Source organism: Poecilia mexicana, unplaced genomic scaffold, assembly GCF_051168715.1.
Source record: "Poecilia mexicana isolate PSO_F unplaced genomic scaffold, ASM5116871v1 scaffold_10, whole genome shotgun sequence".
Classification (NCBI taxonomy): domain Eukaryota; kingdom Metazoa; phylum Chordata; class Actinopteri; order Cyprinodontiformes; family Poeciliidae; genus Poecilia; species Poecilia mexicana.
This window is the reverse complement of record NW_028263379.1, coordinates 29033494-29104595: the sequence shown is the minus strand read 5'-3', so window position 1 is coordinate 29104595 and position 71102 is coordinate 29033494. Positions and strand designations below refer to the sequence as shown.

General features: G+C 40.5%; 4 protein-coding genes and 1 long non-coding RNA gene across 6 annotated transcripts in view; 4 read left to right on the top strand and 1 right to left on the bottom strand.

Moving 5' to 3' along the window:
- Positions 1-27844, top strand: part of ppp3cb (protein phosphatase 3, catalytic subunit, beta isozyme) — a 46856-nt gene extending 19012 nt beyond the window's left edge. The window contains exons 4-14 of the mRNA XM_088009203.1: positions 2762-2886; positions 4944-5055; positions 7592-7737; positions 9717-9856; positions 12501-12578; positions 13591-13685; positions 14987-15112; positions 15956-16033; positions 16127-16211; positions 16796-16893; positions 25455-27844. Coding sequence (XP_087865329.1) covers positions 2762-2886; positions 4944-5055; positions 7592-7737; positions 9717-9856; positions 12501-12578; positions 13591-13685; positions 14987-15112; positions 15956-16033; positions 16127-16211; positions 16796-16893; positions 25455-25633 — 1262 coding nt within the window. The 3' untranslated portion in view covers positions 25634-27844. The remainder of the gene's footprint in view (positions 1-2761; positions 2887-4943; positions 5056-7591; positions 7738-9716; positions 9857-12500; positions 12579-13590; positions 13686-14986; positions 15113-15955; positions 16034-16126; positions 16212-16795; positions 16894-25454) is intronic.
- A 3174-nt stretch (positions 27845-31018) lies between these two features.
- On the top strand, positions 31019-38974 carry sting1 (stimulator of interferon response cGAMP interactor 1). The gene is made up of 7 exons (XM_014976616.2): positions 31019-31100; positions 32110-32336; positions 32863-33055; positions 33436-33544; positions 34398-34636; positions 35637-35823; positions 37231-38974. Exons 2-7 carry the CDS (start codon positions 32110-32112, stop codon positions 37461-37463), a joined length of 1188 nt encoding a protein of 395 aa, XP_014832102.1. The 5' UTR covers positions 31019-31100; the 3' UTR covers positions 37464-38974.
- Positions 38975-45229: 6255 nt separating this feature from the next.
- Positions 45230-46713, top strand: LOC106910065 (DNA damage-inducible transcript 4-like protein). The gene is made up of 2 exons (XM_014976620.2): positions 45230-45488; positions 45973-46713. Exons 1-2 carry the CDS (start codon positions 45311-45313, stop codon positions 46404-46406), a joined length of 612 nt encoding a protein of 203 aa, XP_014832106.1. The 5' UTR covers positions 45230-45310; the 3' UTR covers positions 46407-46713.
- A 629-nt stretch (positions 46714-47342) lies between these two features.
- brd8b (bromodomain containing 8b) lies at positions 47343-61672 on the bottom strand. 2 transcript variants are annotated; one of them, XM_014976619.2, is made up of 18 exons: positions 61566-61672; positions 60809-60905; positions 60241-60310; positions 60079-60128; positions 59868-59990; positions 59637-59717; positions 59031-59095; positions 58034-58200; positions 57756-57947; positions 57443-57536; positions 55940-56082; positions 54553-54988; positions 54421-54458; positions 54143-54339; positions 53160-53252; positions 52941-53009; positions 52557-52842; positions 47343-48438 (listed from the first exon to the last, which is right to left on the bottom strand). In XM_014976619.2, the coding sequence occupies exons 1-18, from the start codon at positions 61669-61671 to the stop codon at positions 48379-48381; spliced, it is 2367 nt and encodes a 788-aa protein (XP_014832105.2). In that variant the 5' UTR covers position 61672; the 3' UTR covers positions 47343-48378. The 2 variants fall into 2 exon arrangements, with proteins under 2 accessions (XP_014832105.2, XP_087865907.1); XM_088009781.1 differs by having other exon boundaries at positions 55940-56079.
- LOC148157167 (uncharacterized) lies at positions 61673-62567 on the top strand. The gene is made up of 2 exons (XR_015764509.1): positions 61673-61851; positions 62230-62567. It is a non-coding gene; the product is annotated as an uncharacterized LOC148157167 (long non-coding RNA).
- Positions 62568-71102: the final 8535 nt, after the last annotated feature.

The following is a 71102-nucleotide window of genomic DNA, read 5'->3' as shown; positions in this document are numbered from 1 at the left end:
TTGTTTCCTCTTGTGTTCGCCGTTGAGCCCCAAATTATTCACAATCTGTTCTCTGTGACGTTTGTCTGTCATTTAGACACTTTATGGCCTTTATTAAATGGCGTGCTGTTCAGTCCCACTTTGCTGAGTGAAGCAGTAGATTTGGTCATCTGTGCATGTTTTCCGGCCTTGCTAATGTTTTGAGTGGAGGATAATGTCGTGGGAAGGACGACAGAGTGAAAGCAAAATAAAAAAAAATAAAAAAACGTCTTTCAGAAACAAACCAGCCAGTCAAACTGAGACACTCACAACCTATTGACTCTGTTTGGTTAATGCACCTTTGCGCCTGCTTCTGCTTTTGTGTGTGTGTGTGTGTGTGTGTGTGTGTGTTTGCGTGTGTGCGTGTGTGTGTGTGTGTGTGTGTGTGTGTGTGTGTGTGTGTGTGTGTGTGTGTGTGTGTGTGTATGCAAATGTGAGCAGTGAGATAATTTTGTGTGGGCCGCCGCTGCCCACGCAGTGTGGGAACATCGCTCAGCTTTCACAGGTACAGATCCCCGGGGACGAGGACAGACAGACGGGCAGATGGAGAGACAGCCGATCATAAGCAGCTTAGTGCAGAGGTCCGCCAACCTTTTCGCTCCCGACGAGCGGCATATTGATTCCTACCGTCAGGTTCCTCCTCTTCCGCGCAGGCTCTGATGCAGAAAGAAACTTTTCCTGCCTGAGCCAGGAAAACGCAGATAAACTTTAGGTGCAGAGATTGAATCCGGTTAAGATATTCAGGATGGTTGGGATTGTCAAGTAGGCTGAGGGCTGAAACTTGAACTGACAGGCTTTGGAAAAGCTTGTGAGAGGAGACTGGGGTAGAGTCTGAGGAGACCACACACAGGTCACTGCCGATTGCCAGGTCAAATGAAAGTAAAGCCTTTTGGAGCAGGAGCAGACATTAAAGTGGGAGACAGACAGACAAACAGAGGGGAGGAAGGAAGGAAGCGGGCATCATAAAACACTGAGGAGGGGAACTGTGACATCAACGAAAAGTGAAGGAGGAGACCAGACAGATGGCGATGGTGAGATTTGAGCCGACAGATTCTGGAGACAGACAGTCCTGAGGTCTTAAACATGCAAATCGATCTGCGTGCGCATTCCTCTGTCTGGAAAACATCTGAGAAGTATTTATGTGAGCTCCGACCTTATTTTTTTTCTCTATAAACTATATTTATAGAGAAAAAACTTGAAATTGTTTTGCAAGTTCTATGGTTTCTAGTATTTATTTAGAAGTCTGCAACCTTCCACAACAGCTCTGTAAAAATTCTGAATACAAACTTATGTGTTTCAATATAGATTGAATCACAAAACTTCGTTACAGTGGTATTTAATAAAACAATTACATTGCATTTCCACAACAGAATGAAAATAAAAGTGCCAGTAATGTATTTTTTACTCTATTTCTTCTTGTCATTCGATTGAAAACTAAATACTTTTTTTGCAACTTCATTTTCCACAAATGTCAACATCCCATAGACAAAATGTATGCATTCTCTTTTATATTGTTTTTGTATTTTAAAGCCCGAAAAAGAAATAAAGTGGCGGCTCTTTAAAAGCGACAATGGATTTTCTATAGCTGATGTTTGTCAAAATGACAAGTCACGTAAACATTTGCAGCTCTAAAGAAGTGCAGCTTTATGCGTACTTATGTGCATGAATGTATGAATATAGAATGAAAACACATCATATCACATGTAAAATGTATAGAACAAAATCCCAAATTAAGCCATAAGTGACTTAATTTGATTAGTTCTGGTTCCTTAATACTCCTTAAACCCATTTAGTCACTTTATATCAAATTTCAGTGCATCTTACTGGGATTTTATGTAACAGACTAACTCTTAAGTGGTTAATATTTGTACGGTGTAGGAAAAAAATTACCTGAAAAGTGTGGTGTGTACTTCTGTTCAGCCCCTTTTACTTTGGCACTGCTAAATACACAGATTTAGAGCAACCAACTAAATTAAGAGGTCACAAAAGAAGTAAATTTATGTTTCTTAAAGAAGATACATAAACTAAACTGCATCATGAAGACAGAGGGACACAGCAGACAGGTCAAGGAAAAAGTCTAGATGTAAGTCAAGTTCAGAATCTGTGGCAATAGTTCAAAGTCAAAGCTTGCTCTCTTTTTGAGCTCATTTGCGCTGAAGGATGGCCCAAAATGTTAGTAGTTACATGTGCAAAGCTGAATATAATTGCAGCAAAATACATACCTTCAAATTAGGACGCACTTTTCAGAATTGTACTTGTGAATAAATGAAAGTCATGTGGCCTTTTCTTCTTAGTTCACAATTATCTGCTACTCTGTGTTGGTCTGTGGCATAAAACCCCACTGAAACACAATGAAGTATGCCGCAACACCACAAAATCTGGTTCAAGTAGGTACATACTTAGTGCAGGTACTTGTCCACTGACTCATTTTTTTTTTTTTTTTGTGAAATAGAAGCTTAATACAGACCAGTATTTCAACAACAAATGGGAAACATGATCCACTGTTTATTTGCAATTCAGTTTAAAGGGTTTTTAAAATCCATAAATGAAGAAATAAAGCACACCCTCATGCTTGATTTCTCCTGTTTGTGAGTCCGATGAGTGACGTTTTCAGACCGGGAGTCGGGACAGATATGGCTTTACTGCTGCGGATGCAAGCCGGCCCATATGGAGCCGGTGAAGCAAAAACACTCCCACATCTGTTAGCTGGAATGTTCACATGTGCCCACTGCTGTTTCCTCAGTGTGTGGAGATATCCACGGCCAGTTCTTCGACCTGATGAAGCTATTCGAAGTGGGAGGCTCTCCTGCCAACACACGCTACCTCTTCCTTGGGGACTATGTGGACAGGGGCTACTTCAGTATTGAGGTGAGGAACGGTACAGCCAAGAAAATACCCAGTTGAATCTCGTCTTTTCCAGCTGTGCGTTCAGTCAGAAAAGTTCTTTGCTCGCTGTGCTGCAAACGCAGTGACCGTGCAGGAGAAACAGTGCTAGTGGTGTGCAGTCCCTGAGGTTTACTGTGTGGTATCCTGGGGGAACCTTAGCCCCCCTCACTGGCACAGTTTCAATACTGTACTGTGTTACGTAACATAATACATGATATAAGTCCTGACAGCACCAGCCCTGTTTAGCCCACCTTAATCAAACTCTGGTCTATTTGTATTTGCCATGGTCACACTCGCTTTTATGGCGTTTTCACATCTGATAGTCTCGTAGACTCGGTTAGACTGGGGATCGAATTTGCAACATTTGTTCCATTTTCAGCAGGTGCGGTTCACTTTCACACTGCACCACGGCAAACGAATGAAACCCTTCGAAAAAACCCGTCCCCGCACCCCCACCAAGAACCACTGACGGAAATGATACACAAACCTCTGAAGAAGACAATGAGCACAACTTCCTTCTTCACAAAATAGAAACAAAAATAGAGCTGGATTTCTCTTTTGTCTAGGTGTGAAAGCACACCCTGTGGTGTGGACCAAAAGAGCAAACTCCGGTCCACCTAAAAACCCCGGTCTTGGTTCGGTCGGAGTGAACTCTGGTGCGCTTCAAATGCATATGTGGACTAAAGCAGATCATGGACCTCTCCAAAAGCAGGAAGCGAAATATAGTGCAGGGCATTCTTGGTAAAAACAACCAAAACAAATGTGAGAGCCTTGCACTAGTGGGAGAAATGGCTAGAGGTCTTTTACCAAAGACAAAAGAGAAATCCCACTCTACTTTTGTTTAGATTTCACGAAGAAAGTTGCGCTCATTGTCTTCTTCAGAGGTTTTTGTGTCGTTTCCTTCCTTTCCTTGGTGCAGCGCCCCCACAGGTGAGGGGTGGGGGACAGGTTTTTCAAAGGGTTTTATTCGTTTGACGTGGAGCAGTGTGAAAGAGAACCACACCTGCTGAAAATGTTGCAAATTTGGTCCCCAGTCTAACCGAGTCTACAGGCCCATCAGATGTGAACATGCAATAAATGCCATAAACCATGGCAGACGCACAACCTTTCAGCTTCAACTGCAGGCTGGTTTTAGGACATCCAGTTCATCAAAAACTGTGTATTTTTCCACCATTTTGGCAGAAATTAGCACCAGATCTCCAATGTGACTCAAACCCACAATCTGCAAGCCTGTTGAGCAACAATGGAGTATGACATGGAGAGTATTTCGAGCCGAGGGAGCGATATTTAGGCCACCTTGTTAACACTTTCCAAGGGCACCGACGCGAGGGACTTAATGTAGAGCAGGGACGACACTGTGTGAAGGTGAGAGAAGATCCTCTGAGTCATTTGTGGGGCCGGCTAAGCAAAAGGACCAAAGGAAAGAAAAGAAAGAAAAGGGTCGGTGAAGATGTCACACGGCCGTTTTCAAATAAATTTTCTCCCGTTAACCTAATGAGCGCGGTCTGATTTGGGTCAATTCTTGTCAAAGAGGGCTGTTTGCGAAGGATCGGCTCGCCTCCAGCTCAGTTAATTACGGCAGTATGGCTTGCTCATTCAGGGGAGGAAATCCTTACAACAGCTCAGTCGTGATTCTGGGGTGAGCTCTGAGTTTCTAGTCCGGGTTTAATGATGGGAAGAGAAAGGCTCAGACTCTGCCTCATGCAATTAGCCTTTGTAGCAAGACTTGTTTTTACTGAACATTTCCTTAAAGATAAGGAGCAAGAAATTGCTTAGCTTAGCATGAATAGACACGAGAGGCCGATACGCCTGTTAGCGTGATTATCTACAAGAAAACACTAACATTTTAACAATTACTTCATATGTTTTGGACATGCAGTGATGATCAGAGACTTGCATTAATGAAATGGATGGAAACATCCCCACTCCACAGTCTGACTCACCCATCACTGTTGCATCTTTTGTTAAAGGTAAAGGTGGCTGTGGCTGCAGAGACGTCGTACTTCTAATGTCTGTCTTTTCTCTCCTGAACCTTTCAGTGTGTGCTCTACCTGTGGTCACTGAAAATCCTCTACCCAAAGACGCTCTTTCTTCTACGAGGAAACCATGAATGTAGACATCTGACAGAATATTTTACCTTCAAACAAGAATGTGAGTTTTGTCACTCTTTGCCCTCCTGATATGACATGCTCTTTCCGTCTGTGTGACATCGTCCCTCTGGCATGCAAGGCTTAAGTTATTTTAGATGTTTGCTTCTTTTTTTCTGTCTTTTTCCAACAAGAATGCTGGGAACTATGTTTTATTAATGCATATGTACAATACATATGCCTAAGAGAAAAGAAGTCAGCATGTTCTTCACTAGTGAGGACGACGCCACAGCAGTCACAGTTTCAGAGAACTGTTGGTGTTTTAAGAGAATATGACAAATGAATTTTAGATGAAGTGAGGGCAAAAGAGGACCAATCAAATACTATCGAGGGAGAAGTAGCTATGGATGACAGATAAAGGGAGTAGGGATGAGGAATAAAAGAAGCAGGGATGAAGAATGTGGCAGAAATTATGGATGAAAGAAGAAATTTGAGGGAGAAAGGATAAGGGATGAAAAATTATGGATCCACAAATGAGGGATGAAGGTGACAGGAATATGAGGTAGTGGTAAGGATGAGGAAGGTAGAGATGTGGAACAAAGAAAGTAGGAATGAGGGATGAAGTAGTTAGAGATAAGGGTAGAAGATAGTGTTGGTAGAGTTGGGGTTGAAGAAGGTACAGATGAGGTTTGGAGGAGGTAGGGCTGAAGCCACAGGCCATGAAAGGGACACAGCAAACATTTGAAGGAAGGACATCACTTTTTTTTGCACCTACATGACAAAATCAAATTGTGGGGAAGCTGGTCAGGGTGGACGGAACTAAATACAGGACAGCAATGGAAGAAAAACTGTTAGAGGCAGATGTTCACATTTTAGCAGGACATCAATCCTAAACTCATATCCTCAGGTCCACTGGAATGGTTAAGGACAAAGCAGCATCTCATGTTAGAATGGCCCAGTCAAAGTCCAGACTTACATCCAATTAAATACTTGTGGAAAGGCTTAAACACTCATGCTCAAAACATTTCGCACTGGATTAGCTGATAATTTATTTGATCAGCTAATCCACACATGATCATCCGGATATTTTCTACTTCCAGTTGAATCTCCTCTCCTCCTCATCTCAACCTTTCCTCTCTTTCTGCTCCTGCTGTTGGGGATTTGTGTCCCTCCTTCCCCACACTACCCCGTCTCTCTCCATCCATCCCTCCTCATTCTTTTCCTCTCTCCGCGTATGTGTCGGCCTCTGCCGCCGCCGCCATGTTTCGGCATCCTGTCCGAGTGTGGGTGATTAGCGGCGAATTAATTTTGCCCTTAATGATTGGCTCAGGGACTTGCTCCTCTGTGTCTGATTGGCCAAGGGACGAGGAAGCTAATTTCCCCTGGTGCTCGTGGCGAATAGTGGTTGCCCTCAATTACCATCTGCTATGTGTGTGAGCGCGCGTGTTTGTGTGTGTGCGCAAGCGCAAGAGCTATGGCTGCGCGCGCGCGTATGTCTTCATAAATGTTTGAGTGCGTGGAAGGAGCTGACAACTGGTGGACTGGCAATAACGAGCTCTTGCTCTACACCAGGCAGATGGAGAGGATGACAAACACGCTCCTCGCTGAAGAACACCGGCTATTGGTACCCTGAAATATTAACGTTTTCTTTCCCTTTTTCGTCACCGTTCCTGCTTCCATCTCTCCTCTGTTTGAAATTAGTTTCCTCCCTTTGTCGCTTCCCTTCTTTAAAAATCCGCCGTCTTTATCTTTACTTATCTGCGTTCTCTGATCTATTTTCGGCTGTGTTTTAATCCCTTTTTGTGTCAATTAGTTTGTTACAGCCTCTTGTAAAATATTCTTAGAAAGACACTGTGTGGAGAAGTGTGGTTTTTTCCCCCTCCTGCTTCAAGCTTTTATTTGTGCCAGAAATGTTTTTTTCTGTAGCGAGTTTGAATATATACAAAGCGTTGTAAAAGTATTCATAGTCCAAAAATGTTAACATTACAACCCCAGTCTTCAATGTGTTTTCACTTGGGATTTTATTTGAGGAAAAAGCACAAAGTACAGTGTGAATTTTTAGTGGAAGGACAAAATTAAAGGGTTTGTAAAAACAAAATCTAAAAAAAAAATGTGGCATGTATTTATATTCTCAGTTAAATGTTGCTCTGGACTTTGACTGGGCCATTGAAAGAAGTGAAAATCTTCCATTTTGTTCTGATTTTGCGTCTTAAATTAGACTATTTACTAAACAGATGACTATTGTAGGAAAATGGATGAACTGCATATTTTCAAATAATTGTTGTTACCCCTCTATTACATCCATCATACTTCACAGCAACACACTACTTAAGAGTATTTGTGTATTTGAAAAGGTTTAAGAAGTGCAAATAATTGTGTGACACATTATGATATTAGCTAACTGTTATGCCAGCTATATGAATACAAATACACTGAGAACAGCCGCACAGACTTCTGCCAGAAATTACCATTTAGTCAGAGAGTAAAAGCGGTGTAGATTTGTTAGTGTGTTGGCTGTTGGAAGCGTTGTCTATCAACGTGCGAACAAGTGTGTGTTTGTCCCGAATGCTGAAACGTCCCTCTACTCCTCTGACCTCCAGGTAAGATCAAGTACTCAGAACAGGTGTACGATTCCTGCATGGAGGCGTTCGACTGCCTTCCCCTGGCGGCGCTGATGAACCAGCAGTTTCTCTGTGTCCATGGGGGGCTTTCGCCCGAAATCCACACACTGGACGACATTAAGAAGGTACAACAGAAACCAAACACACACACACGCACGCACGCACGCACGCACGCACGCACGCACACACACACACACACACACACACACACACACACACACAGTATGTAGTATGTAGAATTAACATCCTGAACCAGATCTCTCAGAATGTTGTAATTGCGAGCTAAATTTGTTCAATAGTTTGATCATGTTTAGTTAAATACGATGCACCAGAAATCGCTTTATGTGTTCCACTGCAGTAACACATAAAGCGATGTGTTACTGCAGCACTTATTAAAGCATAGAGGACATATCCTGGAAAATACGTAGACAGTTCTCCCTCTTTATGTCACTTCTTTATCCAAATATGAAGACCTGAAGAGATTCAGCTTTGAAATAATTCTGCATGTGACTTAATGGAGAGTTGAACACATGCTTAACTTTTGTTTTGCTGGAAGACCACCTGGTGCAATATTAAATATTTTTAAAAAGCCATAACTAATATTTAAAACATGTATTGTAAAACATGGCTGTATGTCAATCCATACAGCCATGTTTTAGGATTTTATTTTTACTTTCGTAAGTACATAAATAACAAAAATGTGTTTTTATTCTTTTCTTTACACTTCATATTAACAGATCAGATCAATCGGATAGCTACAAAGTCAAGCTCAGAATTATTCATACCCTTGCCATATTTACATTTAGCTGGCCAGCAGTAAAAAGGAGGATTTGATTCCTGCAATCAACATTCTCATTTTCCTGCCTTCGTTTTTTTTTTAAGATCATGGAAAAGATTCTAATTTTTAACATGTCATTTTTAAAAATAAAATTAAAACAATCCTCCTTTTTCACTATTTTCTGAGAGTCCTTTATAATTTCTCCCGTGGTCGAATGAAAATATTTTTTTAATCTAAATCTGACAGTGGTATTAATAATTTCCATCTTAACAGTACTTTCAGTGTTTACCTGTTATTTAGAAAAGGTTTCCCTTTTCTCTTTACTCTGGAAAAAAAATGTTTCTTTGAACCAACTTTAAAAAAAATAAAATAAAATTAGCTGTAACAAATTAGAGTACATTTTTAAAAGTTGGTTCTAAGAAACATTGTTTATAGTGTTGTTGGTGTTAATTTTTAATTATTGGATGTTTCAGGGTAAAGATTGGTTTGATTAACGATAAGCATAATTCTTGATTGTTAAATCATTTTATTAATGCCAAATCTTACACAGATTAAGAAACATATAAATTCCTGGTTTCTTTAAAATGAGTAAAAATTCATCCTTCAGCTAAATTTTCAAACAGGTTATGAAACTGGCTGACCTACGTGTGTTGTTAATATGAGTTCATGTGGATGACCGGCGCTGCAGCTGGCTGACAGTGTGCAGTCAGAAGCCCGGCTATGAGGAGTCAACATGCCAACAGCTCTCAGGTTTCCTGCCCTTCATGGCTCGGCGCTCTCTGATCGCTCTCGGTGCAAAGCCCACACGGACACTACTATCAGGGTTAATGGAACATGATGAGCTCAATGAAAGCACACCTGCAGGCAGCCACAAACCTGCAGCAACTTTTTTTTATGAATGCCTTAAAAAAAACAATAAACAGAATCTTTGGATAACACTGGAGCGAGGAGAGAAACCGTAGCAGGAACATGTACAGTTCCCAGAAACCACGGCATACAAAGAAACACACACTTTCTCCTCTAATGGCAGTGTTTCCATGGTGAATCTGCTGGTGTGACATCTTCTCCCTCCTGTGCGGTGAGGGTTGCCATGGAGATGCTCCGCTCTTGACAGTGTGTGTTTGTGTGTTTATTTTATTTTATTTTTTTTCCCCGTGTTTTCTGCCGTCGTTCCGCTCTGATTTATACTCTATGTGCTCGGTTGCGGTTATGTGACTGTGGCGCACAAACAGCATTTTTCAGCTCATGTTTCTGAGGTTTTTATTTTAACATTCATGGTGAGAATTTGTGTCTCTGTACGCTTACGTGTGTGTGTCCGTGTCCCAGTTGGACCGATTCAAGGAGCCCCCAGCGTTTGGGCCCATGTGCGACCTGCTGTGGTCGGACCCCCTGGAAGACTTTGGCAACGAGAAGACCCAGGAGTATTTTGGCCACAACACGGTCAGAGGATGCTCCTACTTCTACAGGTACAAAAACACACAGCCAGGTCTCACATCAACACAAGCAACATTCAAAAATAAAGGCTTCGGAAAATGTCTTTTGTCAAAACATGACCTTCTTTTAATAGTGAACAAAGAAAAGTGCGCTTTTCTTCTATATGTCTAGCATGGAGTAGTGAGCCCCCTCCCCTACACGTTGCTGTATGCTGTCAGTCAGCTGTGAATGCCATGTGTCAGTTACCATTGGTGGGACCTCATAAGGTTTTTCTAAGAAATATTTGAAATTTTAAAAAGGTAATTATGTGTTAGCTTGTCTGTCGGTGTTACGACCAGTCTAGGGGGGGCCAGGTCGCAACATGAAGGATCCATCCTCCTCTGATCTCAGCAACCGACACACAAAGTCGAACAGTTGATTATTATTTATTTTAAAAAGATGTATTTGACAAAGATGTTACAAATGGAGTATTTGGCTTCAGAGTGAGCTATTGCCGAAAACAACAAACAAAAGGAAACTACCTAAATAGTAACAGAAACTTACCTAATCGAAAGCAAATAAACCACAGGACAAAAACTTACCTTCCTAACTAAGAAAAACATGAGAAAACTGAGGAAACATAAACGGCAGCTCACTCCTACACTCCAGAACTCTAACACAGACGAACAAAGGAAAGGGGTGTGGCCAGTGGAGATGAGTAGAGGATGGAACACAGGAAGTCCGCTTCCTGTGTTCCTGTATATTCGTCACCTGCGGGAAGCAGCCAATTAGACGTTCCGTCGTCTTCTGGAAAGCCAATCAGGGACGGGTACCTGCACACTCATGTTAGTATAATTAACCTTATGACGCCGGTCGTAACAGTCGGTATAACAAACAGTCTACTACAGACTTAGTAACATACCAATTAGTAAAAGTAAGCAGAATTGTATTTGTAAAGCACCTTCCAAAGATAAAATCACAAAGTGCTTCATTGAATCTGTAGGAAAAGCCCATCAAACATAACATCAAATCAAAATTTACAGCTTGTCTATATGAATAGGCTTTTAGCAGCGTTTTAAAATATTCAGTGGAATTTATCCACAATGGGTAAAATCAACTTGTTAGTAGAGTTTAGATTTATGACTTAAGCCCAATGCACATTCCAGATGATCGACCCACCCTGCGGTTACAACAAGCGACAAAATGGAGCTGGAAGACGTTAAACCAAAGCTAAAAACTGACAAAGTTACGCTGCTTACTCAAATTATGATCTAAAAGGAAAACAAGCAAATCTTAATTAGAATATGCGAGGCTTCCTTCAGGCTCGACCTATAATGCAACTTCACCAGTCGGGCTGGATCGGCCTCGAACATGACGCCCACACGACTCCCTCACTCAGCTCCTTCAGACTAGCCAGCAGCAATTAGCAAACACCTGGTGGAACTGAGCATCATTTGAGCTCATTATAGGAGCTACTTCTGAGAGAAACGCTGGTAAAAACATTAAAGCGTTAACAGAGGAGCCATGTTAGGATGACTTCCTGAAGGCAGAGTTTCAGAAAGAACAGGAGCTTCTTAAAGAGACAGAGACTCAATTTCAAAGCGTTAAATTAGGAAATAACTTTTCTTTTAAGTCATATTTAATACAGCATGTTTATAACAACTGACGGTAACAGAGTTACTTGATTGTGCTATAAAATGGCAGTATATGCCTGTAAAATACATGACACTTCCCCTTTAAAACTCTCATCGTAGTCACCAGCCCTTTTCACAAACTCCCTCCAATAAAACTGAATATTCCCTACGAGCTCTGGCAGTTTCAGTCCATTTGAACAAGAGAGAGCAGTCCGTTAGCCTCCGAGTCCCGACGCTTATGAAGCTCACAGATATAAACTAACCTGATGTTCAAACAAGCCTGGGGAAATGCAATATACAGACATACAAAGCTACTCTGCAGGAGCAATATCATTAAGGCGAGCAGTCGAAACAGAGATGGATGACTTTCTCTGGCCTCACTCGGTGCGTTTCAATTATCGGGGCGCCTTGTGGGCGCGCGGCGCAGGTGAGACGAGCTGCTCAACTATAAATCAGAAAGCTAATAAGTTTCAGGTAGACTTTGGGGCTGTTATTTTTGGGATGTGACACAGAAAGAAGAGTTCAATCACATCCGAGGTTCACTTAGTAATTTCAGGGATTTGCAGCAGAGAGAAGGAAAGAAAAAAAAAACCCACGGCCAATGCGAAGAGCATGCGAGTAAACACACCGAGACGTTCGCCAGCGCACGCACACAGTTCAGCTTCAGCATGAAAAGATTTCCCACAATCCCCGGGGAGACTGCACGGTTCTGTTGCTATGACGACCGGCTACTCCTGCCAGATATGAAGGGATGTTAAGATACGGCGAGGGAAACGAGGGAGGGAGAGCAGCCGATGGTGGCGGCAGAACGGAGAGGAGGAGAGACGGAGCCGACCCCGGCGAGGCCGAGGCGGCGTTGTGACACGCTTCCTGTTCGTTTTCCAGGTTTGGGAGACACAGCAGCGGTAAAACAACCAGCCACCGACAGCACAGCACGGAGCGGCAGCCATGAGCCGATCTCTCACTGACGCCCCCTGCTGGCCACACAGCGTCCATAGCAGTGCCGCTTAAAGGATATTTCTCTTGTTTCTTTCTAATTCTGTCGTCTTTTTCTCCGTGCCAGTTATCCTGCAGTGTGTGAGTTCCTACAGACCAACAACCTGCTGTCCATCATCAGAGCGCATGAAGCTCAGGATGCCGGGTGAGTCGGCTACCATCAAATTACAAAATTATTTAACCTGTTAATTTGACATTCAGCATTCAGGAACCTTTTTCTCAGGTTTATTTGTGTAGCACATTTCAGCAACGAGGCAGTTCAGAATGCTTTACATCACACAAACATAACACAGTAGCCAATTAAAAAACAAGCAATAAACATTACATTTTGTCAAATGCTATCATCGAAATCGTCAAGCAAATACACAAATATGTAGAATAATGTTCTAATTATTAATCAAAGAGAACTCTAAACAAATGGGTTTTTAGCTTTAATTGAAAACTTAATTAAAACTCAGTGTTTCGACTGTTTGCAGTTTTCTGGAAGTTTGTTCTCCAGGTTAATGACTTGTCAACACTGAATGCTGCTTCTCCATGTTTGGTTCTGGTTCTGGGGATGCAGTTTCCGTACTAACGTGGAGGCGCTGTGACAAAATCCTCACAGCATCAACGAATCATTTTGTTCAAACTGCACCGCAAACAGAAGAACACAAAGTCACATTTATCATAAACATAAACCTTCATTTTGCCTGTTTTTGTTCGTGATCAGACATTTAGCTGAGAGCAGCAGCCAGCTAGTATAACACGACTTTTTTGAAAACATTAATATCTATGAAAAAGTAATGTAATTTAAATATTTAGATTTTTTTTTATGGACATCAATATATTTATTAGTAACAAAGAACTTATTTTACATCTAAGATAAACTCCAACAAACTCCACGAACATACAGAAATACAAGTATAGACACTGCTTTTATTCAAAGTCTATGCTTGTTATTGTGACTAAGCTGTTATTTTTGCAAACACTGAAGTCTTTGCTCGGTGCATCGACACCTATCTTTTTTTTATTTTTGTTACTGCCTACCTGTCTCACTTTGAGCCAGTTCCTGTCTGGTTGCAGAGACCTCTGAAGCAACCCGTCCGTCTCCATCTGCAGCTCAGCGTCTCATTTGAATAGCGCTAACGTGGGCGACTTGTTTGCCTCTCCCTGCGCAGATATCGCATGTACAGGAAGAGTCAGACGACGGGCTTCCCCTCCCTCATCACCATCTTCTCTGCGCCCAACTACCTGGACGTCTACAACAACAAAGGTTTGGCGCACGCGCCGGCACCGACACAGGGCCGTGGAAATGTTTTTGTACTCCTTAAAATGACTCACATTTTTGTCATGTGACAATCTCAAACCTCGAGGTATTTTATCGAGATTTTATTTAGTAGACCAACTAAATAATTTGTCTACTGGATGACAAATCGTCATCCAGTAGAAGCAGGATGACGATTTGTGGTTTTTGAAATGTAGATGTAGGCGAAAGGGCTTAACCTCAATTTTTTAAATACCTGAACTGATTTTAGATTTTAATTGATTTTTGTTTTTCCATCACTTTTTTTATTTACTAAAAAGACATTACAAGTTACAGAAAAGTGACTTTTACTTCAGTCACCCCTTCTAAGTTGTATGGCGGGGTGTCATGGCCCAGGCTTTAAGGATTTTTTTTTAAGTATGAGAATATAGTCACAATATCAGCATAAAAGGATGAAAAGATGTTTTAATATTCCAAGGAAAAAGTTGTTTTAACGAGAACAGGTTATCAGGATCAGACATAAGCATCTTAGTCTGTGATTCTTTCTTCTAAATAAACTCAACTGTTTCCAGGATCGTTTCAAAGTTCGTCTACTGATTATAATTTGATGCTGATATGTTAAAAGATTAAGTGTTTCTATTAATTATAAAGTACTATTTAGAAAACCTATCCCAAAGTACATCCTCACAAGATGCTCAACATTTCTCATTTTAATTTTTAGTTTGTTTTCATGTTGGGGTTCTCATGAAATTACTACTTTATTTTCCTAATATTACGACTTTATCGTTGTAACATTACAACTTTTATTGTAGCTTCAGAATAAATCATAGGCTGGCTTGCGTCTTTCCCATTGTAGAGTTGACCTGAATTCAAAGTCCACACATAATTACAATCTGTAAAACACACTTTTTAAACAAAATGGCGGCTCTTGGTGTGCTGACATCACTCTGAATTATGAAAAGCCAAGAAGTGTATTGGTGAAAAAAGATATCCAGATTTTCCAAAAATGAAATCTTCAAAAACCAAAAATGATTTATTGGTTTACATAAATCCAGCTGTTGATAAAAAAAAAACAAAAAACTGAATTTCTCTTCTACTGGGTGGATAGAAATAAAATACATAACGGCTTGTTGTTGCAATGTGAGTGTGAACACTTTAGCAAGTTATTACAGGTTTATTTTATATACATATTTGAAACAGAGTCAACGTTTCAGCTGTTTTAACCGTTCTTCTAAAGTTTCGGTCCTGTTCAAGCATCCTAATTGTGTGTGTGTGTGTGTGTGTGTGTGTGTGTGTGTGTGTCTGTGTAGCGGCAGTGTTAAAGTATGAGAACAATGTGATGAACATCCGTCAGTTCAACTGCTCTCCACATCCTTACTGGCTGCCCAACTTCATGGACGTCTTCACGTGGTCGCTGCCTTTTGTAGGAGAAAAAGGTACCAAATATAAACAGTCCATCCTGATGGACTCACTGCATGATCTCTGACCTGTCAATATTAAACAAATATTGATGTTACCTGCAGACACATTCACATTTTATCAGCCAGATATCTTCAAACTGCCCCTCGGTCAGCTAATCTCCACCAAGGCCATGAAGAAAAGGCACAAATCAGAATATAATCCACTGATCAAAGTGTCAGTCTTAACTTATGCTTTGAGTTATTGGTAAAAAGTATGACGACAAGAAACGTTACTATGTTGTCAAGTAGACAAAAATCTGCCTTGAAACCACAGATAAACATCTAATTGTCGTAATTTTTGCAGTGTCTGAATGGGAAACAATAAGTCATGCTGTATTCACAGCATTTTATTGTAGAAAAAAAATCATAACATTGTTTATATTTTTAAATCTATTTTATAATTTCTGGGTCCAGTTATGAATGTAAACCACTGGTGTCCATGTACTTCTGTTTTTTTTGTTTTTTTAGAAATTTATTACTGCCACAAATTTAGCTACTTAAAAACCCATTTGTGCCCACCATCTGTAATTACCCTGCAGGAGTCGAGTCCGGCCATATGGTGGCGCCACAGTAAGGACAACGGAGGAGGAAAAGCTCAAACCATTTTGTGCTTCTGGCTTCCTGAACTTATAAATCCTGACAAAATCTTTCTGCAGTCAAATGATGCTGTGATGAGGATCACATTAGAGCAGAACAATTTACATTATAATACTTTGAAAGTCTAAAAGGAGCTCCTTCCTTCTGATGTGTAACTTTGTTGTGATCGATTTGACATCTCAAAAACAGAATAATTAAAACGCGTTTCTCTGTTTGTGACAGTGACGGAGATGCTGGTCAACGTTTTGAGTATCTGCTCAGATGATGAACTCATGAACGACGGAGAGGAAATCTATGACGGTGAGACGTCATAGATGACAGAAGAAACCTTTTTAGTGTCAACACATTTGTTTTGATGTATTAAGACTCTATATTTCTCTGTTGGTTTTACAGCCAGTGCAGCCGCAGCGAGGAAAGAGGTTATCAAAAACAAGATCCGGGCCATCGGGAAGATGGCTAAAATGTTCTCTGTGTTACGGTGGGTCGAGTTTCTGTCACACAACATGTCGGTGTGCAACCGTCTGGACGAACGCCTACCTTTAAAAGCAATAGTCTGTTGATTCTGACAGCAAATTTCCTTTTGTCTGGAAAATTTAGTGACAAAGTTGCAAAGCTGGCTTCAGTGGAGTGACTATTATGAACCGAGAACCTGGTGGAAGGGTCTGTCAGTCAGGCCTCTCTCTCAGGCAGAGCAAAATAAGAACAGTGGCTGACATTTAGACTTTTGTGAATGTATATAAGGTAGTTTGATTTCTCGTGTTAAGTATCGGCCGATCAGCAATTTCCCAAAATTAAGAAAATCTGAGTAATTTCTTGGCGCAGCCCTATAGAAATCTGTGTGTACAGATGTCTATAAGCTGCTTCTTTCTTCCTAATCTTTTGCAGAAGTCAGTTGTCATTGCATCCTTTTATTTGAAAATCACATTTTGGAGTTCTGCTTTTTAAATCTGTCACTGTGTTTTTGCAGGTGTGCTGTGTGAGGAAGTGTGTAGTTCTCTGAATTTCTCTCCCGATAAACTTGTTTCTCCTTTTTTCATCCCCGCTCACATCCGTCCTTTGCAGGGAAGAGAGTGAGAACGTTCTGACCCTGAAGGGGCTGACTCCTACCGGCATGCTGCCCAGTGGGGTCCTGTCCGGGGGCAAGCAGACCCTGCAAAGTGGTGAGAGCTTCACAAACAAACAGCCCGACACACACATATACTGAGCCTCACAAAAGTGTTCACACCTCTGGAAGGGTTGCAGATTTTGTCGCGTTACAGCCACAAACGTCAAAGCATTTTATTGAGATTTAATTTAAGAGACCAACAGAAAATAGTGCAAATTTGTGAAGAAGAAAAGAAATATTCATAGTTTCCAAAAATTCCTGTCAGAAAACATGATGGAGACTGCAAAGGACCTGATACAGAGGAGGTTCACTCTCCATCCAATCTGACTCAGATTTGAGTTATTTAGCAGAAAATATTTTTAAAAAATCACTTTCTAGAGGTGCAGAGCTGGTAGAGACACTGCAACAGCCTCTACAAAGTGTTGACTATAATATATATATATATTTATTTATTTATTTATTTATTTATTTTTTCATATTTGTTGAAACTGTCATTATGTTTTGAAAGTGATATAAGAGATAATCTGAGCTCCTCTGCCTTTTCCCACTGCTAACTAGAAACAACCAATCAGAGCCAGGAGGCAGATGATATTGCTGTCAATTATTCTTGCATACGTGCTGCTCATTCCCTCTTTCCCTCCCTCTGTTAGTCTCTGCTAAGCTACAGCTTCCTCCTGACAGCAGAGTCTGCCATGAAAGCTAAGGCTAGTTAGCATGGCCACTGAGATCGGCAGATAAATGGGTTTCCTGTAGCAGTAAGTTGTTTCTCCGCCTTTAGTACATTGAGCATTGCATACACAAGGTTGATTGACAGCACTAAGACCTTCCTCCTGGCTCCGATGAGTTGTTTTTGGTAAGGAGCGATGCATTTCTGTAGACGGCAATAGTAGCTCAGGGAGAAGGCAGAGGAGCTTGATATTGTCACAGATTACCTCATGTCTCATACTATACTCTCACGTCACAGTGACAGCTTTAACAAAAGTCATATTTTTTGTAAAAGTTACACACTGTAGCTTTAAATTCTCTATTATTTTCATTCCTCTTCACAAATATTCACAATTTTCTGTTGGTCTCTGACATAAAATCCCAATAAGACGCGTTGAAATTTGCGACAAAATGTGGAACTCTTCAAGAGGTGTGAACATGGCCGACACTTCCAGAGCTAAGACTGTGCACTGATCGTACAGACACTCCACAGATTTTACTCTGAAACACACCTTCAGAAACAAATGTTGAGGGAAAAAAAACCTCTCAACACATTGACCAGCTTCATCCTCCAGCCCCCCACTCTTCTCCTCCTTTCCAGCTGTTTCTTTGCTCTCATCTTTTTGCCTCACTGACTCGCTCACTCTCTCCACCTCACCTCATAGCCGAGGATACTAACAGCCTGCTGAGTGTGTGTGAGCGTGAACGTGGATAGCCCTCAACGCAGACACGAGTCAGAACAGGACAGAACATGGATGGTGTCAATTTGAAAAAAAAAGTGTAAACGGTGACAGAACCGACACAAATGTGTGTGAGTGTGTGTGAGAGAGAGAGAGACAGGAAGCTAGCTAGAGAGCTAACTCAAGCCGCTGCTAACACCAGCTGCTCTCTAAAGCTGAGGCTGCCTTGATAATGCTCGGAGGGCTTTGCATGTTTAAAGCCTGAAACATGTCTCTGACTCTCACTTTAAGAACTGTGGACTCTTGGGTAATCAGTTTTAATTCATTTTTACTCTAACATGCTTGTTTTTTTAGGTTGACTTGTGTATGAATTCCCTGTCTAGTGTTTATGCATTTCTAAATATGTTCATTTTTAACAACAACAAAAAAGAGTTGATTAAAAAGATGCGCACTCAAAAAAATAATAATTTGTTGGATGGACTCTAAAAAAAGAAAATAAATTTCTAAACAACTATTTGATTCTGATTCACCATAAATAAACTATGTTGTAGATTATTATGTCAGCAATGGGTTTAAGGTTGGAAAGTGTCCATCTTTACCCTTAACTCTGTAAAATTATACCAAACTCTCTGGCAGAGATCATTAGTGAGATAGAAACAGATGCAATCATCATTTAAAACAAAGACAAAAAGACATCTTACAGTAGCAGTTAGCATGATTAGCTTAGCTAGATTAGCATAGCTAGATTAGTATAGCTAGCATTACTAAAACAGGAGTACATGTGTTTCCAAGAGGTCCTTTCCTGAACTTTAAGTTTCTAATGCCTGTTTCACATGGCAAGATTTGAAAATCCTCAGCAAATTTTCTAAACCTGAGAACTCGCCCACATGACGATTACAAACAGTCATAGATATAACAGGTTTGGTCAAATACAACACACCACACACAGACGGATTTTACTCATGAACACTGAGATGTCAGACGGAAAATTTCTCGAGACCAAACATGAGTTCAGACTAAACAAACATTGCAGACGAGGAAGAAGCAATGCCAGTAGTTCGGGATCTATTTTTAGCAGATAAAAACACAATACAAAGATGTCCACCAGACTTTCTGGTGCGCCATTTTGAATTCCCCTTCATGTTTCTGGCTTTCTGATTAGATACTCGTCACAGTCAACAGGCTCACTCTCAACACACTACACACAGCAGGAATATCTCCTAAGATTATATTTAGATACGTTACAATAATCAAATCATCTCTAAGATTCTCAGACGGGGCGTTTGGAAGAAAGATCGATTTAATTTATCCTGCCGTGTGAACCAGGCATAAGGGATAATTGACATTTCCAAGTGAATTATGTTCTTTAGCATACAGAAACTGATAGCTCAAAAGGAAATAATATACTTTACTGTTATACGTTCAGCCTTAATGTTATCTGCTGAAAATCTTGCTCTCTTGCAGCGTGAGTGCTTCATCAGACTTCATTTTAAAAAACGTAACTGATTCTGGAAATAGTTAAGTTTGACTTCATTCATCCACAGAACAGAATTATTTAGTTCAGTGTAAGCTGATGCATTTACTGACTTGAATAAGATTGGATATTTTAACATTTTTAGCCTCTTGTCAGTCTGTTTCCTGGTGTGTCTCTAACACTAATAGTTTTTTGTAACCTCAACACATACATTGATCTCTTACAATATAGTAAAATGTATCTATTTTTTATATTCATTCAACAAATTATTTTGTGTCAGATCAGCAAACCACCAGTAACAAACAGTAAGTGATTTAACAAACCCAGTTTAGTTGTTTTTTAGAGTGTAGCTGTGGTCTCTTCTACACTCTTTTTGTGCCCTGAGGCAGATATTTAAATCCACAACAGCATGTTTCAGCCTTCACCTCGTTTTCCTTCTCCTCCTTCTTTCTTTGTTTGCCATCTTCTCCTCTGGATTCTGTCTTCTCTCTCTCTCTCTCTCTTCCTGTCATTCCTTCTCTCTCTTCTTTTGCCATCCTTCAGCTACCATTGAGGCCATTGAAGCTATCGAGACAGTTAAGGACGCTGAAGGTAAAATCACTCTCATTTCACTGTGCGCGCTCAGCCGCCATGCCTGTGAGGTCATAGATCTCCTTTACCCACAATGCACCCAGCTCTTTTAACCACATCGCCTCTCAAAACTAAAGCCTGAAACCGCTTCATGCTGAGGTCACCACACAAACACACGCATACACACACGCACACACACACTTGTGTTGCCTCCACTACACACACAAACACTTCTCCACATCACCTTCAGATGCAGCTCTCACCACAAGACACATTTCCATAAAAAGAAGAAGAGTGGGGCAGTGGTCATGGTTACTCTGATGTCTCACTGTGTCTTTTCCTGATGTTTAAGGGATTATTTAAGTCTGTATGCAATAAATCCGTCTTCTTACAAGCAGAACATGAGTTACTTGTGATCGTAAGTAGGATTTTAGGAGGAAGTTTAGCCAACTTTACAAAGTTGAATCCCAGCTTTTCAGCAGCTGGTCACATGATGACCAAAGTGCAGAAAAGAACAAGTTATGCCTACGCATGTGTCAAAGTGAAGTGATTGCATAGGAGTTTTCTTTGCTGAAGGGAAATTTATTTAAGAGAAAACAACAACAACAAAAAAACGCTTTTAGCTGCTTCTGGAAATTTTTTGCTGTAACTGCAGTTCTGTGAAAATGATTTCCAGCCCTTGCATAGTTCTTCTTTCTTTGCTTTTTTTAAAATCACACTTACGGTACATGTTTCAGATTACAAAGGGCTGAAATGATTAATTGTATTAATTGTGATTAATTGATTACTGAAATAATTGTCAAGTAATTAACTGAAGTAAACAAACTCAAAATAAAGGCAATTTTTTGAAAGAAAAAACATTCTTAGAGCTGTTAAGTCAAAAATGTACTATACATGTATATACATTTTGCATTTAAGATTAAAATGCAAAATGTTCAAATTCAAATGTTCAAATTCTGTAAAAATCTTCTATTAATAATCAACAGATTAGCCATCCTATGCATTGATGTTGAGCACAAAGTGCTGAGCTTTTCATATGTTTGAAGTACCTTTTAGCTGCAGATTCTTCCTGTGCTTCCAATGATCAAACACATGTTTAGGCAACACATTTTTTATTTTCTAATTTTAAAAGGAGTTGAATTGTTTGTTGCTGTTTTTTTGCACCTTTTAATGTATTTCTAATAGTATACAAAAAAGGAAAGAGAAAATAAGCAAAATGTGAAAATTGTTTCATCAAATTAATTGATTAATTGTCAGAATAACCGATAACTGAAATAATCATTAGTTGCAGCCCTAAAATGAAGGAAGTCAGGTTGGTTTGGTAGCTTTTTCCCCTGTAATATAATTATTATTTGAAAATAGCATTCAGAGTTCACTGAGCTCATCTTTTTCTGATATTAAAATGTTCTGGTTAATCTGAAACACTAAGTGTGACTGAAAAGCAGAAATTGAAGAAATATATGTAAAGATTCAAAAAAAAAAATTTCACCGTCCTCTATGGTTAAAATCGTCACGTCTCTATAGTTTTAGACAGAAAATCATTTTGAAACGAAGCTGGGGTAAAAATACCGAGATGTCTGTTTGTGCTGCTGAGCAACTTGTTGCCATGGCTTCTGTGCCGAGTGAAGTACTTGGTGATCCGTCTGCATGTCCTAGTTAGCCACACCGCTTTGTGTGTAGTGCTGTCTTTAGCTTACCTGAAGTACAGTCCATAATTTGTTTGTTTGAATAAATTATGGAAATCCCTTTTGCTTTTATGTTCTTATGTATTCGTAGCTTATGTTGCAGAGCGTGTTGTGGAGTATTTTGACAGTCGCCTTTGTTCAAAAGAGACGCAAGACGCTCTTCCAAAGATGATTATTACAAGATTTTCACTCTGTCAGAGTATTTAGCTATATGTGTGAGAACAAGCACATAATGTACTGATACAAATAACAATTTGGCTAAATTACTGCGAAGACTGAAGATAAGGAGTTTCTGGGAGGTTGTTTTCCTCTCTGGTTTGAACTGTCCAAGGTTGCAGTCTGCAGGTGCAAATTCCAGAGTGGTGAAATAAGCTGAGAAACTCTCTCTCTCTCTCTCTCTCTCTCTCTCTCTCTCTCTCTCTCTCTCTCTCTCTCTCTGCCCTCTTTGTAGAGGGATAGTGGATATTAAAAGCGGATGTACTTTCATCTTTTCTTCACTTACCTGATCCAGCCAGGGGAGTCATTGCTCATTTTGCTTAATTTCTTAATAAAATAATCAAAATGCATTTTGATTTGTTCTTGATTGACTCAATGTTTCGCCTTAGGTAAAGATTTATTTATTTCCTTAAACTCAGATGATGTTTTTTCACTCATTACCACAGTGAAACCACATTATGTCTGGAAAATCATCACCATTACAGAATGAACTTAGAACATTTCAGATGTGTTTGTAGCTTTCGCTTTATGATTCGGTTGGAAGGGGAAAACACTACCAGGGACTTTCTGTTTCAGTGCCTCAGCGCTGTCCTGTGACTCAGTGTGGCACGTAGTCCTTCCTGTAAACATCACACTTTGTAGTCAGCACACAGTGAACCAGAGCTTTATCTAGTCGTAAAACACAGATTGAGCTCTGGAAAAGTATTCATCCCCCCAGTAAACATTTTTTTAAATTATTATTTCTCTCCTTACAAGAAACCTCAGTGTATTTTATGGGGATTTTCTGCTTTGAACCAACACAAAGTGTGGTGTTAATGGGAAGCAGAAGGAAAATGCTACATAAAGATGCAGTTTGAACTGAGTTTTTATTTAGAGTTAAGGCAAATGCATTCCACACATTTTAGTTTTTGTTTCTAAAAATGTTTAAAAACCACATCTTTTTTTCCCCCTTTCACTTTGCTTTTCTTTGGGTTGGTATTTCACCTAAAATTCCTATTAAACATGTTCAAGGTTGAGGCTGTAAAAGCTGAAGATGAAACCCAACAACTGGGTCACGAGCCGCATCGTTTCAGCAGGAGCCTCCTTTAAGAGAAACCGTGGAGACGTTCAATGAACTCAGAGAAAGAAAAAACTGTTCACTGCCATAAAAAAAAATCAATGTGTTCGATCAAATACAAACAGGATTGATTAACAGAATTACTGCTGCATTCTGTCTTACACTTCCTCAGGATTAGAAAATGATGTTTAAAAAAAATCCCTCAAAAGGGAAGAAAAAAAAAACGAATCTTTTGAACAAACGCCCGACTGTCTAAAGTTCAAAGTGTTTTAAGGATATAGTTTCTGTGCAGCTGTGCATATTTGGGTGAGGATGTTTAACCCACCGGGTGTCTCAGACTCCTGATCAATCAGGATCAATCTCTGGTTTACACCCATGGTCAGTCTGGGTCAGAACAATCCCAGCTCAGCATTCAGACAGCAGATCAGCCGACTCCCGCTGTGTGAGCCGAGTTCGGTGTAAAAGTGGCAGAGCGTTGTTTATCCAAACCCTGACCTGATCCTCGGCTAGAAGCAGGAATAGGGGTGGGCATTTATCGTATCATTTATCAATTATTGTGATGAGAAATATTGATTTATCATTGTCATGATAAATTCCGATTAATGATGTTTAAAATCCTTCAGAACTGTTCGTATTGTTAAAAAAACATCATAATGCAAAAACTTTTCATAGAACCTGAGTTTTTTCGAAATTAGCATGATTCCATTAAGCGAATTAATTTTCATAATTCGAATTTGCTCAACTTTAAGGTTAATGGAAACACAACTTCTGTCACAGCATTCACACACCCACAAATACACGTTGTTCTTGAAAAGCATTCCCACATAAATACGCTTCTTCAGGACAAAAGTCACATAAAGAAGTTATTTATATCCTTAAACCACCAATCGTGACTGTATTTAATCATATTTTCAAATTTATTGATAATTATTGACACTTTCATTGATCAAACAGATAGCGTATTTCGCAAAACTGCAATGGATCTCGTCTCCCTGGGTCTGTTAATGCCAGGCGTAAAAGTGAAACCGCAAAGACAACAATCACGGCTCAACTTCACAATCAACAAGAATTTATTCAAACAGTCGAATGCATAAAATGACACCAATATCTCAACATAACCATCAGATACCAAAACCACATAGAAAACATAAATCACCTTTAGAAAAAGAGAAAATACGAAGACGCGTCTCCAGACAGAAAAACCAGTCTTACCCCAGCAATCTGACCAAGTACTGCGGCTCAACTATATTTATGCCTGGCTATATCCAGATGGTTCTTTGGCTGTTGTATGAGTACTGACATCACCGTTCAGATGATACTGGCGCGTGTTGGAAGCCCAAGACGAACCAGTATCACGTGATGTCTGTCCACCACCGCATGCAGGCAGAGCGCGATACTTTCTGCCCAGAGATAATGCAGGTGTTTCCAAGGTGATGGGATGAATCCATCTACTATCTCAGTCATCCTCCCAACATAGTTTCCCAAACTATTAACAATGGATGCGCTACTTCATGCAGAAACATTTTCCACTCAGTGGGACTGAATGTGTCGGCTATCTGCACTTCCATCCCTCCAAACTGGTTTTCTGAATCCGCACAGAGCCCTGCTGACCTCTCCATTGACCCCGCGCGTTATTACACTAAACAGCAGGTTTTGGTTATGAAAAATTAGCACACATCCCATATAATATCTTCAAACTTGTATAAAACAGACATGAGCAGTTTCAATACTAGAACATCTATTATGCTCTATATTTTCTAATTAGTTTTCTGCTTCTTTGGTTATAATGAACTAGAACATTTCTCAGATGAGTATATGTGACTTACACTTTTAAGGATGTAATCCAATATAAAAACTCTACTAATTAGACTAATTTTAATTACAATTGTTTAAAATACTCTACTGATTAAGCTATACGTTGATTAAACCATGAGTCTAAAGCTAACCTGAGGCCTACTAAAAACAAGCATAATCAACCTAATATTTCAACATTAGCTAAAAATTGAACCATTAGAAACTAGCATAGTTACAACAGCAACACAGAATCTTGTGACAAAACTTTACGTCTATATTGCCCACCCCTACATGTGAATATTTAATTGGAAAAAAGCCATTGCCATGTGCATTCAAGTCTCATTTTCAGTTTTTTCAGAATCCCAAAGGGTTTGGATACACACGCCTCTACTGTGTTTTTCTAAATATTAACTCTGCGTATGTGTGTGTCCGCAGCCATCCGAGGCTTCTCTCCGCAGCACCGGATCAGCAGCTTCGAGGAGGCCAAAGGCCTGGACCGGATCAACGAGAGGATGCCGCCTCGACGCGACGCCGTCAACAGCGTGGGGCTGTCGATGGGTCGCATGAACATGGGCGAGCCCAACGGCACCGACAACAACAGCAATATCCAGTGATCGACCGAAAAACAGAAAAACAACCCCGCTCTCACCTGCCTGCAGTCTCTACAGTGATACCATATTTACCCAGTCGTGTACATAGGCATATAAACAGCAGAAACACACACACACACTCATTACACCACACACACACACACACAAGATTAAATACCCCCTCCCCTCGTTGCCCTCAGCTGTTATTTAGTCGGACTTTACCACAGAGAGGCTGAGGGTCTTTTCTGAGCCCGGTTCTTCAGAACTAACCCTGACCCTGACTCCTGACCCCTGTACCTGCACAACAACAACAACAACAGGAGATGACCTCCGAGAGCAGACCAGGACTCTGAGGAGAGCTGCTGCCGTTTGCCGTGTGTTTGTAGGGAACCGCCGGGGGTGGTGGTGTGTGACGGTGTTGTGCCTGCGTCAGTCGGTGTGTGTGTGACGTTTGGGGGGAGGGTGGGTGTGGATCCAGCTGATGGTGGGAGGGTGCACAGGGACAGGAAGCGACCAGGGCTGGAAAATTATTTCAAATGTTCGATTTTCTTTTGGGGGGTTTTCTGCGCGCACACACACACACATGCTTCAACTCCGTAGGAGTTCGTCTGAGAGAGTCGACGCCCGGCGAGGTGACCTCAGCCGCAGTCTAATCTGAGCCCTCGCTTTTCTTCTTCTGTTTGCTTTTGTAGCTCTGCACCATATCCACTCTCCACTTACAGAGCCGGGTGGAGGATTCCCCACCCAAAGTGCTTCGTCCAGACCTCTGGTCCCCTTCCATGTTGACTCTCGAGAAAGGCTTGAAGACCAGCCCCCGCCCCGTCCCCTCCTTATCTGTTGCATGTAAATACATAGAGGTTTTATCACAGGGTGCAAGATGCAGTATAGTAGAAGAAGAATGCTTTATATATGTGTGTGCGTGTGTGTGAGGGAGGGGTTAAAATGTGAAGCTCTTTGTCCTCTTCTGGGTCCTCCTTTCTTCCCGTCTGGCCGCCAGTCGCCGGCCTTCGAAGCGGGAAGCAATCGTTCGGAAGAAACCGACTGCTGGCGAAGGAAGGCGGCCAAAGCAGCGAGAAGAAGTCAAGAGGATTAAGGTCTTTGTAAAGCATTTATATTAAAGCATCAGTGCATGCAAAAGTTAAGTTCTTTGATAATAATGTGAAGATTATATTTGTGCTATGTGTTTTTTGCTATGGTAGGACGTTTTTTTTTTCTTCTGTTTTTTTCTGGCTAATATAAGCAAACAGAGGTATAACGAATCATTTATTTTGTACATATTGTTAATTCAGTTTATTTTTTCTATCATTTTTTGTGTTTTTTTTTTCTTTTTCACAACTTGTGTTGTTCGATTGGTTTGGACGCTTGTACAGAACGACGGTACGATTCTTATTCAGAGTGTCGAGTCCACGTTTCGCTCCTCTGTTTCTTCGCCACTGTACAGGAGTCGTTTTTAACGATTAAACATGAATAACGAATATTAAACTAGCATCGACGAATGACCGTTCTATATACCGAGGCACAGGCATTCAGGCAGCCGAAAGCATGATTGCATGGTTAAAATTTGCGCTGTTCAAAAAGCAAAAACGCAGCAGCGGACACGTTTTAACGGACGAGCCGGTGTGTCACGATTTAACGGACAAAACGTGTACTCTCTTTCATCATCGATGATTCCTCTTGTTATTTGATGATATTTATGATTCTATGATTATTATGGTTCTATTTATTATGGACATTATTCTTAATATGTAAGCTCTCTATCTCTCTCTCTGCTGGTTACTCTTCATGTTGCGTTGCTCCTTGGTTGATCTTGTGCTTCTTTGGGTGAGGTGAACCCCCTGGGAGACCCTGTGCCATAGAAATTGTGCCACGGTTCTGAATCTTTTTCTATCTTTTCAGATTTTTTTTCTTGTTTTTCTGTTTATTTTTGTTTCTAATGATTTCTTTTATCTTTCTTTGTTTTTTTTTCTTTTAAGTTTGAGTTTATTTCTCAATTTCTTTGATGTTTATTTTTATTTCTTAGATATTTCTTTTATTTATCTTATTTATTTCTTTGTTTATTTTTGTTACTTTTGTGTTAATCTTGTTTCTTTGTAACATTTGTGTTTTTTTGTTTTCTTTTTGTTTGTTTGTTTGTTTTTTTTGTTTTTTTGCTGACTCCCCAGTCACTAACACTGTAAGCATGGCCCATGGGACGATCCACTTTTTTACTCTTGAATAAAATATGCATGAACCTTTGGTACTGATTATGAGTCTTTAATTTTCATTGAGCACACACACACGTTCTTGTATCGCTCCAAGGACTACCTATGTAATGATAGTCCTCATTACATAGATGATGACTATTTACGCCTAACCCGAAAATCCTAACAATTGAGTATGTTCCTAACCTTAATCAAAACTAATCAACGGGAAAATGTCCTCATTCTTCCACAAGTGATCTTTGATTGCTGGTGGAAAATGTCCTCTATACGTATACGTATACAAGCACACACACAAACGGGCCACTACAGGGTTCTTCAGCATCTGGATTACTGACAGCACCGGTTATATGACTGAACCGCACATGTTCCGAAGAATTAAGATTATTTACAGTAAGCAGTCAAGCACAGACTTGACAGACTGTCAGTCAAACTGATAAACGGAGATTCACTTGGAAAAATTGAACATACAGTTAGTTTGAATAGTCAGGAGAGTAAAATCACAAAATAAACTTAGTACAACTTCATAAAAAAAAGTTGTTTTTTTATTTATGAGACATAATAGTAACCATAATGGTTAGGCTATTAATACAGATCAGTCAGAAAATTAAAGATGTACTTTGACTTAATCTAGAGGAGAAAAAAGAAAACACTTCAGACAGTAACTTAAAAAGTAAAAAAGTGACATGATTCTGCTTCTTTTTTATTTGACTGCACAAGTTAGCTGAAACGATTTCCTGGCCCACAAAGAACTAAATTATATCACAGCTCAAACTTACAGCTTATTTTGTTGGCCTTAAGTAATAAACTTGAAAATAATCAAATGTGAACTAATGTAAAACACAACAGCACTAAAAGACTGAGGTAGCAAGAAAACTTCAGTTGTTTTTACATTTAATATAAAACACAAATCTTAGCAGCAGCAGACAGGTGGGATGATTGCGTTGTGTCGGGACTTGCAGCAGTTCCTATTAATTTAATCTTTGGTGTAATTTTATTGTCCTTTGTTTCGGATGCCATGTCTGTTTCATTCGACGTTTTGGTCCCTCTCGTAATGTGTTCGTATGATTTGCTATTGCCATCGCCACAATAAATGTCCTTTGCGATGGGTGCAAAGTGCAGCTACCTAATCTGTGGTCCTACTTTCTGTTGCATGAAAATGAAAGCAATAAAATGTGACAAATAAAAGACCAAAATGTTGTGTTGTATCAAACGTTTTCCAGTTTTTAAAAGTACAAAAAGTACTATTTTGCATTATTCCCACGGGCCAGTGGGCCAAATTTGTACCATTCTTTGAACTGAATCTGCGTTTCCATTGACGATATAATTGTATAATTTGACATTTTGAAAATAAAAATAAAAATTTTCGATAAAAAAGTTTTGGCACTGGGACGAGGTGAGGCTTTTTTTTAGGTCCTATCGAAAGTGGTTTATTCCAGGAAACTTTTTTTGCAGTGCACGAGTCACATGATCAACGTGCAGATGCTACCTTTGGAGCAAACCACAAAGAAGAAAACATGAAGTGAAGAATGATGGTGGTTCATGATCCTCCTTTTAATGACTTATCGCGTGAACAAACGTATTGATTTGATTTTAATTGTGCTTCTTATTCAATGGAAACATAAAGTTGTGTTTTTTCGCCATTGACTGAATATCAACAAAATTTTGTGCTATTCTGTAATGAAAACACAACATGTGATCAGGGGCCACGTAAAATCAATACAAAGGCCTGCCAATGGCCCTCAAACCACACTTTTGACAACCCTGTGTTAAAGAAGGATAAAATTAAATTGATAGCTGATTTTCAGCAAACGGTGACGTTTGGAGGTGACTGGAGCAGACTGAGACTTCCAGCAGGGTGTGTTTGATTAGTCAGAGCAATCAGCAGCTGGGGAAAAAGCCCTGGAGGACTTGGAGAGAGAACAAAAAGCTTACACAACCGTCTTTTTTAAAATGGTTGTGCAAAGAGGTCCACGCCGACGGATACGCAAACCCACACACTTTCCAAGACATGGGCATCAAAGTGAAACTCAACGGAAAGGAGGAAGCAAACCTTCCAGGGCACAGATGGACTTGTTCGTTCGCCGCATGCCTCCCATCGGAGAAAACAGCTTCCAGAGGTTTTCTTCCCACTCGTTTTACCGTTTTACTGGAGTCCAGGCCAAACTCACACGGTTTCTGTCCGGAAAGCATCAACATGAACAGGCAGGCTCAAGACTATTGTTGTGAAGGGATAAGATATTAAAATTACTCAAGTAGAAGTAAAAAAAAAGTACAGCGTATAAAAAAAATACTCCTAAAAGCACAGCTTCTTTAACGCTGCAAAGACCTGGTGCCAAGACTATTTAGGTAAAAAAAAAAGAAGAAAAAAACCAAGTTGCTACACAAAGCATCATTATGCGCATTTACCACTCATAACCCAATAAAACTTGTTGAAATGTTTCCTTGAAAAGTGTAGGCTCAAGCAGAACGAATCAAGGTTATCATAGCTAACTAAAACTAACGACATAATAAAAACTGAAATTGAGAAAACATGTTCGTTATCTGAAATGAAAACGGTAATTAAACTATAACTAGCTGGAACTATCATGAGTTTATAAAACTAAACATACTAAAATTACAGATATAATGTCCTTAGCTTACGTGTTTATGAATGTATTTATCCGTCTTCCGAACTGATAAGAAGTTCATTTAAGCTAGTCCGCAAAGTGGCGACAGTAAAATTGGTAGAAAATTTATTTTTCATAAATATTTTGAACATGGTACTTTTTGTTGAGTGTTCATTACACAATTGACGTAAACATAATCACAATACTTTAAACTTTTTGAATTCTGCACTAAAACTAAAACTACTGTAACTGATAAAAACCGAAATTAAAACTAAACACTGTTAAACTAATAATAACTAATAACAACTAACAAACATGCTTTAAAAACTAATTTAAAAACTAACTGAATGAAATAATGCTAAACTACAATGAAAACCACAAAACTGTATAACACTAGTGTGAATATATGATGGGTAATCTTTAAGTCACCATAAGATTTAGTGTTTTATCTCTGCCCTTTACCACGATTCAGGCTGATTACGATCAGCTTTCCAACAAGGTCTGACATAAAACCTCAGTAAACCAACCTGGGCCAACCCACATATTACACAGAAAACAGATGAAAATGTTTAGAAGAAACTGAAACTGAAAGTGTATAGGAGGCGGACTCAGACAGGAAGAAGAGGCTCTTTGCAGTAAAGAAGTCACTCCGGTCTTTCAGTCAGGGGAACCAGAGAGACCAAGGTGAGTCCCTGCATTCATTTATTTATCTTTCTCTGGTTTAACAATACATATTTTAGTGCTGACTTTATAGTTCTTCCTCTGCTGCATTTCATAGACAGAGATTCTGTCCACGCTTCAGGTCATTGGTCTTGAGATAGATCTGGTTTTATAATCCACTGCTTTAAGCTCTGACCATCATATTATGATCACAGAACAAAAAACAGGTTAACTCTTTGTGTATTTTATTTTCACAGAGTGCCATTCAGTCACAATTTGTTCCCATTTCTTTAGCTGACTCTGAAAAACACCAAAGAACATTCTCCAGCAGCCAGGGTTGATTCTCAAAGAGCTACAGGCTGAAAAGTTGGATTTGATATTTAAATCAGCAGCACATATGGCAAATGTCTGCTTTGCAAACATAATAAGCTTTCAATTTCACTGCACGCTTTGCCACATTTCTTTTGCAAACTCCACTGCAGCTGGAGATCTATTAGGAGCTGAAGGAGAAACCACCATGTATCGACACCATCTATATGGATTTTGTTCTAAACAGGCAGCCTCTTGAGGCAAGACACAAACTGTGGCGTCTGACCAGATTTCAGATTATGAAAACACAAAATTCAAAACAACTTCCTTTATCGCACTGAGTACACTGCAAAAAAAGAAGAAAATCTTAACCAAGTATTTTTGTCTAGTTTATTTAGAAATAAGACTAAACTAACTTACAAGTGACTTTTTAGCAAGATGTACAACGATGGTTCTATGAAATGGCACTATGTGCCTGGAAAACACAATACTGCCCTATAAGTCAGAATTTTTCATCAATACACATAAAAGTACTAGTTCCACTGGCAGGAATAAAAATCTGCCAGTGGAACTAGTCCCTTATCTATATATCAAGAGAAGTTAATTAAGTGAGTTAGATATTTACACTGAAAGACCAGACAAAAATACTTGGCAAGTTTTATGTTTTTTAGCGTACCTCACTGAGCTCACAGACTTTTTTTTTATTATTTTTATCTTCGGACAGATGCATTGCCTTCGAGATGAGGACGCTCTTATCCCGTCACCTCGTGGAAGTTTACCAAAAGTTTGCGCTGCATTGGTGGCTACCATAGCAACCATGGGAATCCTGCTTCTGTCTCCTGGTAGGCTAATTAACCTGGTAGCTTTAGCAACACTCATAGTGGCTCTTGGGCCCCTGCTGCATGGACTCTATCTCCTGTTTGAGGAGCTGCTGCACCATTCAAACACAAGGTTAGCATGTCTCGATGTCTGCACTAACTTTCAGCTCGGTTTGGTGTTTTGTCAAAATCTTCCTCTCATGGCTGTCAGTTATTAGACACTTTAGATATTTCAATATTCCTTTTGTACTTTGAGGTCAGATCATAGAGAAAACCTAACAAGCCTATTTGCATCGCTATTAAGCATTGAGTCCAGTAAACACAATGCCTGATAGAAGTCTCAGTCTCCAGTCTTTTGTAACCTTTAACAACTTTTTTCCCCATTATTATTTTTCCCCATGTTGCCATCAACTCTGATCAGCTTCCCGGTCTCTACTGAAAACAATATGCATGATCCACTACCATTCCATTCTAGGATGCTGTTTTCAGAGTTATGTTAGTTTCCTGTAATGTAACATTTTACATGTAGAAAAGTTAATATTGGCCCCATCTGTCCCCGACTTGTCCTGTTGGAGGATTTAAATTGTGCTACCATAGTGGATGTCTCTGTTTGGAGCTATGACTTCATTCTTCATGCTTTCCTTCTTGATTTTTGTCAGGTATCGAGGTCGGTCGCTGCTCGGCCACGTCCTGCCAGCCTGTGGATTGGGGCCTAAGACTCTGCTGGCGGCAGCAATGGCCGCCCTCCTGCTGTACCTGACCAGACACTCTCTGATGCACAAAGGCCAAAGCTGGGAGCTCGTTGTTCTAGTTCCTGTGCTTTATGCGCTCTTCAAATGCCTGGGAGTCCTGGTGAGATACAGACTCCACACTCACACACTGTAGGAGTTTTTCTGCTTCTTCTTTGTTGTCAATCAAAAAGACTAAAATATGTGCATGTCTGGACACATTGCCTAAACCCAAAGTTCAGAGCCAACCATTGGTCGCTCCAGCTAATGAGTTTGCCATGACTATATGGCGCTTTACCAAGAACAGGTTCTGCTTATTTGTTCCTTAGACTCACTGTGAGGTCAGGTGTGTCTGTTCTTTGCCTTGCTAGCTGATTGTCTGTAAAAACAACTTTCTTGCTACTCAGTGAAGTAGGTCCTCAAATGGCCTTTTTAGTTTACTCAGAACATTTTGGAAGTTCTCAGGTGTCTCCTGAGCTGAGGTCCGTGTGTGTGGGTGTGCAGGGTCCGTCGGAGGTGGAGGTGTCGGACATCTGTGAGGAGAGAAAGATGAACGTGGCGCACGGCCTGGCCTGGTCCTTCTACCTCGGTTACCTGCAGCTGGTGCTCCCAAGTCAGTAGCAGAGCACAAACACGCTAGGATACTTTTCCACATCGTTTCATGTTACAACCACAAACTTCAGTCTTCTATTTGGATTTAACTTCATAACAGTGAATATTTATGAAGCAGAAATAGAACGGTTCATGATTTTCCAAATACTATTAAAAGATAACAATTTGGGAAGTGTAGTATGCATTTGTTTTTAACCTCTTGAGTCTGTCATGTCCTCATCCTTGTTGGAGTCGACATTCAGATAAACTCCTCTCCAAAATAACCTCACCAGGGTGAAACTGAGAAGTGAACATATAAACTTTCAATAATAATACACAGTAGAAAAAAATACAGCACTTAAATGCACGATAAATTTGCTCTGGAGAAAATATTGTAGCTCAAACTTGTAAAAGTTTCTTTAAAATAAATGCTGCCTCTATTAGCTGAATTATTTTTTTATAAAAATAAATATTAATTCCAAATGTTGGTTACATACCAACAATGCTTTCAAATATCACCCCAAACTTGAAGAAGTTGGAGTGTTGCTGAGAGAAAACCATGCTTTCTGTCTATTAATAGCACTCTTAACTTAATGCAGTACCTACTTCTGCCACTAGATGTCAGCAAAGTGAACATTATTACAGCACATTACCGGGATATGTCAAGAAACTGACGGGCAACGGCACAATGTTGTAGAAATATCTTTCACTGCAGTTGAAGCTGTAAGTTTTTAATGCTTTTATTCACTCCAACAGGTTTTCTAGAACCTGAATAAAACACAGCGATGTTTGTGGCGCTACCATAACAGTTCAGTGGGGTTTAACAAATACTTGTACAAAGCTAGCTCTAAGTGAGTCTGTATGGATCCGTGCAGGTTTGGAGAAGTCCATCGATTCATTTCGCGACTCTCATCGTGACAGCTTCTGGGGTCGCGGCTCCCAGAAGCTCCTCATCCTCATTCCTCTCAACGCCAACATATCGCACAAGCTGGAGGACGAAGACAGCTACATCCAGTTCTACGACAGCCTCCCCAACACCGAGCTGCACAGGGCCGGGGTCCGGGACCGCGTCTACAAGCACAGCGTCTACAGAGTGAAGGACGAGCGCGGGAAGGTAGGTGAAGTAAAGTAATTAACATGTATGGGCTTTAGCCACAAACGGCACCTTTTCCAATGCGTTTATTCATTTGTAATGTGAACTTTATTAAAATTTGACAACTTCTCAAATTTGAGAATTTGTCTGAACAGAAAAGCAACGCTTTCTTCAAAGCAAATGAAAACATTAGTATTTAAACGTTCACGTTAAATTCATAACAGATTTATCAGTCATAATTATGTGGCTGGTTTCCAATGTTTCCGGAGTTTTAGTGTGAAGTTCGACCAGCTGATAATTTCATTTTTATTTTAAAAACTAGGATATAAGAAAGTATAACAAAATTAAAAAATAGTTGGTTTTAGCCTTTCTGCTTTTATAATTGATTACAAGTAGAGGTTAAATTGCACCATAAGTATGAGAGGGTGTCGTCACTTCAAGCTTTTACTAATATAATATAAAATAAGTAAATATTCTATTTGTTTTTTCGTTTGAAACTTCCTTAAAAGTTTCACAGAATATGAAAAGGACTTCATTGTCAACGATTACGTGGAATAAAAACAAACGTACATGTTTTTTTGTCCTATTGTATGAAGTGAAGTCAGACAAATCTTCTCCTGTTTTAGCCCAGTTACAATCAAAGTTATTTCTATTTGCAAAATGCCACAATAGTGACAAAATATGCCTTGAAAATCAAAAATAGTGGCATTAAAACGCTTTTCTTGCAGCTTGTTTTCCCCCTCTGCATTACCGCCACCTTGTGGTCAAACATTAAAATTCACCCACAAGGTACTTAAGACACCCTAACAGCGTCTTCGACCTGAAAGAATAATTACAGTTATTATACCGCAAAAATAATCTAGCAAAAATAATCTATGAAACATGTTTCCATTTTAGTACCCGTCTTTATTCGTGTTTTTGAACTTGAGGACTTAGAGTAACATTTCAGAAAAATAATGTACATCATTAATATTGTGCTGTGATGTAATTAAAGCCCTGCTTTTTGTCTGTGTGTCACCAGGCCCATGACTGCGCTGTGGAGTATGCGACCCCCCTGCTGACTCTGTACCGCATGTCCCAGGAGAGAAACGCAGGTTTTGGGGAACCTGAGCGCAGGCAGCAGGTCCTTCTCTTCTACCGGACCCTGAGGGACGTCCTGGACCAGTCTCTGGAGTGCCGCAACCGCTACAGACTCATCCTGATCAAAGGTAAAAACTGGCTCTACAAGTTTTTCTCAGTCGCTTTGGTGCATTTCTCACAACAGAACTGAAAGTCTCAAAACTACTTGCTCAATCGTCAAACCATTGATCATCAAAGAAGCAGTTTCACATTCCTGTGCAAGTGGTTATGTACAATTATCTGTTTTTTTCTACATTTTCAATTGGCTTTAGTCAAGTTGATCAAGATTAGCATTAAACGGGTCTCTGTTGAATTGTCTCAACATCCACAACATTTAAGCAAAAGTTTGTCGAATAAGTCCTAACATGCAGAATACATAAAACAAGTTGTCATAATGTGTCAGTCATATATGTGTGAAGCATTAGATCAACCAATTTTCTGAAATAGATTGAAAGTGCATCTTGTTAACCATCCACTGGCAAGTATATATTGTATACAGCCAGAGTACAACACAGTGCTACATTTCTGACAATGGAAGGACAAGGACTTGGACTCGGTCAACAGCCAGAGAAGAAGAAGAGGAGGAGTGAGGCTGTGATGGAGGAGATACAGAGGAAGAGTCAGAAGATGCCAAGTACATCTGCCAGCTTCTGTCACTCAAACATCAGGATGTGGTTTGTCCTGGTGGAGTTCCTCTCGCCCGACTACACATTCCTTAACCCAACTGAGGATATTTTCCCAATATCAAGATGGAAAGCATAATGTCATGTAACTCCTACAGCACCGCATGTACAGTTTTCCTTAAGGAGACTGTCTTATGTTCCCATTTTTATTTTTTTTCCTTTGTTCTCTAAAGTGCTGCCTTTTCCTTCCTGGATCACAACGGCACAGTCCATCAACAAATTACAGTAAAACCATAAATGTGAATCTTGTCCAGTCTCTTCCCATTGATCACCCATAATTACAATTTACATTAACTGTCATCAAAACTTTCACCATACATAATTTAAGAGAAAACATCCATCCCTCTTGCGTTCACTGTAATATCGACAACATGACTAATTAGTTTGTCGTATCCGAATGCAATGAAACAAGGATTTGCCATTCTGAGGGCCCTGACATGTTCAGTGACGCAGATATTTACTTTTGAGAGATGAACTAAGGATTTTGGGAAATGGTCCTTTGCTGTTTGTACAAATTGTTTTGAGAAATGTGTTTACTGTTTTGGAAATGCCAAGGGTGACTTGAGAAATGCACATGAGCGACTGAGAAATCCTCTGATCTCATCACCGCAATCCTTGAATCATGTTTGGAAATTAGAGAATCGATATTACTTATTTTCTTTGAGATGGAATGAGGAGCGAAAACATTTTCTCAAAGCTTCTGCAGAATCTTCAGAAACCAACAGTGACAATAGAAATTATATGAAGTTACTGAGTTAAATAGAATAATTTGAAACCCTAAATCAAAGGTTGAAATCCCTCTTCCTCCTGTAGACGAGCACGAGGATGACCCTCACTTCCTGTCCAAAGCCATCCTGAGGCATCTGGAGCAGCAGAACACAGAGGAGTTCTGTCTGAGCGGAGCGCCGCAGCAGGAGACCAACAAACCCGTGGAGGTGGAGGACTGGCACCACTCTGAACCAATGAGCCGAGAGCCCACGCTGATGATCAGCCTGGATAGGCCTCAGCCTCTGAGGGGGCCCATCGAGGACACCGACTTAAACTGAAGCCCAGGGACAGAGGAACACACACACACACACACCACCGCACTGCCCTTCCCCACAGACTAGTTCCTGGATTTTGGTCAACACTCATTAGGAGAGCTTAAAGCTGTCTGACTTGTCATCATCAACTTAACTTTGTGCTGCTGTTGCATGAATTTCCTGCTTAAGAAATTCATAATCTGGATCTTAAAACAAACCCAGAAATTGAATCTGTGAAGCTGTATACTGTGTCTTTCTTTATTTTTTTTCCCCCAAAATGTGTTAAGTCACCTAAAGCAGGCCCACAGCATCATGGACCCTCCTCTTACTGCAGAACTCGCTTCACTTGGATCCAAAGAATAAAACTTTAACTTCCTCTGTCCCACAGAGATTAATCACTTATTTAGATGCATTTTAGTGTCGGCTTCTCATGACTAAAACTATTATTTTCAAATGTATCCTGCTGAACATGCTCTGTCCTAGAGGTGTGCCACACAGGATATTTTGGTATTGATCCAGTATGAAGTAAAACCAGAACCAGTATCACCAATATCAATACCGATACTTGATTATTTAAGTGATACATCACCAAACGCAAGACTTTTGGGTGTTTGTGGGTATTTTTTCTGTAACTTATTTTATTCAGAACCAAACAAGGAGAAGCAGCATTCAGTTTCTATGCACCACAAATTTGGAACAAACTTCCAGAAAACTGTAAAACAGCTGCCTTTAAATCTCAACTTAAAAGCCACCTGTTTAGAGTTGCTTATGGCTAAATTAGGGTTAGAGTCCCTTGAGTAAAACGTGGGTTAGAGTCCCAGTTATACGACGTTTAACTAAAGCCCTACGGGGTTTAGAGACCTAGTTGATGGCGTTTCAACTAAAAACCTAGAGGTTGGAGTCCTTGTCAAACAGCATTTTTGACTAAAGTCCCAGAGGGTTAGAGTTCCAGTTAAACTACGTTTAACTAAAGTCCTAAAAGGGGTGTGGGTTTTAATGTTTTTATCTGTTTTAATCTTTTTTTTAAAAATCTCTTTCTCTTTCTTACTGTTTATTCAGTGTCACATGCTGTTTTTTATGTAAAGTACTTTGAAATGCCTTGCTGCTGAAATGTGCTGTACAAATAAAATTTGATTGATTTTGATTGATTCAAACATAGGTTAGAATTTCGACAAAGTTTACAGGTGTATAAATGTATAAATGATAAACAGAAACAACAGAAAAAGAAAAATCTCTGTATTTCTTACAAAAAAAGTTAAATTCTGCAACCTGTATTCAGAAAACCAGTCATGTTGTGAAAACTGGAACATTTTACTTGAAGAAGTGGAAAAAAAAATCTTCTGTTGATTGTGTAAATTCAATATTTTAAAAATGCTTATTTAGTCAGTTTTAATAAATGAATTAAAAGCATATTTTGGTGCAACAAAGTTAAATTTTGAGGAGAAGTTATGAGATAGATGTAATCCTGTGTAAATGAAATTAAAGAGAATGTAAAAAATGTGGTTATTAAAAGACAAATACTTCCTTGTACCCGACATTTTTCAACTGTAAGATTTGAACTTGCCTGTAGTATTTTTGCCCAAACTAAAAAAAAAAAATCTCCATTTCCTTCCACCTCCTGTGCTTCTTGAATTGCAGTTGGATAATTTTTAGGCTGACCAGAGTTCGCCCATTTGGCCCACATCAGAGTTTAATTGCGTTTTCACACCTCGCCAAACGAACCAGAACTTTCTAGGCAAACGGACAAGAGTTTGATTGAAGCGAACTAAACTGGGCTGTGTGAATCCACCTTACCTTTGGTGTGAACCGATTCTCAAATTTCAGGCAGCGTTTACAAGATGTTTTTTTTTATCCAAGTACTCTATAGATTTCATAATGCCATGCAGTCTAATTCGGATCCCACTGCCTTTCTAAACAGGCCACAGTTCCAACACCACAATCTTGTTTATCAGGCCAATCAGGCTGTTTCAAAACAAACCCGACTTCTTCTTCAGAATTGAACATGGTGTCAGGAGAGTCACTGATGTGAACAGATATATAAGTTTAACTACTTTTAAACAGCATATTAGGATGTAAAGCCAATACAACAAAAGACAATGTCGATTGGGAATCATGTTAAATTAAATGTATTGGTTCATTATTTGGCAGAGTCTGTAATGCACGGGACCTAAAGCTGTTTTCTCATGTTCACACGCAAACACACATACTGAGTTTTTTTATTTTTTATTTTATAGAATGAATCATTTTTAGTGACATTAAAAAGTTTTTGCTTGGATAAAAAGCGAAGACACAGAAAAATGTATTCAGTTTCCCAGATAGGCCTGAGTTAAAGTCCCAGTACAGACATACTAACTTCACATTTGTGTTATACACACACACGCACACACACATCTTTATATACGAGAATGAACATGATAGCATATAACTTGGTCATGCTGATGATCTGACCTTGTGTGCTTTAATCAAATAAGAATAATAAAATAACAAAAACAGCAGCAGGCCCTCGTGGCTGCAGGCATGTGAGCTCCAGATGAGGGGAGATGAGTGGAAGACGACAGCAGGCAGGTCAGACCTGCTCACCAGCAACATGAGCAGCTGACACAGACAGCACTGCTGATGATGGACGGTCACAACGAGGTCAGTGGGCAAGTGTTTACACTCCTCAGATTAATAACAAAGACAGATTTCAATCATCTGCAAGCTGTGAAAAAACAAACATCTACATCTACAAAACCACCAGCTTTTATCTCCCTGAAATATATATATTTTTAATTCTTATTTGCCTTCAGCTGAGATTTTAGACAAAGAATCTGTGAAGAAAATACCAAGTTCAGCCAAGAAATATGAACGTCTTTACATGTGAAATTACAATTTTAGAACGGGAGGAGTGGATCCAGTTGTAGCGAACATTTTGGTCTGTTCACCTGATGACTGTGACTCAGAGAGTAAAGTCGTACTCTGAAGGTTTCAGGGTTACTTCCTCTTGTCACATGTCAAGAGGAAATGCCTTGTGTCTCAAGGCATTTAACCCCAAGTTACCTACTGATTTGCGTATCGGTATAAATGTGAGTGAATGCAGCTCTAGTGTAAAGTGCTTTGAGTGGCCAGTATGAGCAGAAAGACCCAGTATAAGTTCAGTCCCTATGTCGTTTGATCAACTCGTCAGTCCAAACAATCAAAGTTTAAAGTCACCAACTCCAGAGATGAGCTTCAGGGGACGAGTCTTCCACCTAAGAACAGGCTGTAAATGTTGAAACATCTGAAATTTAGTTTATGTTTAACTCAAGTCAGTATTCAACACGATGAAAGAAAATCTGGATGGACATCACTGCAGCTCCCATCATTTCCTTCCTGATCCAAACAGCCTTTTGCTCTCTGGCTCCTACTAAACAGCACAATCTCTCCTCATTCACAGCGGATCCTCCACAGCATGGCCTCAGTATCAGGTTCTGTCTTGGTTCTGTTGTATCAATCTTCCAGACCACAGTACTCAGGTCTTCTGGTTCTGCTCTGCATCAACAAAACCAGAACCAGAACCAAACACGGAGAAGCGGCATTCAGCTTCTATGCACCAGAAATTTGGAACAAACTTTCAGAAAACTGCAAAACACCCGAAACAGTAACTGCGTTTCCGTTACAAACCTACGTGAAGATTTGTCGATATTCAGAGATGTCGAAAAAACACAATTATGGTGTTTCCATTAACAATCAGTCAGAATTAAAACCACGCATGAATAAGTTTGTTCATTAAAATCATGCCATGCGTCCTGTTGTCTTCTTTGTCTTTTTCAGCAGCAGTGACATCCAGTTGTTGGTCATGTGAAAACAAGCGTTTCCATTGTGGTTTTGCGAAATACACAAATTTACATACAGCCGACAAACCGCTTCATGCAAAAAAAAATAATTTAGCGAAAAACATGAGATTTTTTTGAAATTGTCATGTTACCATAATTTATTTTCAGAATTCCAGGAATTATATGGTCAATGGAAAGAGAGCGAATGATTTCATTTAAATCAGTGCTAAAGACCCACCTGTGTTTTGTTGCCTTTGATTAGTATTAACTGGAACATTGATCAATATATTTAATGAGCATAATGATTTCGATGAAGGTATTGAACAAAATGTAATGTTTGCTTCTTTCACTATTGGTGACTGCATGATGTTTTAAAGATGTTTTAATGATGTTTTAATGATGTAAAGCATTTTGAACTGCATTGTTGTTGCTAAAATGTCCTACACACATAAACTTGACTTGACCAGAACCAAACCAAACAAGCTGAATTTTACACCATCTATGTATAAAAAAACAACATATTTTTGTTGTTGCTGTTTCAAAATGAAAAAAATAATTAACTGATTTTGTTTGTATTTTGGCTTAGTAAATATTGAATCTACAAAAAAAAAAACATCTCTCAAGATTAGTTTTCTAGTTTAGTTTCCAGCTTATGAAACAGTCTGACTGTGTTGTAAGAGCGTCCATGTGTTAAACTGACCTGTCCACAGACCGGATATGTCAACACTGAAAACATCTGACCATCATGAAGTAGCAGTTTAACAAGGAGTGCTGCAAGGATGTTACTCGGCTCTATTTTGTTTCATGTTCTTTCTCTAACTCACAGCTGCTAAAACTCTGGATAATTTTAATATCCAGGAAATACTCCAGAATTTTGCTGAGCACTGGTGGCGTGACCACGCTCCGTAATTCCCCTACACTTCCTCAGAAACACACTTCCTCTTTGCTGCTCCATCTCTCTTTCTCTCTCTCTCTCTCTCTGTCAGACTGCAGTAACTCTGGATGTGATTGGCCGCCTGCCGTGGCGTCACCTCCATGACACTTCTGAGGAGGGTGACTCAGGTGAACGTGAATAACCTGAGAAAGACGTCCCTCCCCCTCAAGTCACGCCAGCACAGCGGACCTTGGACCTTAAAGGAAGAACCCTGTTTCCATCTGTTTGAATTATGTAGTTTCACATATTTCTATTTCAGACAAGAGCAAACTTGTTCTCAGATGTCTGTTTCACCCTGAAAAACACACTATGTTCCCAATAGGCCAGTTTTCAGGGCAAAGTGGAATGTTTTCTGCTTAAAAACCCGACTTGGACTCTGCAGATGACTCCTCGCTCGCCTGATGAGCCTACGTGACTCTGGTGATGACTTCATGGACTGGGAAAAATAGAACGTTTAACACACAAACGGTTCTTGTTTACGCTGCTGCTGGGCCTTCGTCAGGTGTGTGAGTGACGGACTGAGTCAGACTGAGTCTTAGTCACCTGGTTGTGAGTAACAGCAGGGTTCGCTTCACCTGGAGTCTAGACACAAACACGAGATAACGCTCGAAGCTATAAAGCCTTGAATCACGTGGATTCACATAAAGCAGCTGGGAGGACAAATGTTCACAAATCACTCAAGATTTCCGGAGTTAAAAACTAAAACAGCTTACAGGAACAATGTGTAGTTCAAAAGTATTTATAGCACTTATTTTACTCTACGTTTCATCCCCTTAAGCTGAGAGCAGAACTTTGATTTCATTCAATTCAGTTCAACCAGTTACCTTTTTAAATTCCCGTATTTACAAAGGATATTCATCTGTGTGTGATTTAATCAAATGGGAATCTGATAGTGCAACTTAACACTTTACATTTTGATGAAAACATCACCATGGGGAAACATGGTGGTGGCATCGTCTTACAGTGGAGATGATTCTTCTTCTTCTTCTTCTTTTTTTTTTTAGAGTTAATAAAAAGTGGATGCAGGTAAGTACAATGTAACCTAGCAAGAAAAGCTGCGGCGAAGGTTCAGTTTCCAGCAGGACAATGACCCTGAACATTCAGCAAGCGCTACAATAAAATGACCTAGTCAAAGTTCAGACATAAAAAACAATGGCGACAAGATTTTAAAGCTGCTGTTCGCAGACACTCTCGATACAGTACGATGGGTATTGTATCGTTTATCATTTATCGCAGTAGTTTTCGTATTGTGATAGGAAATTTGATTTATCATTGTCACAATTAATTCCAAATAATGATGCTTTAAAGAACAAAATACTCCATGTTCTTTGGATTGTTATTATTTACCATTTCCTCCACTGTTTGTCCAATGAGAGCATCAATAAATATCAATGCCTTTGAAAATATGATTAAATGCAGCTAGTGTGTGCATTTTAGTGATACAAATCAGACTTATTTATGAGACTGGTTTCTTAAAGAACCGTATTTCATAAGGGAATGTTTCTCAAGAGCAGCTTTTATGTTTGAGGGGCTCTGATTGCTGTGTCATGAACTCACAGCCATACAATTACCTAAAAACAGACCTAATAAATATTTCTTAGTCACTTTTATTGTTATCACAATAATGCTGCCAAATATCGTTATAAAAATTTAAGTCCCTATCGCTAACCCCTAGCTAAAACCATTAACCTTCAGCTGTGCAAATGGGGTGGACAACATACTCCAAAAGGTATTGGTAGGCAGTTTCCATTTCATTTCTTCATCAGTCCAACTTTCTAAACTGTTGCTCTCATAAAAATAAAAGTTTGGTTCAGATGCGTCTGACATAAAAAACACTTCTGTAGTGAATTACAGAAGCTACCTTATTCATTGTAATTGTAACAAGTGGTCAGCTGCAGGAGGGGAAGTTTGATTCTGAATCACCGTGGTGATCAGCTTCTCTTTCGACACTTAACACGCTACGCACAGTGATGAATTTCACTGCAAACCTCAATATCCGTGAGTCACATCTAGTATATTTCCAACGCGGCTAATATGAGTGCCGAAAGGTTTCACATTTGGGAAAAGTACAGCTGCATTCATCACGCATAAAAAATTAACAAGAAATATTCAACGAAGGAGAGCTTGAGCTTAGTTTTATTGACTCAAAATATAGAACTACTATATTATATAATTCCACTAAAACGCACATTACACATTTACTAAAAGAATATATCTTTAATCCCGAATTCCACTGAGCCAAACTATCATAATGAGTCCATGACTCTGAGATTTTGCATCCAGTTGAAAATAAACCTAAACTTAAATCTGTATTTTAAGAACAGAATCTTAAATGTTACTTTTTGAACATGATTTCTTTGAATATTGGTGTCACAAAAGAGCAAAACAGATGTGATGGCCATACAGGTAAGTACAACATAAACTCCTGAAATTCTAATATGGTGGTTATTGTTTGATTTTTGTTTTTACCTTTCATTAAAAACGTTTGATTTAAAACATACAGTAGGGGTTGACCTGTATAACTTTAGATAAAAAAACACCTACTACTACTACTAATAAGATTATTTTTTATCCTATGTTTTAAGCTGACAATATAATTGTTTAAAATACTGAAACAGCATTAAAAAAATTGTTTTCCCCTTTTCATCTTATCTGTGTAAAATTTGCCAAATACCATGAAGAGTTGAATTAAAACCGAGGCTCGGTTTTCAGGCGAATTTCCTTCACAAGTAAATAAAAACTATTAAACGCTCTGTATAATTTCATGAATTATATTCCTCGATAGAAAGTTCTGCATTACACAAATTCTTTAGATATAGTTCAAAATATCTTACTGCCCGTAAACGAAGTAAATTTTACGCTATTGTAGCATTCAGACTGACGTAATGCTCCGCAGCGGTTGCTTTTCCCTGGTTATCAATGTACGTGACAGCTCTCAGCTGCAATCCGCAGGTAGGTTGCGTGAGCCTTGAACTAGGAAGCTTCTGGACTCAACCAGTTAAGCCCCGCCCCCCTGGGCTGATGCAAGAAGGCCCGCCCTCTCCTGTATAAAAGCCTCGCGTTCAGCGCAGCAAGTCACTTCACCAGTCTGACTACATGGAAGAAACACCGAGAACACAATTGGAGGAGACGGCGGAGTCAGGATGGTCTATATCGCCGCTATGCCCTTTGCACACGGAGTGTCTTTCTTGACGGAGGAGGAAAGTGTGGTGGAGATGATTGGAAAGTACTTCTTCCATCATAGCTCTCCGGGCCGTGGGTCGAGTTCGGCCCGGCGGGGAAGCGTTGAGAGTTGCGATGAGAGGGACGGCAACTGGCCTTGTAAGTAGCATTCAAATACTTCATACTGGTTATGCTGTTAGTCTGCAGCAATATGCAAATTTATAGAGTTTTAATGCGTTTCTCTAAACTTCTGAATGAATAAAACTGTCCTTTAATAGCTGGTTTATAGATAAATATTTCTTTTAAAAAAATTACCTATATAACATGGCGGATGATGAATTGATCGAGCTCGGCGTTTCACAACGTCGGTCCTCACGCCCTCCTGCCACACACCTGAATTGCATCTCTGGGTGATTAACAGGTTTCTGCAGCACTTGATGATCATGCAATCATTTGAATCAGCTGTTCTGGAATAGAGGCACATCTAAAACATGCAGAGCAGGAGGGCGTGAGGACCAGGGTTGAGAAACACTGATTTAGCTGAAAATGTGCAACTTAACTAAACTCCGATGTCCTGACCTGTAAAAGGACTCGACTCAGATGATGCAATTAATTGGTTCTAACCTTTGACCTGTCATCACAGCCGCAGATTTGGATGCTGGTGTTGAGGACGAACAGCGGCTCCTCTTTCAGGACCTGACCCGGCGGATTGAGTGCTGTCTGACTGAAGCCAAGCTGTCCATCCTGTGCTGCCAGGTGCTGCAGCTGCCCCGCAACATGATCACCAGGGTCGGGCACCACATCCTGCACTCCTCTGCCGATGAGCCCTGCGGGCTCCGGGGCGCCTCCATCAGGCTGTATGTTGAGGGCAAAGACTACCTCAAGTATGTGGGGACCATCGTTCCGGACCCAGATGTGACCCCGACCTTTGAACTCTCTGTGGTGTTCAAGGTCAACAAGGAGGATGGCTGGCACATCTTTGATTCTGGCAAAGTGCTGAAGCTGAGGTCAGAGCACCGGCTGGTGAAGAGGAAGCTCTACTCCTCTGAAAGTCCCGTGATCTACGAGTTCAGCTAATGGTGAACAGGAACTGCAGAGTCACTTCAGTCCGTAGTGAATGTAAAGCTGAGTACACTGAGGTTTCTGGTTTTGATTAACACTAGTTCATTTTATACTTTAAGCTAGCTGAACCTTTTTGAGCAGGCCCTCAAACTGACTTTGTTCTTGTTGCCATTTCACTAATTGTCAGAATTTTGCACTGCGAGTTGTCAGATGATGCTTAAATTTCAATCCAGAACTGGGCTGGTCTCACTACTGAAGTGTACTGGTTTTGTATTTTATTTATAAGACTTAAACTGTGCAATAAAGTATTTATAAAGTTTTACGTGGGCATTTTTTTCTTTCAATGAGAGGAAATGTTTGAGTCCCCAGAAATTTCAGCTTTGTTAGACATTTATCCATCTGTTGAAGGGTCTTAAACTTATTTGAAATCTGTATAAACTCTGGATAAGTGATGAGCTTGAAGATGGACTGGTTGACTGAAAAATGGCATGACCAAATTTTAGTTTAATACTTTTAGGGCACGCTCCATCTAAAGCAAATGAGTTGAAATGGATGCATCTACAGCTGTTGCATCCCTTAAATTAAATGGCTGAACTCTAAAGCATTTAGGTGTTTTGGCACAGACATTAATTGGTCATGAGTTTGCAGGAAATTTAGTCATTGCTGTTTTAGTCAAAGGCTTGACTTTGGTTCTGCTCACCTTAGCTTTATAGGAAGAAAAAATCTGCAAAGTGAAACTATTAAGGCTTTACAGTGGAATAAATGATCAGGGTTGGACCTGCTCCTCCCACAGAACAGGCCAAATATGAAACCACATGAGCCAACTATCATGTGATGGAAAACCTCAACCCTGTTTAAAATACTTTAACTGTTACCACTGCTACTTGTAGAAATCAGTTCACTATGCTGGCTAAAAAAATCTACAATAAAAAAGCAAACCACTCTGCCCTGTTTTACATTTAAATCAAATCTTTTATTTAACAAATGTACACCAAAAAACATACCCTCACTATATGATCCTTCTGGTACAAAACTTGACTTTGTACTCTAACACAACACCAGCATGTTCTTATGCCATTTACAGAGCACTCACACACACACAGGCTACTTTCTAAGTGATCAGGGATGAGTAGTTTCAGTAAACTTTGCCCACCTTGTTTCATAAAATCAGCAGATACTTGTTTTAGCAAAATCCTCAGAGGTCATTAGGCTTAAATTTGTTTGACGTCAGGAGGAAGTGAGGTCAAAGGAGGATCCTGTAGAGACTTTGTTTTCATAGCCGACTTCTAAAGATGAAACCAAATCCTGTTGGCAAGGACTAACTGCAGGTCTGAACTTAATAGTTTAATGAGTTTTAATCCAAAGTGGGACTTTGTGACTGAAGTGTTGTCTTTGACTTAAATCATGCTTTGGAAAAAGATCTGCAGAAATTTAAAGGTATACGCATCTTCGGTACCCTAAAACATGCTGATGTGTGCCGTGGCCTAAAGATCGGAGGCATTGATAAAGAGGAAAAAAAGAAATGCCCAGTGAATTATAGTTCAACATGGCCCAGACTGATTGATTGGTCCTGTGTGGCATTGGTCCAACATGCAGAGCTAATAAAACAGGTATTAAATCCTAAGAACATGACGTTCAACGTTGCTGCCATCCAGTGTCCTTACATCCACCTTTCAGAGGACACAGTTAGGTGCAGGACAGACTCAGACAGACTGTACTAACATACAAAATGTTGAGTGGGATCCAATCTATCAGGCAGGACTCAACCTGCCGTTGATTGTTGATCCCAGACAAGCAGCTGCTGGTGAAAATATTCTCGTTAGAAAGTTTTCATTCAGTTTCATCAAACGGAAATGACTACTTGGGAGCCTCTCCAGATACGTGACGCTACGCACTGGGGTGCAATTTGAAGGAGCTGCGCACTAGCCTCATCAGACACAACCAGGCCACAGAGACATCAGCCATTTCCAGAAAAGCATCCTAGAAGCTACTTCTTCATTTTGAGGTCAGCTTCCATGGCGCTACGGCGACCCCTGGTGCCTCCATCCTGCAATGGGAGAGACAGAAAGGGAATCATTTTGTCAAGGTGCGAAGGTCAAAAGTTAGGAGACCTCGTTACGTGATCGAGATCCGCACAAAAACACGGCATGGTCCAACCTCGGAGGGCTTCCTCCCCACACGACGGACAAAACGGAAGAAAAATAAGGATGGCTGAAAAAGGGAAGATTAAAATAAATAGATACAAAGAAGAAAAGAAATTAGAGCATGCAGAGAAAGAGACTGAGAAACGCATGTGGAAAAAAACGGAAAAACAGGAAAGCAGCGTGGACTGGGAGCTTGTACGATGAGAGGGAAGTTTGAGTGTGCGATAAAAGGATGTGCAAACAGAAGCTAGAGTGTATGAGGGTGTCTGGAGATGATGGCTGGTTTATGAGCTTCAGTGTTTGGAGCTGCAACAGCCGACAGATTGCGTGACTGTTTCCCCATCAACCAAAACAAAAGGCAAAGTCATGCTGAACAAAAACCAGGAAACTGCAGAACCTTACAGCTACCCGTACCGTGTTGGTCCCGTCACATTAAATCCCAATAAAACGTTTTTTTATCAAAAGCGGACAAAACGTGAAAGATTCAGGCACCGTATTCAGGATGCAAGTTCTCGATTAACGAGTTAATATAACGATTCATTGATACACATCCATTTTCTCTTACATCAAGATGGTTGACCGTCTTTCCATAACAAGGGCTAATTTGTTATATTATGCTGAATATATAAAATAATACATTTTGTGTAAGCCGAATTTATTATTGATCTCAAATAAAATTTGTGGTTTTCCTTCTCATTAAAGTTGGACATATTTATAAAATATAACCAAACAGAACTGCTTAGTCTGCTGAATAGAAACGTAAAAGATGAAAATATGTGAAACATTTAATTCCCTATTAATAGAGATATTCACACAGAAGTACTTTGTCTGCTTGTTTCTGAAGGAATGCTAAAACGTCTCTCGATGACTAACTCACAACAGCCCTCAAAAATAAATTTTGTTTATTGAAGTTATGTTTTTTAATTTTATTCTCCATCTTGTTATATTTTCTCTGTATTATACCCTCCGCCTTCGTAACACACATCAGTAATTTTTTAATAAGATAACGCTGCTCCATCATGTAGCACGGCTAAATGAGCGCCTAAGGAGCACGGACAGTGTTTATATTTCAAAACAGAATTGCATAAAGTCCATTTCAACTCCCACTCTGGACTCTGGACCGTTTCTCTTTATTGTTCTGATATCCTGACTACCAGGAACAAAGTATTGTCCAATCACCATGTTTTTAAAATCCCACAGTCTTTGTAAGGTAATAAAAGGTTTTATGCACTTTCTTTTCTCTTCCCATAAAATGTGTTTTACTGATGAACACCATTTTTATGAATTAGAAAAAGGTAAGTACAAAAGTCCCACACCTTCACATGTGGTATCATTGAAAAGTCCTAAATGTCCTCTCCAGATACCAAAAGGAATTAATTTAGTAGAATGCAGGGGGTGGGAGATATTCAAGTTTAGAAATATCCTATACAGAGGACAAAAATGAACTACTGGTAGTCAGGAGGATATGACTATTTAGCACTGGCAGAGTCATAACTTAAGGATGGCCAGCTGCGCCCTCTGCTGGTTGGTGGGCAAACTACAACACTAAGATTAGATTCTAAGCGGACGTAATTTAGTTATTGACTGGAACTAATTTTAATCTAGCAAACCACATTAATTATCAATTAATCGTAAATCAAATAATTGTTTGCATCCCCACACTGTCTGTATAAAACTTGTTGTTTTCTGTATCTGTTTAGTGTTTGATGCCAGTGAAGAAGAAAAGTGTCACATATGGACGGAGTGAGTGATGTTTGCGCTGAGACCTGGTTCTGGTGAGATCTGAGGGAAGAACCCGAATACTTACAAAGAGAGAGAGAAGGAAAGCAGGAGAGGCCATTGGGACACTGTCCTGTAGGAGGACAAACATCGGAGTGAAAAAGAGAAAGCAAAGACACACAGGCGTGAGAAAGCAAGTTTCATTGGAGTCCCAGTCAGACGAGACGCCGAGAGGGGGGAGGGGGGAGGGGTACTGGACCCCATCAGGTAGGAAGCACAGAAACACAAACATCCACAAAACATATCAACACTAACAAGTTCAGATTTGATATTACAAGACTGAGATCCACAGAAAAGAAGAGGCAAGCAGGTGAATACGGAAATCCCCGTCACGACTCCCATCGAATTATACAGATTTTTTTATTATAAGATCCTCGCTGAGGCGATCCGACAGACTCCCACGTCTAGCTCCAGTAACGAAGGGCAACGTGCATAACTACATGAAGAAAGTCCTGCTTTAAATGATCTGCGGACACACAAGCATGCAGGCGGAGACAGAAACGGTTGCAGCCAAACATGCAGGACACACATCAACTGGGATGTCGACAAAAATCATTCCAACGAGGCAGCAGACAACAAGCAGAGCAAACAAACCAACACATATGTGACAAAGTCAGCAAGGTCAACTTTGACGTGCATGTGGAAGCAAAAACGATGGATTCCTGCCAAACTTTTACTGACTTCTAGGTCTGAATGTGAGGCGAACAAAAAACAAAGAACCCAGTGGCGGTTTATGGTGACATGGCTTTCTGCCCAGGGCGGCACAACCCAATAAATAGAAACAACCACCAAAAATGAAGGAGTTTGCTATTAGTTAAGGTTTTAAGTTGTTCTTTGATGTGCAGCTCATGGTCTACATTTAGTGGTCATCTTTAGGAGGTTTGTCCACATGAAAGAACCGCCCCTGGGTGTACTATTAAAATAAACATCATGATGTTGATGGAAGAAATAAAGATCTGACATCAAAGTTAAACTACATTCAATAAAAACAACTTTACATTATTATTGCACAAACATAAATAAACATAAAAATCTGTCTTCGCTGAGCTTGCTGCCCTCCCTCTCGGTCAGGATTTCTCTCGTACGTCCAGGTTGCATCACAAGGACTTACCCCAGAAACTGATGACATTTATTTAAACTGAATCTGTCTCATGAAAGAAAATAAAAAATATATATATCTGTTGGTCCACAAAAGTAACAAGAAGTAATTTAGCTAATAGTTGTTAAATTTTCTATAACTGATTTAATTTTTTTTTTCTATTAAGTGGAAAAATATCATTAAATCGTTGAGTTTATTGCTCATATTATTACACTTTAAAAGAAGTATGAACCCAGGACTTTCCACCTGCCAGCCAAAGTAAAAGAACTAAGCTTAAAATACAAAACAAATATAGTCAGAGTGAGATGTGCCGGGTTCCAACGTCTGTCCACAATAAGAAACTTGTTCATCGGAGCTCAATGAAACATTTGATCTTTCAAACAGACAATTTGATGTGATCTTAATGCAACAAATGACTAAAATCTCATCCAGACAGGATATTTCTCAAAATGTGTCAGAAGGGCTGAAAAGATTAATCGTATTAATCTTGATTAATCGAGATTAATAGATTACTGGAATGATTATCAACTAATTCAGTAATCGATTAATTGCAAGCTGGAGTATACAGATCCAAAACAGGCTATTTGCTGGAAAAAAAACAAACAAACAAAAAAAAAACTCCGTTTTCAGAGCAGTAATTAATCTGAAACTGTACAAAAACTATATACATTATGCATTTAAGATAAAAAGAAACCTTTGTCTAAATATTTTGTTAGCCAAAACTCCTTGTGTGATTTTAGCTTCACGTCATCCAGATTTACTAAAAGTTGCATTTTAGGCTAGACAATGTTTATTTTCTTATTCAAAAAAGGAATTGAACTATTAGCTTATTTGCTTACTTTATTGTATCTCTAATATATAAAAAGATAGTTTAAAAAAATCTGCAAAATGTGCCATTTTTTTTCATCCAATTAATTGTCAGAACAATCGATTAACCAATAAATAAAACAATCATTAGCTACATCTCTATGGTTCATCAAATCACAGTAAACTTTTTGATGCGTCCTCCAGTTTTACCGTCTCTGGGAGCAGAGTAATTACGTTTCTGGAGAGGTTTTCACCTACAAACACGGTTTATAACTTCAAACGCTTTGACACATAACTTCCTCCTCCTCCTCCTCCTCTTCCCGCCGCTCAACCCACCTTCTCGGCCGGCTCCCCTGGTTTGCGGTTGCCCTCCCTGCCGCGGAGGCTCTTGGCGGAGATGGCGCTCTCCGAGGTTTGCATGATGAGCTGGGTGGCCAGGAACTGCTGGACGTGCTCCAGGACGTCGCGCTGCATCTCCAGCGCCATGTGGTACACGTCGTGGTCCGACGAGTTGTACATGATGGCGTTCTGGAACATCAGCATGATGTCTCGCTGGAACTCGGCGGTGGTGCGGATCACGCCGGACTCAATGTTCTTCTTTATGGCCGACAGGTCCATGGGTCTGAGTGAGATTTATTTAGATGTAAGAAACGGTAGGAGCGGCTGCTTATCGTACGTTCGCTGAAAAGTAGATCTTTAGTGGGTTTTGTGTTTTCTGACCTGTGCACTATGCTGTGGTAACCCGGGGCGATGTCATCTGACACGGGCTGCAAGAAGACACTGGCGTACCTGCAGCCAACATTACATCTGCTTTAGTACTAAAGTAAAATCAATTTTACGACTGACGAGACAAAAACAAAGAAAACACTCATGCTAAATGTGGCTAACAGGGAAGTGCTGGCAGTGCATTTAGTGACTATGGTTGAAAACAAGCATCACCTGTGATTGGCTGCTGCTCTCCACACCAACATGATGGCTTTCTTCCAGATTTTCTGAGCCTGGACGGCCTCTTGGTCTTCACCACATGTGGAGCTGATGGGGGGGGGGGGGGGAGAGAGAGAGAGAGAGAGAGAGAGAGAGAGAGAGAGAGAGAGAGAGAGAGACTGTGTTAAGATTTAATTTTAGGAAAATCTGGATTTTTTTTTCCCCCACCAATCAACTCCTTGGATTTCCACAGTTCAGAGTGATGTCAGCACAATGGAGCCGCCATCTTGTGTGACAAGAGTGTTTTACTCCAACACATAAAATTAAGAACATTGAGCATCTTGTGAAGTTATACTTTGGTATAAGTTTTATGGATGATAATTGATAGAAATAGTTATTTGAATTTTGTATTTTTAAGCTGTAGTCGTCCAGCTCTACACAGCAGTAATTGGAAATATGATGTGGAACACCAGCTGTGTTACCATTGGTCATGTCAAGTAAATGCCAATTTACTTGACATTTCAAAAATAAATTTGCTTAATAGAAACTCTCCAATTTTGTTGTTTTTCCAATAAAATGTTTTTGCGCCAGGATTTCGACTGTATTGAAATTGGTTTATTTTGCAAAACTGCATTAGAAACATCAGGCATGTGATCAAAAACCGGATGTTATTATTGGCACAAACCCTGAAAAAGACGATAGGAAAATGAAATATCACATGAACAAACTTATTCACCTGTGATTTTCGCTGTTTACTATTTAATGGGAAATCTGCAATGGCGAAATGGTGTTTTTTCAACACTAGCCGAATATCGACAAAGTTTTTTGAATATCTGTAATGAAAACGCAGTTATGGAAAGGTGCCAAAAGCATTTAAAACAATGAGCTTGTTGTGATTTAGATTTTATAAATTAGTGCAACTTTTCTTGTGTAATCTGTCCGATTAGAGTTTTTAATGTTTTGTTTTTGCTCGGCATGTCGGCTGACCGTGCACCTACAGCTGGGAGGAGGAGGCTGGGCTGCTGGCCAGGGAATCCACGGTGTAGCGCTGGGACGGCGGCCCGTAGCCGTCTTCGCTCTCGCTGGCGGCCCGCTCCACCTCGGACAGGTACGGACCTTCGCCCTCCCCGCAGTCCTCCTTCAGCTCCATCCCGTCGTCCGGGTCGCCCTCACTCCCTCCCTCCTCTTCCTTCACCTCCAGAGAAAAACAAACGGAGTCGAGTTTTCCATCTAAATAAAAGCCGTCGGTGCATGCTGGCATGTTGATGTGGGTTACCTTGGACTCTTTCCCAGACACGGAGCTGTCTTCTGAGTCTGCAGAAGGAAAAGAAGTTTAAAAAAAGTCAGTCAAAGGACAAACAAACATGAGCTTTATTTGCGAGTGTAAAGATCCAGGCGTGTTCCCCACCGAGGCAGGGAGGGTTGGGCTCCGGCTGACTCCAGTCCTCTCCTTCAGTCTTCACAGTAGCTTCGGCGGCCTCCTTCGTGCCGGCCACCGCCTCCTCTGTGACTTCGCTTCCTGCTGCGCCGTCGTCGGATGCCAGCGAAGAGTTGATGTCGCTTCCTGCCGCCTCGGCTCCCTCGCCGCTTCCCTTGAACTGTTCTTCCCTTTTGATGTTGGGCTGGCTCTGCATCTCCAGGGCGCTGGAAGATGGAACTAGTGCGGCCGAGGCGTCCTGGTTCTCCTGAACCGGGGCGGCGTGCTGGACCGGAGGCTCCGACGGCTTCAGGTCCTGGGTCTCCCATGGCCCAGGCAGGGTGTGGCCTTCTGAGACGGCTTCCTCGCACAGAGACAGAGCTGCTTCCACGGCGGCGGCGTCTAAAGCCTCCACCGAGTCGTCCACCTACGATAACCGACAGAGAAAAAGAAAAATTATTTCTTTTAAGGATTTTTTTTGGCTTTAGTTTCCTTCAATTTGCTAGTGAATCAACAAGAAAGGACCTATGAACGAGAATTTTCTAGAAAAAAAAAGAGGATTTTTTTTTTTTATTGGAAATTTTTGACTTTTGGAGTACAAAAATTTACATGTTTTTCCTAGAAAATTTCTGATATCAAAAAAATTCAGTTTTTTTCTCACAAATTTCTGACTTTTAGACCTCATAAGGTTTCAAGATTTCTCTAGAATATTTCTAAGATTAATTTGAACATTTTAATTTTTTCATTTTGCATCCCTCCCCAGACTCTGTTTGGATCTGCTGCGTCCAAAAAGTCCATTTCTCTTTTCTGTTCTGATACGGCTGCCATCTTTGTTTTTCTTACAACTAGCCCCGCTTTAGGATGACCTGCGTCGCCCTCTGCTGCATGCAGGCCAAACTACAACCCTAAAAGATTTCATGGACTTAATCTGTTAATCGATTAGAACCAATTTCTACCTAATAAACCAATAACCGAATATGAATTGTAACTCGATTTTTTTTGCATCCCTAGTACAAATACTTTTGGAAGGGACTCTGTGATCATATTGTCTTCTTCCCCATGAGAAAAGTTTGAGAATGTATGACTTTCATAAAGTTTTTTGGGCATGACTTATCTTTTACGTCGTTTTATTTTTTTCAAACCTAATGACTCAACCAGAGCTAATATGTTACACATTACTGTTTTACTGTTTGGATTGCTTGTTTCTTTATTTGTTATTTTTTTACCGTTCTACTGAGACAAGGTCAAACAGCCACGTCGTGTAAACAAGAAATGATGAAACTCCAACAAACCTAAATCCCTCAAACCCATTCCGTTGCCATTGTAAAACTGTCTTGGTCTCAAAAGCATTTATTCTGCGAGAGACAGAGACAGAGACCTTCTCTTCAATGATGGCGATGATGTCTCCCACCGTCTCCAGGTCCAGCTCGTCCCCCATGTACGACACAGCTACCAGATCCTCTTCTGCCAGCCCCGTCTCCTCGCTGAGCTCTGCCTTCACCGCCGCGTCTGCATCGCCTTCTGCAAACAAACGTTAAAGTATCAACAAGTGCAAATACGCTTACACTTTATTCAATTCACTCTGATTACGTAGCAGGTCAAACTAGACCCACTCGAGCTGCTTTGTTATTCTTATCCTAAAATCACAAATGAAAGCAGCCAAATCCAAACTACAAGAAGGGTTTGATAGATGATAGTATCAAACTGTCATCTATCAACAATAATCATGCTATGAAATAAGCAAAGCAGGAAGTATTCACTTGATTTATGAAGTACCTTGAAGGATTAGTTCAAGAGTTTTGAAGTGAGGTTAAATTACTGCACTCAGTAGAAAGAGTTCACCTCTCCCAGCAGTACACAGCTACAGACTCTTAACTTCAGAGTGGTTTATGTCAACACTATTTTATAAACCTTTAAATTCTCAACATGTTTACATAAGGTGATTATTTACTCAAAAACTGATATTTATTTATACAGGAAATGAAAGCTGGAGGTTGCGCGTCACCGATGATCTTCCTGTGTGAAACATGACCTGAGAACAAGCATGTGACTCATTTCTGATCAGAGTAAGAAAATAAAACAGCATCTCACTTAAATCACTAGAATATTTTGTATTATACAGCAAATTTGATAAATCAATTTGATCAATTAAGCAATTTTTTTTTTGTTTTTGAAAATGTAATTTTTGGAAAATAAGGATTTTTTTTTTCTCACCGATGCACTTCCTGTGTTTCCAGAGTGACGTTAACCCACCAAAGAACGACCATCTTGCTTGACAAACGTGTTTCACAGCTTCTATTCATTTTGACTTTGAATTCAGATCAACTCCCAAAAGTAATTACTGTAATAAAAGCCAGTTTTTAAAGATATTTTCTGAGAAAAGTGAGGACATTTTTTTGTGCGACTAAAATCAGAAAAAAAAAAGTTTTGTTTTAAAAAATGTAAAATGTTATTTTTAAACCACATCTCTGCCCTACTTGAAACATTTTACATGCAAGCGTTTCAAGCATGAAAATCACTGGCGATGCACCAGTGACCTCTAACCTCCATCTCCAGTGTAAATAATTATCAGCTCATAATTTAAAAAAAAAACATGAACTGAATGCTAACATGACTATGGTTTTAAGGGTTCATAAAACATGACATTTTTGGCATTGGAGTTGCTAAATAATCTTTGGTCTTCTGGGACTGGCTGTTAGCTTCATAACAGATTATCTTAGAAGTGATTTTTTTAACTATTTATGTATTCATTATGCTTCTTAAAGTGGGACCAGAGTTTGAATTTTGTACTGTTTTGTACCATATGAGCTGGTATGGCAATACAGTTCCTTGATTCCTCACTGGGCTAAAAATGCCTCTGCATCCATTTGATTCTGCTTACCGGTGAAGACTTCATGACCGGGGACTAAAACAGCGGCTGCAGCTGCCGTCTGCACACCGTTGGTTAAACTTGTGGTCGTTTCTCCTTCAGATACCTGATGCCAAAAAATACATCAAATACACCAGGCTAAATATAGAAACAAACACAAATCCTGACATTTACACACCTTTCCTTCCAAAAGTTGTTGAAATAATTTCATTCAGAATAATTAATATAAGTCAAAACTGTCAAACAACTAATCCAAAATGTGCTAATTCAGATCAGATTAATCGCTAGCATGTTTCGTGATTGTTGTTGTTTCGTTGGCACTCACAAGGCGTGGGCTGGCTGAGATGAGGTTTCCTTTCTTTAGCAGCTCCGATAACAGAGGCGACGGCGGCGGCGTGGCTTTCTGCGTCGGGAGTCTCTTCTGAGGCGAGTCCTCCGCCAGAGAAGCCAGACCTCCGTCTTTTGGCCCCGACACGGGAGGCTCAGCGGCCGGCAGGAACACGCCCACCCCCTGAGCCTGACGGAGACGGGCGGAGGGAGTCACTCGTCTTTGTCGAGTCTCTCGCAAATTTACACCTGACACCCGGCTGAACAGTTTCCTACCGCTGAGTGGACGGCGGTGTCCTCCGAGGGGACGCCTTCGGTGTCCATGGGTGGCGTGGGGACCGCGGAGTCCGCCTGAGCGTCGTGGGTGGAGGGGCTGGCCCCGAGGGGAGAGCGGACCGTCACGCTGGGGAGGCGCTTCGGCGTGTTCTTCATCGCCTGACGCGCTGTGTCACACACACGGGCAGAAAGGAGCGACTTCAGATGTATCCATGAGGAATTCAACAAGCTGCTACATTAATAATCAGCCATGGATCATTAATAAATATTTTTCACACAGACTAAAGGAGACATGAAGCAATACATCCCGGTACAATGAAACGATTAATCGTATTAATCGTGATGAATTGATTATTGGAATAATCGTCAACTAAATTAGTAATCAATTAATTGTTAACCACAGTTCACAGATTCAACCAAAGTCCTTTTGCTGGCGGAAAAACACACTCAGAGCAGCAATTAACCAAAAACTCTAAAAAATTATTACTGACAGTTTTCTTGCAAAGGAAAATGTTCAGTATAACAAAGCTCTTGTTTTTTTTGCAACCAAACTTTTATAAGCAGTAGAAACGCGTCCATTCAAACACTTTCACTGAGAAGTCGACTTTGCTGCACCCAAAAATCAGCTTTTAATTCATTTATTAAACTCGGCTAAATACTAGTAAGCGTTTTGAAAGAAAGTGACCAAAATCCTGTTTTTAATAACAAAAATAAATTAATTAATTAATTTTAAAAATCAGCCTGCTTCATTTGTTGATTTTATTTCATTATTTTCTTCTCGCCCCATGACTTCTTTCGACTTGACAATTTTTGTCCACGTGACAAAACATCTGGAGTAATTATATCCTTCCTCTGAGAATTCATTGTGTGACTTCAGGTTAATTTGCTGCGACACAAACCGAGCTGCAGCCGCGGCCTGCAGCTTCCCGTCTTAAATCCAGTGGAAGCAGCAGGAAAGCTGATCAGTCGGCGTTTACGGTCAACGCTCTGGACCTACCTTGGTACGCCATCTCTGTGGCTTTCCTCTTCTGCTCTGCCTCCTCCTCCTCCTGCTTCTTCTTTCTGGAGTTGAAAAACAAACGCAAAGTTTAAAATGTGAGGCGTGCCAAAAGGAAATGAGGACGGCTAGCTTGTTGTAGAGATTGTGGTAACATTAGTCTTGCTTCAGAGCTGAGGGTGAGGACTTCTGCTGGAAAACGAACTGAAAATTCTGGAAAAGTTGAATTTAGGAGTAGAAGCTGTAGAGGTAGAGAAAAGTGACTTGCAAGTTAGTTTTTTGTCTTATTTCAAGTATTTGAGATATTTGCACTAGAAACCAGACCAAAGATACTTGGTAAGAGTTTGTGTTTTTGCAGTGAAACCCGATCCCCTTTAATTTCCGTACAGAAGTTGTGCCCACTGTTGCTTTTCAGATATTTAAAGAAATTTTTATTGTCGCAACAGAAAGAGACGGAAATAAGGCTCGGGGAAAAAAAATAAACATAAAACAAATAGGAAATTTGACTGCAACTCTTTGTAAATGGTGCCGCAAAAATCAGGAATTTTAGGCCACAGAAATCAGAAGAAAACAAGGCAGGAGGGGCTAAAGAAGGAAGAGCCTCACTGTGTGATTTCTGCCCACAGATCCTTGAGCTGGGAGTCCATGTGACCCGTCTGGATCAGCTCCACCTCCTTCTTCAGCTTCCTGTCAGGACGAGGACAAAAAAGTACAGAGGAAATCATTTTAATGAGACATCATGAGTTTCTATTACACTTAGTTTCGTTTATTGTAAAAAAGCAGCAACTTTGAATTAATGCACTAATCAGTACACTGTGTATCAGTATATACACCTACCTGTACTGCTCCTGTGTGTCTCTCTGTAGCCTTTTTAGCTCCTCGATTCTTTCAGTGGTCAGCCTGCGGACGATGACATCTTCGATGGTCTCCACCACCTCGCCCTTCTCCCCACGCTTACGCCTAGAACAAGACGAGAATGTTTTAGAGCAACTGTCGCTTTAAGCCAGAAAAGTTAGAAATCAAATTCTGCAACGGCCGAAGGACTCACTTTGGAGCTTCCGTGGCTTCCAGCAGCTCGGAATATTGTGAGGCACAGTGCTGAGAAGCAAAACAGGAAATTAGCTAAGTTAGCTAAAAAGAATAAAATTCAACACGAGAGACTGGGAGATGAGGAGAGAGGGAGAAAGTAGAGGGTTATCGTCTCTCTCACCTTCTGAGAGAACCAGTCAGGAGGACGACCAGGCTCAGAGAAAGGCTTGATGGCTCTGCTCACAGACACCCTGGAAGACAAATAAGACAAAAATATAAGATAATAACACTTTATTCATCTCCGAAGAGTTTTGTCCCAGCACAGCACACAGTAGAAACAAAAAATAAGTACATAAATAAAATCTTAGAAATAAAAAAGAAAAATAATGACTATATTACCCAACAATGAGAACAATGAAACATTATTTTTTTTAGCAATAAGAGCACAGGCAGTAATATCAACTCAGATCATTTAAGTCCTCTTTGACTCTTAATATTGTAAAATAGCTTGTTGCATCCATGTGCTGACATTTTGGAGTGTTTATTTTCAAATTAATATAAGCAGGGAAACTTTGGTTAGAGATAATATCTGTGACACCTCATTTCCCACTATATCACCTGTTTTAATAGCCAGACAATTTGACTAAGCACCGTCTTGATGGACCTTGTCTCTCTCTTACATCTCTGATCGTATAAGGTTGATAGGGAAAGAGATTTACTACAAGTGACAAATACTTTGATCGATTTACCAGTTTTGGTCTCCACTCCTCATCACAGATGACGCCAGGCACAGTTTCTCCCTGATGGACCAGGGCTCCGTGGGTCCCACATTCAGGATCTTGTGTTCTGAAGCAAATAAATACATAAATAAAAATTTAAATAATTAATTATAAAATTACAAACATCTAACATGTTTGTTCATTTCTGACAGGCATTGGTTCCTACCAGCTTGCATATCCATCATGTTTTATTTGTAAGTGCAGAACGAACTAAACCAGTCATAAAACTTGAATTTAGATTCTGATAAAAATTAAACTTCGTAAGGGTGTAAAACGGCTACTATTACTAGTAGCAACGGAAGCTGCCAATTTAATGAGAAACGCGAGGATAACCGCAGCATGTTTGACGTAAACAAGCAGAGCTAGCTTGCTACAGCTAGCCACAATACTCTAATTAGCCTGATATTGTATGCAGGACGATTAAAATTCCTAATTTAACTGAAACTTATATAAGACTTATCAACACAAAGCTGGCAGTATCTCGTATTATTTTACAAGCAAGATAAAACGGCACAGTAACGTCTAAATTTTAGCGTTAGCTTATCAATGTTTAGGGGGACACATTCATGAGGGACACACACATCTTCCTACATAGCGGCGATATTTGGGGCAGCGAGGCTGCTGTGTCTTTACAAGCTGGGTGAAAGAAGCCCCCTGGCTTAGTTTGCCTTCACTGATCCCTAAAAGTCTCAAATGACATTAAAAACTATATTATAATATTACTTACTGCCGATGCCGCTCGCCATTGTTTTTGCGACGAGACTCCTGGCACAACATCCGCCGGACAGATTAGGGTGATGCACACAACACGGCGCCGTCCTCCTCATAGACATTATACAAGCATAGACGCCTCATGGACCGCTCCGGCGCAGGAAATACGGCGGCCATCTTGGAGCGGTATACCCTCCTACTTTGCTCAATCAAAACAGCAGAAGATGCCTCAGCACTGAGGGATATTGTTGTTCTGGTCGATGGATTATTGATGCGAGGGCTCCACAGACAACATTTCACAAGTAAGATGGACATATTATTGTGTATATATTGTGATTAGAATATGACTTTACTGTATTTATGTCCACCGGCGAGATACCAGCTAATATTAGCTACAGTGCTTGGTGTAATACGGGTTCAGCCCCGCTATGAAGGCTAACTGAGATTCCGTAAATCTAAAAAAATTAATTATTCTCTAACATTGACTTAGATTATCTGACACAAGGGCCTATATTAGAAATTAAACAATATAACACATATTATAAAACTTATATTATGTGTTATAACATTCACCGGCAAAGTTTACACAGGTGGTAAAGACTATTATTTATATTCTTTCACTCTGTCAAAAGTAAGATACATCCTAAATCTTCCGTTTTTGTTTTGAAAGTTTCCTAAAGACACGATGTGAGGAAGAAGAGGGAGATATCTATAAAGAGAGACGGATTCACTGCAGCACGGATGAATCTCGCATCGGATTTTGGACTCAATCTCAGCTATGAAGCTGTAGTTGGTTTCCAATTCCAGCTTCCAATAGCTAAAGGGCGATTCCACTTAATTTTTCACTACTTTCCGCATCTTTAATCAACTCTAGTTTAAAAACTAAGCTACTACACCTAGACACTTGAAACTTGGTCTGGATTATTCTCTTCTTCAAGCTGAATATTTAAAACCTTGTTTGTGATTTGTGAAACCTTTTCCTCATTTGTGAAAACTCAATAAAGTTAGATTTTCACCATTTTTGGCACCTCTTTCATTACTAGAACTGCTCTAATTAAAAAACTACAACTCCTAGACCAGGGGTCACCAACTCCAGTCCTCAAGGGCTACCATCCTGCAACTTTTAGATTCACCTCTGCTCTAAAACGTCTGAATTCCCTCACCAGCATTCATTCATCTCTGCAATAGGCTGGAAACAAGCAGTTTATTTGATCCAGGTGCGTTTGAGCAGAGACACATCTAAAAGTTACAGGAAGGTAGCCCTCGAGGACTGGAGTTGGTGACCCCTGTCCTAGACACTTCAAACCTGGACTAGATTATTCTGCTCTAATAGAAGAATATTTATAACCATGTTTGGGATTTGTGAAACCTTTTTCTGATTTGTGAAAACTCATTAAAGTTAGATTTTCACCATTTTTTGGCATCTCTTTCATACTAGAACTGCTCTCATAAAAAAACACACAACTCCTAGACTCTCCAAACCTGGACTTGATTATTCTGCTCTAATAGCAGAATATTTAGAATCATGTTTGTGATTTGTGAAACTTCACTTAACAGACCCCTGCAAAAGATCTTTCCTTCCAACAGCCATCACCATCTAGAGCCTCAGATCTGTCCTCTCACACACGTTCAATTACTTGAACCAAATCTTTTAAACATGACTTTAACTCTTGCCAAATCTAAATCTAATCTTATGTAGGAGGTCCCAAAATCTTCAGATATGTTTATTATTATTATTATTATTATTATTATTATTATTATTATTATTATTATTATTATTATTATTATTATTTATTAAAGCTTTTATTATTAGAATATGTTCAGTTTGATCTCCGTCTTTGTTGATCATCTTTAAACTGAATACTTTTTTTATGCTTTGGAAATAATTTGATTTCAACTTATTTATCAGATTTTTATAATCTATATATTTTTGTTTAGGTTTTTTTTTTACTTTTAAATTCATTTAGTTTACAGTAAATATTCACATGTTATATTTCTATGTATTGTCATATATAGATCAGTTCATTATCTCTCTGCCTGACAAAATAAACAACTTTTTTTATTATTGGCTGCCTAATGTGACATTGTTTCTGTCCCAGATTCCATCTCTGATTGGTTGTTAAAATAAAAATAATTAATCTGACTAGTAATGGGAATAAATACTAACATCATTAGTAAGAGTTAATTTAAGTTCAAACATGTAAAACAGAAGGTAGAGAAGCTGATTATGTGAACGGGCATCTTGAATGAAAACAGGGAACGGTGAAGCTGCTCTCAGTGATAAAAAATAATGATTCACTAGAATAATCTTCTCAGTTTGGGTTTCAATGGAACATATTTAACACAATTAAAGTTAGGTTTTATATTGAGGAGTGAACAAATGCTTAAATCACAGCAGAGCTGCATTAAAATGACTAAAATTGAACCTTTTATTTAATCAATTTACATCAAACTACATAATGTAGTGTAAATTCTTGTACCTCTAATTTTTCCATCTCAAAGCTCAAAGTGCTTCAATGTCAATGTCAAATTTATTTATATAGCACTTTAAAACAAGTATAAAACTGCACCAAAGTGCTGTACAAGAACGGCAACACAAATGACAAAACAGAGTATAAAACAATACATCAATTAAATGCCAAAGAGTAAAAATGAGTTTTAAGAAGTGATTTAAAATGATCCAGGCTGTGGGCAGATCTAATCTGGAAAGGTAAGTTATTCCATAAAACAGGAGCAGCAACAGATAAAGTTCGATCTCCTTTCCTCTTAAATCGAGTCCGAGGAACTGTCAGTAGTAACTGATTATTTGATCGTAAAGTCCTGGACACAGACCGGAAACTTAAAAGGTCCCGAAGATAGGGGGGGGGGGGCTAACCCACTTAAAACTTTATAAGTTAACAAAAGAATCTTCACTTGATAATCTAAAAAGTTTACATAGCCATCTTTAGGGGATGTAAAAAGAAACTGTACTTTGACTAGGCCATTCCCAAAGCTTTTTGGGAAGGGCCCAACAGAGTTGGCCTGATGCTCCTAGAGCCACATGGAAACATTTATACCTGGTTTTCTTTGTGTCTCTTACTCACAAATATTCAGTTTTCAGGTTTACAGTGTTCTGTACTCACATGCATGTGGGATTGAGTTTGTGGGAGATTAGGAGTAGAGAATAGTTTTTATTTTGACTTTTTTTTGCAAAACATACGAGTGTCCTCCTCCACCTCCTCTGCCTCCCTCTCGTTATTCTTTATTCTTTGTCCAAGAATGACCAAACTTGGGCTTTGTGAAGAGGACGTTTGTTCTGGGGAATCATGTGGTGACAAAGAAAAGTTCTGATATGTGATCTCAAATAAAACGACTTTAAAACTTGAATCCGTTCGTCTGAGTTCTGAATAAAAGGTGTGCATCTCATTACATCTGGCATAAATCTAACATAATGTAGAAATTCAAACACTCACTTGATTAACACTGACTTGATCAAAAGCACAATAGATGGTCTGATATTGATTGGCTGAAAATAAAAAGGATTTGAAGTGGCCTAGTTAAAGCCCAGATTTAAATTTGATTGGTTTGGCTTTTCCAGGCTGCACAGTGGCACAGTTGGTAGAGCTGCTTCCTTGCAGCAAGAAGGTTCTGGGTTCAATTCCCAGCCTGGGTCTTTCTGCATGGACTTTGCATGTTCTCCCTGTGCATGTGTGGGTTTTCTCTGGGGGGACTGAATTAAAAATAAATCTTTAAAGAAGAAAAATAATGAGCAAAAATATTCCATAAGCCAGTTATTTCTGGTTAAATTTTCCTAATAAATTACTTTTATTATTATTTAATTTTTTCAAACACTGCATTTAGATTTTTACTCATATCATCTTTACCTAAATTTAAAATGTGCATTTAAACACTTAAACATGACAAGAACGAAAACATTTTGATGATTTCTACCTGATTTATTTGCTCCAGCTCAGCACATTATCCCCAAAAATCACTTTTCAGTCTTCTGTGATCTCTACATACCAATATATATTTTATAAAAACATTTTGAACAGTGCTGCATATCGGTGAGGTTGCTCTGTGAGTTTAAGGCAGTGGTCCCCAAACTATGGTCCGCGGGCCGGATCCGGCCCGCCTCCACATAGGTGGTTTCTTCAACCACCAGGGGGCTCTTTAGCAAGAAGTGAATCATAGGAAATCAAAATTGGAAATAAAAGAAGAAAGCACCTATTAAAACAGAATTAGGTTGAGAATGTTGTTGATCAGTTAAATTGCATTGAGGGGAAAAAGAAGATTTTTCAGGGTTTTTTTTAATAATACTGGGATCATTATGAGAATTTGAGGTATATATAGATTCCAATAGATGGCAGTAGTGCAACAATAATGGATGCAAGCTGCCGTTGAGATCTAAAGATGAAGAAGGAAGCACCTATTTTCATTTAGCCCATGCTAGTAGCAGACACGAAGGATCAGCACTTTTACTGCTACAGTTATCGTTCGTAAACTACCGCAATCAGTTCAGTTAAATCTGAAATTGGCAACTTTTTCTTTTTCAACCGTAATAAATGTGATATTCAATTGACCTGTTATGACTCAAATGTTGGCTGTCCGCCCCCCTCTGATGCTGCTGCATCGTTATGGAAAACCTGGAGCGGCAGAGATGTCTGCGGCTTATAGCCTGGAAAATACAGTATTTATTTCATTAATAGTGTTATTTATTTCCTGGAATTTTTCTGTGAAGAACCCAGAGAGGGTTATTTGATTGTGCTTTCTGGAAAACAATACATTTTTACATTTAGGCACTCCTGCAATCGTCACACTTTTTCTGTTACAAACTGACTCCGGCCCCCAGCAGAGAAAGGAAAAGTTATGTGGCCCTCACAGGAAAAAGTTTGGGGACCCCTGTATTAATGTCTATAGTTGCACCTAGTAGCCCGCTCTTTCCCACCGCTACAGTGTGTGCTAACCAACTAGCATCATGGCCTGTTGGCTACTTCCTCTAGCCGCTGCTGGCTCTGAAACACAACAAAACTCGTATAATATCTTTTAACACATTACATTTCCTTAAACAATCATCGAACAGTACCAAATAATAAAAGTACTTAGTTAAAATAAACTTTAGGGTTATTCTCACCTCAAGTAAATGAGCACACGGGAGACGCAGTTTGTGTTACTCCAATTTCTCTCAGCTTATGAGAAACGGCAGAGCAACAGGCAGCTCAGAGTCCCAATACACCACCTACCGGTGAAACACCATTACTGCACCCTTCGTGTTTTAACCCCTGTTAACAAATAAAATATCTTATCATAACCCCATAAACATTTAAAGAAATGCATGCTCTTTTTTCACTTTTGTGGGCACACACCAGTGGGCATCACAAGACTGATAGACCGGCCCACCAGGTCGTGTTGTGGTTCCATTGACACTTTGCTCTATGCCTGTTAGGAGATGGAACCCAAATAACAAATAAAAATGGGTAGGGCGGTAAAGTGGAGGGTCCAATGGTTCCCTGACCCCTCCTGTTAAGCTGTGCACATCACTGCCAGTTCAGACTTGTGGGAATAATGCATTTAGTGCACACAGATTTTTTTTTCCATAGTGCATGTTCACTGCGTGCTATTTTTACCCTTAGCAACAGTTGCCATGCTTCTGACAATGATGTCATCAGCATGACTTCAAATGATGTCTGTGTCATGAGGCCCTTCTGAAGATGACTTTATGATGTCATAGAGTCCATGACATAACCAACTGATCAGTTAATTCTCTGATCAGTTACCACAAATCAGTCGACAGAAGATTCATTTGAACGTTTTAGCTCACCACAATAAAAATGACTGACGAAAGCCCACAGAGGCAAATGGATGTGAGGCCTAAGGTCTCTTTTTGGACAAAAGTCAAAAAGACATTCTCCAACAAAGTCCATCCTGGCCAAAGAAGCCCAGATTATAAGAAAAGAAAGTTTCTCAGCGAACTTCTGTGGGAGGTAATTGAGAAGGCTGCAGATGAACCAACTCTGCATCTTGTCCGACCCACATTTGAGGAACAACATAGCAAAATTTTGATTTTGCTATTGAGAAAAACTGGAGATATAAATGTGGACGTACTCTCTGAGGTGTCAGGAGAGCTCGCTGAAAGGATTTTCCAAAGTGTCGCGAGAGATGCATTCCACTTTGCCAGTGGACTGCATTTAATCGCACTGCTTGATTACCCCGAAGGACACGAGGTTATTGTAGAGAAATTCAAAAGGCACCTGGAGAATCCCGTTCGTCCAAAGAAGATGTTAACGTCCACAAAAAGAAAGATCCGAAAGACGTTTTTTCCTACCGAGGACTTGTACGCAGATGAAAACTGCCTGAGTGAAGATTATACTCAGGCAACCATGGACCCTGAACAATTTTTGAGGGACGCAAACAGGATGGGCTTCAGGCGAGGAACAGAAGACGAAAGGAGAGTTATGGTGCAAAAGATCCTATGGAGATTGATTTACAAGTCCAGTAATAGATCTAGCTATGGGGCTTACAAACAGAAGCACACCGAACCGGTCCACAGAAAGCTTGCTCCAGAAATATGGAAAGAAGTCAAAGACATCGATTTTGTGTTTTTTGAGAAAATGCAAAAAAAAGTCTGCAGAGACATCTTACAACTTCTCTGTGGCAATGAAGATGTGGTTAGAGAACTGCTCTTCAAACTGATCAAGAGCAACAACCCAATTGTGATTTACAAGGTTGTAGAGTGCTTCAAAAGAACCCTGGCACGACCGCGGATAATCAATCTCCGAGACACCTTTCTACAAAAGGCATGGGGGCTCATCAAAAAGGCTGCGTGTGGTGGAGACGATTCTGACGAAGAAGAGAGGCAAGAACCCACCAAGAGTGGACCAAACGTTGAGTTTAGTCCATGCTTAGCTGGGCCTGTAACTTTGGTCAACCCAGAGATCGGTCCTGACTCCTCCAAGTCAGTACCGGTCTCCGAGTCAGGACACACCTCGGAGACAGGACCTGCCTCCGAGTCAGGACCTGCTTCCGAGTCAGGACCTGCCTCAGAGTCAGGACCTACCTCAGAGTCAGGACCCGTCTCAGAATCAGGTCCCGTCTCAGAGTCAGGACCCGTCTCAGAATCAGGACCCGTCTCAGAGTCAGGACCCGTCTCAGAGTCGGGACCCGTCTCAGAGTCAGGTCCCGTCTCAGAGTCAGGTCCCGTCTCAGAGTCGGGACCCGTCTCAGAGTCAGGTCCCGTCTCAGAGTCGGGACCTGTCTCAGAGTCAGGACCTGCTTCAGAGTTGGGACAGACCTCTGAGACAGGACCCGTCTCCGAGTTAGGACCCGTCTCCAAGTCAGGACCCTTCTCAGAGTCAGGACCCGTCTCAGAGTCAGGACCCATCTCCGAGTCAGGACCCGCCTCCGAGTCAGGACCCACCTCCGAGTCAGGACCAGTCTCCGAGTCAGGACCCGCCTCCGAGTCAGGACCCACCTCCGAGTCAGGACCAGTCTCCGAGTCAGGACCCGCCTCCGAGTCAGGACCCGTCTCAGAGTCAGGAACTGTCTCAGAGTCAGGACCCGCCTCTGAGTCAGGACCCGTCTCAGAGTCAGGAACTGTCTCAGAGTCAGGACCCGCCTCTGAGTCAGGACCCGCCTCTGAGTCAGGACCCGTCTCAGAGTCAGGACCCGCCTCTGAGTCAGGACCCGCCTCTGAGTCAGGACCCGCCTCCGAGTCAGGACCCGCCTCCGAGTCAGGACCCGTCTCCGAGTCAGGACCCGCCTCCGAGTCAGGACCCACCTCCGAGTCAGGACCAGTCTCCGAGTCAGGACCCGCCTCCGATTCAGGACCCGTCTCAGAGTCAGGACCTGTCTCAGAGTCAGGATCCACCTCCGAGTCAGGACCCGCCTCCGAGTCAGGACCCGCCTCCGAGTCAGGACCCGCCTCCGAGTCAGGACCTGTCTCAGAGTTAGGACCTGTCTGAGAGTCAGGACCTGCCTCGAGTCTGGACAGATGTCTGAGTCATGACCCACCTCCGAGTCAGGACCAGTCTCAGAGTCAGAACATCTCTCCAAGTCAGGACCCGCCTCCGAGTGAGGACCCGTCTCAAAGTCAGGACCTGTCTCAAAGTTAGGACCTGTCTGAGAGTCAGGACCTGCCTTGAGTCTGGACAGATGTCTGAGTCATGACCCACCTCCGAGTCAGGACCAGTCTCAGAGTCAGAACATCTCTCCAAGTCAGGACCCGCCTCCGAGTGAGGACCCGTCTCAAAGTCAGGACCTGTCTCAAAGTTAGGACCTGTCTGAGAGTCAGGACAGATGTCTGAGTCATGACCCACCTCCGAGTCAGGACCAGTCTCAGAGTCAGAACATCTCTCCAAGTCAGGACCCGCCTCCGAGTGAGGACCCGTCTCAAAGTCAGGACCTGTCTCAAAGTTAGGACCTGTCTGAGAGTCAGGACCTGCCTTGACTCTGGACAGATGTCTGAGTCATGACCCACCTCCGAGTCAGGACCAGTCTCAGAGTCAGAACATCTCTCCAAGTCAGGACCCGCCTCCGAGTGAGGACCCGTCTCAAAGTCAGGACCTGTCTCAAAGTTAGGACCTGTCTGAGAGTCAGGACCTGCCTTGAGTCTGGACAGATGTCTGAGTCAGGACCCACATCCGAGTCAGGACCAGTCTCAGAGTCAGGACATGTCTCCAAGTCAGGACCCGCCTCCGAGTGAGGACCGGTCTCAAAGTCAGGACCTGTCTCAGAGTCAGGACCTGCCTCGAGTCTGGACAGATCTCTGAGTCAGGACCAGTCTACGAGTCTGGACAGATGTCTGAGCAGGACCTGTCTCTGACTCACGACAGACCTCTGAGTCCTCATGTCTAATGGTGTTTTCAGGATTTTTTCTCACCAACAGAGTGACACCATGTCAGAAGTGTCAAAACTGGATGCGTTTCCTCAGCAGAATTTTGCAACCTACCAGAGCGGATGATTATGGCTTTAAGAGTGCGTACAAGTTTTCAATCTGAGAATACCGGAAACCTTTAGTCATCCATTGTTGCAGTCAGAGCAAGGTGGGTAGGGTGTACCGAAGAGTCAGAATGGGAGGCCGAAGGAACGGTTGTGGACTGGAAGGCTAGAAGAGGTTCGAAGAAGGAGAGAAGGAGCGTGACTGACGTATCCTTAGAGAGGTAAGCGAAGAAGGAGGGAACGAAGGAGAGACATTGAGGGGAGACATCAATGTAGAAGTAGTTGTAAGGGGTCAAAGAGGGTGGGGGGCGATTTAGCGTATCGTTGAGTGGTGGGGGGGGGCGGATGGACGGCGTACTGCAAGAAGGGGGAGGAGGTCTGGCTGTAGAAGGAGGGGTGCAAAGGAGAGACATTGAGGGGGGGCTAGTGAACCATGAGAGGTACACTAGCCCCCCTTAATGTAGAGGTAGATGTGAGGGGTCAAAGAGGGTGGGGGGTGATCTAGCGTACTGTTGAGTGCTGGGGGGCGGACAGACAGCGTATTGCAAAAAGGGGGAGGAGGTCTGGCTGTAGAAGGAGGGGGGCGAAGGAGAGACATTGAGGGGGGGCTAGTGTACCTCTCAAGGTACACTAGCCC

Excerpts from the sequence above, each read along its gene's own strand:
- sting1 (XM_014976616.2), top strand. The coding sequence starts at position 32,110 with ATGCATTGCCTTCGAGATGAGGACGCTCTTATCCCGTCACCTCGTGGA. Across the intron at positions 33,545-34,397 it reads CCTGCAGCTGGTGCTCCCAA|GTTTGGAGAAGTCCATCGAT; the intron begins GTCAGTAGCAGA and ends GGATCCGTGCAG. Across the intron at positions 34,637-35,636 it reads TGAAGGACGAGCGCGGGAAG|GCCCATGACTGCGCTGTGGA; the intron begins GTAGGTGAAGTA and ends GTGTGTCACCAG.
- LOC106910065 (XM_014976620.2), top strand. The coding sequence starts at position 45,311 with ATGGTCTATATCGCCGCTATGCCCTTTGCACACGGAGTGTCTTTCTTG. Across the intron at positions 45,489-45,972 it reads GAGGGACGGCAACTGGCCTT|CCGCAGATTTGGATGCTGGT; the intron begins GTAAGTAGCATT and ends CTGTCATCACAG.
- brd8b (XM_014976619.2), bottom strand. The coding sequence starts at position 61,671 with ATGTCTATGAGGAGGACGGCGCCGTGTTGTGTGCATCACCCTAATCTG. Across the intron at positions 58,201-59,030 it reads CACAGAGATGGCGTACCAAG|CGCGTCAGGCGATGAAGAAC; the intron begins GTAGGTCCAGAG and ends TGTGTGACACAG. Across the intron at positions 52,843-52,940 it reads TACCACAGCATAGTGCACAG|ACCCATGGACCTGTCGGCCA; the intron begins GTCAGAAAACAC and ends AATCTCACTCAG.